This window comes from Equus przewalskii, chromosome 9 (genome assembly GCF_037783145.1).
Source record: "Equus przewalskii isolate Varuska chromosome 9, EquPr2, whole genome shotgun sequence".
Taxonomy (NCBI): Eukaryota; Metazoa; Chordata; class Mammalia; order Perissodactyla; family Equidae; genus Equus; species Equus przewalskii.
The window spans coordinates 26,943,872-27,009,578 of NC_091839.1; the positions used below are offsets into that span (position 1 = coordinate 26,943,872).

General features: G+C 41.7%; 2 protein-coding genes and 1 long non-coding RNA gene across 4 annotated transcripts; all 3 read left to right on the forward strand.

Annotated features, from left to right (window-relative positions):
* The first annotated feature begins 5,999 nt into the window (after nt 1-5,999).
* Nucleotides 6,000-7,227, forward strand: LOC139085544 (vomeronasal type-1 receptor 1-like). The gene is given in 2 exon segments (XM_070633541.1): nt 6,000-6,322; nt 6,324-7,227. Coding segments are annotated over 2 exon segments (954 nt in total). The 5' UTR covers nt 6,000-6,133; the 3' UTR covers nt 7,089-7,227.
* A 5,591-nt stretch (nt 7,228-12,818) lies between these two features.
* Nucleotides 12,819-36,143, forward strand: LOC103543891 (zinc finger protein 814-like). 2 transcript variants are annotated; one of them, XM_070558811.1, is made up of 3 exons: nt 12,819-13,071; nt 14,006-14,132; nt 31,454-36,143. In XM_070558811.1, the coding sequence occupies exons 1-3, from the start codon at nt 13,039-13,041 to the stop codon at nt 33,775-33,777; spliced, it is 2,484 nt and encodes an 827-aa protein (XP_070414912.1). In that variant the 5' UTR covers nt 12,819-13,038; the 3' UTR covers nt 33,778-36,143. The 2 variants fall into 2 exon arrangements, with proteins under 2 accessions (XP_070414912.1, XP_008508956.1); XM_008510734.2 differs by lacking the exon at nt 12,819-13,071 and adding an exon at nt 13,585-13,911.
* Nucleotides 36,144-59,494: 23,351 nt separating this feature from the next.
* On the forward strand, nt 59,495-60,780 carry LOC139073588 (uncharacterized). Its single transcript, XR_011522488.1, has 2 exons — nt 59,495-59,721; nt 59,883-60,780. It is a non-coding gene; the product is annotated as an uncharacterized lncRNA (long non-coding RNA).
* Nucleotides 60,781-65,707: the final 4,927 nt, after the last annotated feature.

The following is a 65,707-nucleotide window of genomic DNA, read 5'->3' on the forward strand; positions in this document are numbered from 1 at the left end:
TTAACTAACCCACACTTCATCTAGATTCTACTATTTCCCAAATTTTAATGCCAGGTAAATCACTTATTGTCATTTAATAACTTGTTAATTACTAAAGTAAGCAAGTAAAATAGTATTCCAAAAGTAAAGACAGTTCTTGTTTTGATAATCCTAATTTGAATTCTTTGAAAAACATCTAAATTTTAGGTGATTATAAAATTTTCTGTCCAATTGAATGTGACAGAAAAATTTATATTTTACTAAATAATATCATGTAACGCGGAAGGATTCTATTCTCTTTCTGAGTTAAACAATGCCAATGACAAACCATAATTAATTCATTGAATTTTGTTTAGATGTGATCATGCAAAACTCTGAGAAGAAGACTCCTTATACAAAGTGAAGCTGTGACCTTAACTTAAAACATTTGGCAAAGAAATGTATTTTTAATTGAAAAATTATGTCTCATTTACAATTTATTTCTCATGTGCCTGATCATTTTGAGAGAAACACGTTTTATATTTGATAGTATTTTTTATCCTGAGAAAGGCTTCTTTATATAATTTCTCTGCTTAGAACACATATGACCTTTTCTCTAATTTTTTAGCTTGAGCACTTAAACTCTTATCGACAGCTTCCCTTTTATCTTTTGTTATATAAAATTTTTTCTAATATTCTGTTTCATCTTTATATTTTTGTGTCTTTCATTTTGTGTCAGTTCACTAGTATTCTAATATTCGTAGATTATTGTATGGCCCCCTCTTTTTTCCTATTGCTTAATACATATTGTCCTCAACTCATGTTTTAAAAAAGTACACACATTCCTATATGATTAATCTACAGTATTTTAATTTGTGTGTCCATATGCCAGTACACAAATATGTTTATTTATCTCAATGGGATGTGCTAGAAATTTGCTGTTTTTCCAAATAAGTGTCCAATTTTTTTTTTTTTTTGAGGAAGATTAGCCCTGAGCTAACTACTGCCAATCCTCTTTTTGCTGAGGAAGATTGGCTCTGAACTAACATCCATGTCCATCTTCCTCTACTTTATATGTGGGACACCTACCACAGCATGGCTTTTGCCAAGTGGTGCCATGTCCACACCCGGGATCTGAACCAAACAGTGAACCCCGGGCCACTGAAGCGGAACGTTTGCACTTAACCACTGTGCCATGGGGCTGGCCCTCCAAATATTTTTATACCATTTACTTCATAACCTTTTTGTAACTAATTTTTCTCTCATTTTTAGGTATACACTAAGTTCCTAATATTTTCTATACCTTAAGTCTTAGCTCTCTGTTTTTTAAAAAATTAACAGATCTAATGACTTTCCTATTTCTGTATCTATTTTCCTATCTACCTACCTATCAAATACTTAAAATTATTTTTTCGACTCTCTGTTTTATATCTTTGGTTTACTGTAAACAAGCTGTGTTTGTAATTTTAAAAAGTATTTGTCAGAGCTATTCCATTACCTTCAATTTCCTTTCCTTTCTTCTTTTTCCTCTTGTTATTATTATTACAGGGTACTTGGCAATGTTTCATTTAGTTATAAATTACATGGTTTATGCACACTTACATTTAGTTGATCAAATTATTTAAAATATCAAAGCACTCCAAGAAAGATAATTGTTTCTCTTGCACTTCTTTTTTTTTTTCAGTGAGGAAGATTCGCCCTGAGCTGTTGCCAATCTTCCTCTTCTTTTGCTTCAGGAAAATTAGCCCAGAGCTAAGATCTGTGCCAATCTTCCTCTATTGTGTAGGTGGGTTGCCACCACAGCATGGCTGACAAGTGGTGTAGGTCTGTGGCTGGGATCCGAACCCATGATCCTGGGCTGCCCAATCAGAATGTGCCAAACTTAACCATTACTCCATGGGACCAGCCCCTCTCTGAACTGCTTTAGATCTTATTTTATGTCCTTCATTTTCTTGAAATACTTTTTTCCATATTTATTTAATTCTGTGGTTGTTCTTTATATTTGCACACATTTTCTCACAGCACTTTTTTCATCATATTTTCAAATATAACACTATCTCTACACAGAAAAATATGTAATTTATTCATTTTACCTAGCATTTGTGCATTTCCTAAGCTCTTATAATTGCTAATAATTCATTTTATTCCATTTATTAATTAGGAATTGATTTAGCAATTATTCAACGGAGTCATCTCTACAGGTTAAAAGGTGAGTGTGTGACTGGCACAGAATTCAACGTGGTTGTACTTTTGCTTCTTAACTGTCCCTTCTAGAGATATTGGATATTGGATTTAAAAAATGGTGGATTTCAACATTGTGGTCTTATTTGTGAACATTTTCATGTGCTGCCAATGATAACCACTCTAATACTTGTAAGGGTACTCTTTAGCTTTGGAAAAAGTAAAAACTGTACCAGAGGTAGTGCTCCTTTAAGAAACCACAGCTTTATCCGTTACTGGAGTCTGGAACTGGGAATCAATAAGTCTCAGCTAGAGCGGATGGATTTTTGTCTGCTTTGGGTTTCAGTTGGAAATTTGTTATTTGTAACAATTAAGGATATATATATTTTTTAATTAAAAAAATTTTTTTTAAGATTTTTATTTTTCCTTTTTCTCCCAAAGTCCCCTGGTACATAGTTGTGTGTTTGTATTTGTGGGTCCTTGTAGTTGTGTCATGTGGGAAGCCACCTCAGCATGGCCTGATGAATGGTGCCATGTCTGCGCATAGGATCTGAACCGGCGAAACCCTGGGTCGCTGAAGCAGAGACTGCGAACTTAACCACTAGGCCACTGGGCTGGCCCCAAAGATGTATTTTTAAAAACAATCTAGATTTGATGGCGTGGTAACACAAATATTGACAAAAAGTTAGAAGTGGGAACAACCACCCATTTCCTTGGGCCTTGCATCCTGCATTTTCCAGTTCTGCCTGCGTGGCTGGCCTCTTTCCTTTGATTTGACTCTCTGAATAATGAAGGCATTTAAATTTGTCAACCTGGCTTCTGAAAATGATAGAATATAGTAATATAAAGAGACTTCAATTCACCATAACACTGTCTGAAAATTGCAGGCCAAGTGACGCACAGTAAACAATTGTGGCACCCAGGAGAAAGAAAATGTTGCAGCAAATAGAGAACAAGGTCTCCATGTTTGTTAAATGTTGAGATAATAATTTTTAAACACTAGTATGGAAATTTCCAGCTATCCACAAAGGATGGGGAGGTAAATAATAGACCATGTGGATGTACCACCCAGCTCCACCAGGACCAATCCAGGGCTCAACTCATTTCCTGTCAAATTGCACCCAGTTCTCCTCCAGGAATTACTTAAGTTCAAGCAAATCCTAGCAGCCATATAATTGCATCTCTAAATACATCATTGATTTCTCTAAAAGACAAACACACTTTTCTTTTTCTTAATTACTGGATCTTATCCTCCATAAACATATTAATTCTTCAATACCATCAGATATCGTCATCATTCAAATTCACCAGAATGTTTAGTAAATATTCACAATATTTTTGTTTGAATCTGCATCCAACCAGTTTTCTAACCCTTGTATCATATTTCTATGTACCTTGATTTTCTTATATTTTGCAGATACCCTCCCTCTTTTATCTTGAAATATTTTGTTTCCTGAAAGAGGGCATTAATCATATGGAACTTTTGTTATTCTGATGTGGCCTACTGCCTCTTTGAGGTATCTTTTAACATGACATTTTTGACCCATAATTCCATAAACAGATAGTTATTCTCCCTAATTTGACATTCAAGTAGACTCATTCATAGGTGTTCATGTCTACTTCTGTCTACTTCTTTTTGCATCACATGAAAATATAATATACACTTGTCTCTATTTTTGTGACATTATGATCCATGTAATCAGGAGGTTCCTGTATCATCAGCCAGATCCATCCAGTAGGATATTCACCACTGACTGGCTCTTAAGGAGTTTGGCAGCCACTGAGGTTCAGTGACTGTATGGTCAGGGTAAGGGTGACCCCGGTCAGTCCTCCCTTTGCCTCTGTTGGGTGGAAACCATCTACTGAGAAGAGAGTTCCTGAGGAATAGTTCTGAGAGAAAAGAAAGGTCTTGATCCTTCCTCTTTATTTCTAATTTTTCATGGTGGCGATTTGGTTCTTTACTATTCCCCAGCTGTGAGGATTATTTTGTTGTGTTTTTAGCAGTATCAAACATATAGGTTTACATATATTCATTTGTTTTAATTATTAAAAATATTACCTGGTGCCATAAACGTCCCACCCTTTGCCAGTGGGACTCCTTCATGCCAACCTTTCTGTTCTGTTCCCATGAACCTGGTGGTCTTTGGTGGCCCCTCTGCTTTCTTGTGCAGGAAGCTTCTGAGCTCCTCCCCCGCACTGCCTGCTCTAGATGTGGATCCAGCAGTTTCGTCAGGAAGCTGGAGTTGCTTTCAGTGAAGACAGTATTTAAAGACCATATATATATACTATATATGTGCATGTATAAAATTTGGAAATGAATTACCCATTATACCTAATCACAATTTTATTACTTAAACATTTTACTTTTATTTTGTTCAATTATCAGTGCAGAACATATACTCACATAATTCTGCTTAAAATTCAGTGGAAATAAGTCCTCTTTGCTTGGTTAAACCCTAGTTTGGAACAATTACATTCTTTTCGTTATTTTTTTAGATTTTCTCTTTAGGTTTATGAATTATATTTGAAAATACTTTTGACAATTTATATATGTGAGAAAAATACGTGTAAACTTCTAAACCAAATGAAGATACATTCATAACAGTGGAGCTTCGTCCTGTCTCCTCAGCAGTTTCCTCTCTTCCTCACAGGTACCCATTTTTAGAGATTTTAAAATTTATCCTTCCATTTTTTAGATATAAAAATATAGACATGCACACAAAAACATATCAAGGTATATTTCTCTCTGGTTCTTAGTAAAATAAAGCTAATGGCACAGGATGTCCTGAGCCTTTCTTTTGTTTCTTTGCACGTCACAGTATGTCCTATCAGGGCGACAGTGAAGAGAATGTCCTCACTGTGTCCACAGAGGCCTGGGTTCCAGCGGGGGAGGCGCCGGGATTCCTTCCATCCCGCACTGAGTGAAGCTGGGTGGGTTCCAGTCCTTGTTGTTACAAATGATGCTGCAAGAAACAGATTTGTGGTTCTGAAAGGCCTGGTCTTCGTGTTCATTTGTTGCCCTTATTCTTTGTTCCTATTATTGTCTTCCAAGCTTTTTCTCCCTTTTGTGGTTTTAATTGAGCATTTTTTATTATCTCATTTTCTCTCCTTTCTTAGCATTCCAGCTATACGTCTTTTTGGGGTGGGGGGGAAGATTAGCCCTGAGCTAACTGCTGCCAATCCTCCTCTTTTTGCTGAGGAAGACTGGCCCTGAGGTAACATGTGTGCCCATCTTCTTCTACTTTATATGTGGGACACCTGCCACAGCATGGCTTGCTTATCGGTGCCATGTCTGCACCTGGGATCCGAACTGGCGAACCCTGGGCCACCAAAGCAGAACGTGCTCACTTAACCACTGTGCCACCAGGCCAGCCTCTCAGTTATACTTCTTTCCTTACCTTTTTTAGTTGTTGCCCTAGAGCTAGCAATCAACATTGATAACTAACTGACGGGATTTTTTTTTCAGTATTTACTGTGTGAATCTGGTCGAGCGCCTGGAGTAAATCTCTCAGTATTGGGGGCTCCCTTATGACTGGGCCCCTGGAGTCTCTAACTCTCAGAGTTGTCGGCACTGAGCCTCCAGCAATTCACCAATTACAGTTCAGGTTCCCAGCCTGGCACTGGTTCCCATGGCAGCTTCTGCTCTTCAGTTTCTCTGCTCCCCTGGTCCATGACTCTGTGTGTTCACTCATATGTCTCTCAAACTCAGAGGCAGAGTTTTGCTGTGTGTCCTACCCTCTCTTATGGGTCCAAGAAGAGTTGTTGGTTTTCTGGTCTGTCTAGCTTTTTACTTTCTGTGAGGTCGGTGTGGCTACTTCCAAGCTCCTTATATGCAGAACCAGAAACCAGAAGTCATCCTTCATGTTCAGATTCACTGGGAATAATGGTTTTTCTGAGAAAGGACACTTCCTGGGTGTAATGAGAATAACCAAATTTTCTCTTTCAGTCTCCAGGTTCCTCTGATATAAATAAAATCAAACTGCATCATCTCTACATGGACGGATGGGTTTCTATTAGCTTAAGTTGGGGTCTTACCTTCCTCACTCAGACTGGTGCTGGAATCCTTGCAAATTGTTCACTCCTTTGTCTTTATAATGTTACTTTGCTCAATGCACACGTCTTGAGACCCACAGAGCTGATTCTCAACCAGCTGATCTTAGCTAACAACTTAGTTCTTTTCTCTAAAGGGGATCCCTCAGACAGCGGTGGCTTTTGGATTGAAATCTTTTCTCAGTGATGCTGGATGTAAATTTGTCTTCTATTTACACAGAGTGGCCAGAGGTGTTTCCCTCAGTACCACCTTCCTCCTCAGTGGCTTCCAGGCCATTAAGCTTTGCCCCAGTTTCTCTGGGTGGTTGGAGCACAGAGTGAGATCCACAGTGTTCATTGGCTTCTGCTGTTCCATCTGCTGGATCCTACATCTCTTGTTAAATATGGTGGTTACTATGAATGTAACTGGTCCAAAAAACAGCAAAAACATGAGTGTGGAAAACATTTACAGATACTGTTCATCACGCATTCCTGAGAGACTGGTATTCTGCGTATCTGCAGTCATTTACGCCTCCACTGATGGTGTGTGTTTGGGTCTCATGGTCTGGACCAGTGGCTCCATGGACCTTGTCCTGCCCAGGCACAAGCAGCGAGTCCAACACATTCACCGCAACAGACTTTCCCCCAGACCCGCCCATGAGGCCAGAGCCACACGCACCATCCTGACCCTGGTGAGCATGTTTGTCTCCTTGCACTCTTTAGTGGGTATTCTGTCATTTTGGATGACCCAGCTTGAGAACCCACACCCCTGGCTGATGAACACCTCTGTCTTGGTGTCTTTAGGCTTCCCAACATTCAGCCCCTTTGTGTTCCTTTTCAGTGATACCCACATGTCAGAGTTTTGCTATGTCTGCTGGACAAAGAACACAAATGCTCCAAGCATGGTCTCTGGGCCATAAGTTCCCTCCAGAACATCCTACCATTTATTGGCGTGCTTTTCTCAACATTTGTGGGCTTATATACAAGGACTCGGATTCACTATTGAATAAAAATTCTAACAACTATGACCTCATAATTCTTAGTGGACTGCCAAAAGATGGACATGGTATAAATAATCACTCAAATGTATGGCAGTTCCTGAAAATATTGAACTGAGAATTACCATATGATCCGGCAATTCCACTATACCGAAAATAATGGAAAGCAGCGACTCAAACAGATATTTGTACCCCTGTGTTCACAGGAGCCTTATTCACAACAGCCAAATGTGAAACAACCCAATGTCCACGGATGGATGAATGGATAAACAAAATGTGGAATATACGTACAGTCGGATATTATTAAGCGTTAAAAATGAATTAAATTCTGACACATGCTACAACATGGGTGGACTTTGAAGCTATTATCCTAAGTAAAATAAGCTAGACAAGAAAAGAAAAATATTGTATGATTCTGTTTGTATGAGGGATCTAGAGTAGTCAAACTCGTAGAGACACAAAGTAGAGGACTATTTGCCAGGGACTGAGGGGAGAGGGAAATGGGGATGTTTGTCTCCCGAATTTGGAGGCTCAGTTTGGGGTGATGTAAAAGTTCTGGAGATAGATAGTGCTGAGCGCTGCACAACAACGTGAATGTACTTGATGCCTCGGAATTCTATACCTAAAATGGTTAAGATGGCCAACGTTATGGTCTGTCTATTTTACCTCCATAATAAATGTAAAAGTAATAATGATTACTACAAGATGACTTTCTGAAACGGTAGTGGTGTTCACTACTGAAATTTGAGAATTTCATGATAATGCCATGTCAAGAATTTTCAGTGATTTGGAGTTCTGATGTAGAAACTGTTGGGGAAATGTAATTATAAACAAAATCTCTGATGACCAACAAAACTTGCCCCACACAAGTAGAAAACAGTTATCTTGTTGAATAAGCATGAAACCAGGATGTGATGCGCATCATGGGCAACCCACGAAAGAGACCGCAAGGTCAGTAAGAACTCTCAGCCTTGTGCATAGTGAGGCAGATACAACCCAGGATCACATGTTCTTAAGATTAACACTAACAAGACCTCAGGTAAGACGACTTGACAGCACCATTTGTCACACACAGTCCATCTTAAATTCACCTCGTAATTAGAGTGGACCTTGGTGTTTGCCAATTGCCTTTATCCTAAGGAAAAATAAACTTCTCATGTCTTTATGGCAGGACGGAATTTTGTAAGTTGGACCCAGGCTCCTGCTGAAGTTAGGCTCCTACTGTCCTATGGAGACTGGGAGACGTGACGTGCGATTTTCCGGTGATTACATTTCAGAGATATCCAAGGTCTTCAAGGAAAAGTTTCCTGGGTTGTAAAATTGGTATGAGGCTTAATTAGCTTTAAAAAGCATTTGTATATATCTCCAAGGGGCAGAGGAAGAATTCACAGTTACAGGTTTTCTAAAGCAAATACTCTAAGAAATGTGTTGGGTGGGTGGAGTGGCTGTCCCTTTTTCCTCAGGGATATTTTTTTCTTTTTCAGATTTGTATTTACCCTTACAAAACTCATTGCTGATCTGAACTGTAAGCTGACACCCAAAAGATTTATTTGCATTTTCTAAGCATATCGGGTGAAGGTCCTTTCAAATGGAGAGAAAAATCCTAGGAATATCCTAATTGTGGAGGTTTATGAAGACTTCAAAGAACTGAAGGGAGTTTAAGAATAGTGTGTGTGTGTGTGTGTGTGTGTGTGTGTGTGTATACGCACCTGTTTGAAAGAAAACACAGGAAGTCATGATCATTTCTTCCACCAGTTCATCACGGACTCACCAAACAACAGAAACTTTCCAGAGGAGGCAGGATGGGCCACTGAGTGTTTCTTCACGAGGGTGATGTGGTCAGCTTTCTTTTAAAAAATTCATTTGAAATCAATTTACTTTATTGCTCATTATATTAACCCACCATTAAACTTCTGATTCAAGTACTAAAGGTATATTTTGGAATTGTTTTATGAAATGAAAACAATTTTTAGAAAAATTTGACAGTCTTGGTACATAATGGCAACTTTCAAATGGCTGAATTTTTTTTCTTCTTTATTATCCATATTTAAATAATTGTGTGTCTTTTATCATGATGAACTTATGAACATAATACTGGGTTGTTGAAAAGTCATCTTATCTGTCACTAAATGTACAATGTGTGGCTAAATGTGGTTCTGTGACGTCTGCTTTGTGCAAAATTGATTTGAAAATTAGTTTTGTTTTACTTTTAATATTTAATCATGTAAATTACGGGTTAATGTCAGTAAATATGAAACGCATAATTGTCTAAATAGCATTTCAATGCAGTATATTTAGGTAACATGGACGTTGTGAATGATAAATCATGCTGACATAAGTTACATTTCTTATCTCTAATAAACTCAAGAGCAACATTATTTCCCATAGTGAGGGCTGTTTCTTTCAACATTAATCTATATTCCAATAGTAAATTGAGAATCTGCAAGTTTTCCTTGAAGATTTAATTTGATGGTTTAGTAGTTTTCACAGGCTACAAGATGTACTAACTGCCCCACGGCTTACCTAGATGGCCTCTGAATGGGATGCCATTACTTTGAAATGTTGAATCTTTTCATTGTTTTCACAGATACTGACTTTGAAATCGGGCCTAACTAGATCCTCAAAATTATCTGTTGTTCACTTATTGCATTTTTCTAAAGTGCACATATGTTGTGAGGATTTTTTTGTGCCTCTGACGGTGTCCCATGTCTGTTAGAATCGAAAACGTCACTCGAATTTATCTAAGTGTAAACCAAGTTCCACTTTGAGAATGGGTTTTTGAAACTCTCACAGTCTCTTTTCTTTTCTTCACGTGTGTTGAAGGTTCTGGCTTTGATAGAGTAACAGGGTCTGAGTCACACCCTGCATAGTGGAGAGCGGATTCTGTATGGAGCTGAGGGAGGAGGCAGGGAGCTCAGGAGGAGGCCGTTGCAGTAGTCCAGCTGAGTGTTGACGGATCAGAGTGGTAGCCGTGCAGGAGGCAGAAATATTTGGATTCTGCGTCCACGTTTTTAGAAGGGCCAAGTGGATTCTTGGATGTTTTCGGTGAGGGAGACAAAGGCAGGAGTCAGGGATGACCCAAGGGTTTTTGATCCTAGTAGCTGAAGAGACGGAAGCTCCATCAACTGAGATGAGAAGTGTTCACTGGGAATATGGGGAGTTTTGTTTCGGCCTCTTGAAGAGCCTGAGATATTTTAGAGAACTGTGAGTGAAGTCATGAAGTGGGCAGCTAGACACACAGGTCTGGAAATCTTGGGAGGGGTTCAGGATGGAGACATCCACAAGTGGTAATTATTGTATGGGCCAGGTTGGAGCTGTGGATCACATTTAGGAGAGGAATTTATGTCACAGTGGTAATGCTATTAGGACGTCCAGAAGAAGCGGGTGGTGGTAAGGACTGCTTCCCTTGCTCGGGCACATGGTTGAGGGTTGGGGGCACAAGCACAGATGAGGGAGATTAGTGGTCATGAAGAGGGTAGGTGGGTGGGGAGGATGGTCTGGCAGGTGACCAATGCTCCCACAGGATGAGTGGACATGAGATGGATGCAGAGTCGTAGGAGCAATTGAGACAAGATGACACTGAGTCTGGGTTGCTTATTCACTTCTGTATGGAATCAACAGAACTGTGTAGTGAGCTTTGTTGGGGTCTGAGGTGTTTCAGTCTTGCTGGTGGATAAGGTCAGGCACAAGGGTCATTATCTGTGAGAGTCACTACGCCTGTCATGGGGACCAGTGGGGCTGGGATTTAAATGAAGTTTTGGTAGAAAGTGGCAGGTTGTGGCTGCTGAGGGGACAGCAAGTTAGCACAGAAGTGGCAGAGGGTCATGGGGTCTCAAACTCACATGTGGTACTGAGTGGCACATATTGAAGAAGGGATCAGGGCCAGGTGGAGAGGCCTCCAAAGCAGCGTTCAGGGCTTTCCCTGGCATTGGGATCCATGAGAGGTCTGGGGTTGTGCTGGATCGTGTGTGAATTTGTCAAGCACTCTCTGGATGCCATGTGCCAGGTCCATGGGTGGGTCCAGGAAGATGCCTATGGGGTGGGGCGGGGAGGTGGTGGTGGCTGTTGGAGGGTGACTCTGGTGTCTGGACATGTGAGAGAGATGGTCTACAGAATGATGTGCACATCGAGAGGAAGTGTGAGCTGATGGCCTCAGGGCCTTCCTGTTGGGGACTGAGGTGGAACTGAGAAGTCAGGTTGCCTTGTGTCTGGGAGTCATGATCTTGGGGCCCCAGGGTTATTGCCTGGCGGGAGGGGTTGGGGCCTGCAGTCCAGGCCCACTGCTTAGACAGCGTCTATCTGCCCTCCTGCCTCTTGTTGCTGAGGGCTGAGCAGGGTGTTCATGGGACCACTAGGAGAGCGTGGGCATCAGTGGCACCAAGGACTGGCATCTCTTCTGAGATGCTGAGCTCTGGAGAAAGGTGAGTATGGACGTGGGTCCTCAGAGATGCTGATCCTCATCTCATCTGTCCCGATCATGTCAGGGTGCTGTGACATGTGAGGACATGCTTGTGTATTTCTGGGAGGAGTGGGGTACCTTGATGAGGGTCAAAGACGCTTGTACCACGAGGTGATTCTGAAGAACTTGTCACCCATATCCTAGTATCCTCATGGGGCAAGGAATGTGCAATTACTTTCTTCAATATAACAAAAGTGGAGCAAAGCCTCTGGACTAGTCATCAGACTTATTTGACTCTCACACATCCCAACATCCACGGGAGAGTCCCCGTAAGTCTAATTTATGTGAGAAGCATGCGTGGCTGTGTTTCAGTTTCTGCCCTGCCCAAGGCCCTTCCCAGATTTCCCTCATTACCAGTCTCCGTTGTTAAAGCCATTTCACCCCTGCCACCTGGCAGGTCCACACAGCGTGCACCAGTCGCCACCGCAGTGTGCTCAGGGAAGCCGACCTCTGTTCTCTCAGGTGGGAGAACAAATTAGGAGTAGCCTGAGCCTTAGGGGGTCCGCATTCCCTTCCCTCTGAGTAGTTGGGGCATGGACCTCCCCCAGTTCTGACCTAGAGGATACCTAACGAATTCTATTGTCACCTTGCCAGAAGGACTACCTTTTCAGGGACATGTTAGGTTCACATGATACTTGTGATGAGTTTTTCCAGCTCCCAAGTCACCAACCCGAGAACTGCCTGCCACACTTTGATTTGGGTTGTACGATAAGAAAGGCCTTACTCTTTCAGTCCTCTTTTTCTTGGGGGTTCTGTTCAGTATATGGGGTGGTTTATCAACAGATTTGGGCTCTGAAAGCATGACGACTTTTGTGGAGTCCCCAAGTTTGTGTGCCTCTGAGGGAACAGTATTCGGGCAGAAAATGGCACATCAGATTTGGGCCAACTTGCACTGCTGCCAATGGCCTCTTGGGAAACATTTGTCATCCTAATTCACGGCCTGAATGCCTGGCTGATCAGTTGCAGAAAGCAGTCCCCAGAAGTCCGCATACGGCCCCTTTAAGAAGAGGGGAGCCCTGGAAAGAGAAGGGGCCTTGCCCAATGCTGCTCACAGGGGAGTCGCTTGGGGAACCCTCTCTGCCTTGGATTGTTGGAACTACATTTCCCTGAATGCTCTACGACGACAGACGGCTCCCAGAGCCAATGAAGGCTCAGGACAAAAGGCGTTTCCGTTTGGGCAGAAGGGTGGAGAGGGGACTTCCGGGGTTCTCTTCAGGGGCTGTACCTTCGGCAGCTGGTTGTTCTTCCAGCCTCGGAGTCCCGGGCCGGGACTGGGGAAACGCGCGTAGAGGCGCGGGCGGAGGCGCTGTCCGCGCGGTGCTGGCGGCTCTGAGGCTCGGCGACGCCGCCCGGGGCCTCGCGCCCGGCGCCTCGTCTCCCGTCGCTCCTGGCCCCGCTCCGCCCCCGAGGCCGATGGCGGCGGCCGCGCGGAGGGAGCCGGCTCAGGTGAGCGCTCGGCTCCGGGCCGCCCCGCCCGCAGCGCAGCCCGAGCTCCAGCCCTCGGGCGGGCGCTGCTCCCGGGCCTGCAGCCCAAACCCCGGGGCCGGGCCGGGGAGGCGCTCGTGGGGCCTGTGGCTGCGGGCGGGGGCCGGGCTGCGGGTGAGGGGGCCGGGCGGAGGGTGCGGCGGGGCCCCGGGTCGGCGTTGTGTCCGCAGGGAACAGTGTGAGGAGGGGTCCCCCCTGGACCGGCAGGGGAGGGGCTGCTCCTTCAGTCCGAGGGTCCCGGAGCCGGGAGGGCTGTGACCAGAGAGGGACGCGGTGCGTGTTGGGGTTTAAAAAGTTCTCCAGGCGCTGCTCGGAGAGAACGGACGGGAAGGGGTGAGGAGGCCGGGGAGGCGCAGGGAGCGGAGTCCTGGTCCGAGGGCGCAGAGCTGGTGCTCCTGAGGGCCTGATGTTGAGAAGGATCAAAGGTATAGAGGAGGCCTTCAGAGCAGCACTTGGGGATTTCCTTAAATGCAGAGCTGGGAGTGCAACTGTGGGCACTGAAGACGTGAGAGGTACAATCTACGGAATGACATGCACATTGACAGGAAGCGTGAGCCGATGGCCCTCGGGCCCTGGTATTGGAGACTGAAGGGTGAAGCACGAGCCCACGTTTGGCTGCGTCTTGGAGTCCAAGTCTAGAGTCTCCAGGGGAATTGACTGACAGGGTGGATGAGACCCTACATGCCAGGACCAGAGCTTGGATGAGGTCTCTGTGCCCCCCTGCCTGATGTTTCTGAGGGCTGAACACAATGAATAAAGGGACCCTGAAGATAGTGACACCTGGCCTGGAATTCCTCTGAGGTGGGGCGCTCTGGGGGAGGATGAGTGTGTGGTGAGATGGATTGTGGGATCTCAGAGAGAGTGTTGATGGTTTTATCTGTCCCCGTCATTACAGGACAGTGTGACCTTTCACGATGTTGCTGTGTACTTCTCCTGGGGGGAATGGAGGCTCCTGGATGAGGCTCAGAGACGCCTGTACCTGGATGTGATGCTGGAGAACTTTGCGCTCGTATCCTCTCTGGGTAAGACTCTCACGGCCTCGCCAGTGAGCTGGACTAGGCTGTATTCCCTCCCCACAGCCCTTCTCAGTCGTTTTTCTCATGGACCGTGGACACCACTTGCTCCCCCAGCTTTCTGGGTGGTGCCGTGTTGCTAGGGCTGGGTGTGTGTACCGCCGTGTTCTCTCCCCTGCAGCCCCAGTACCTGCTGTACGGAGCCCTCTTAGGAAAGGCATCCAGGCTGGGGGTATTGCCTTGAGCTTCACGGATTCCACCGAGCGGCCCTCTCTGGGTCATTGTGTCCAGATCCATATCACTTCTGTATCCCAGGCTTTGTCCTTCTTTTCCGTTTCATTTCCTCATGGCTGCTTGTGCCAGGCATGTAGGCATTGTCACAGTCACTACTTACCTGAACCATGGGATGCTTTTCAGTGTCCTCTTGCATGGTTTGTAGTGTTTAGATCTGGTCTGTAGTGGTTAGATTTTTTTTTTTCAGTCTTGTCGAGATATAAAATTATGTACATTCATCCCTTGCTGTTCACAGGGTGTTGGTTCCAGAACCTCCCCCGTGGATACTAAAATCCAGGAACTCTCAAGTGCATTATATAAAATGGCATACTCTTTGCATATAACCTACGTACATCTTTCTGTATACTTTAAATCATCTCTAGATTAGTCATAATACCTAATACAATGTAAATGCAATGTAAGTAGTTGACTACACTTGTCTTCATTCACATGTATTCACTATCGTTCTCAGTGCCTGGCAAATTTAAGGTTTGCTTTTTGAAACTTTTCTGGAATTTTCTTTTTTCAAATATTTTTCATCCATGGTTCATTGAATCCACGGATGTGGAACCCATGGATATGGACGTCAACTGTACAGTAAAATGGATAACGTGATGATTTGATATATATATATGCATTGTGAAATAATTGCCACAATGAAGTTAACTAAACATCAATCACCTCGTAAAGTTACCTTGTTATTATTTTGTTGTTGTTATGAATGCTTTACATCTATTCTCGGTACATTTCAGGTGTACAGTAGAGTATGAACTACAGTCACCATGCTGTATGTTACATTCTCAAAACTTACTCATAACTGCACGTTTGTACCTTTTGACGAACGTCACCCTGTTTCCCCCATGCCCCAGCTCCTGGCATTCTACTGTTTCTATGATTTTCATTTATTTATTTTTTACATGCCAACCGCAGTGAACCAGAGTTCCCTTACATCTGCACCCTCCCCCAGACTTGTTATCTCTGCTCTTTCTGATGGTAGTCATTTTATCAGGTGTGAGGTGATATCTCTCTGTGCTTTTGATTTGTATTTTCCTGATGGTTAGTGAAGAGGAGCATTTTTTCGTATACCTGTTGGCCGTTTGTAGATCTTCTTTCATAGAACGTCTGTTCATGTCCTTTGCCCATTTTTAACTGGATCGTTCTGTTGCTGAGTTGTGTGAGTACTTTATATATTTTAGATATTGATCCTTTATGAGATGCAACATTTGTGAATATTTTCTCCCTTTTCATTTTGTTGATTGCTTCTTTTGCTATGCAGAAGGTTTTTCATTTGATGTAGCCCGACTTATTTATTTTTGCATTTGTTGCCAGTGCTTTTGGTATCACATCCAAAAAAATCGTTGCCAAAATCAATATCAAGGAGCTTTTTCTGTTTTTTTCCAGAGTTTTATTTTTAAGTCTTTAATCCAGTTCTAGTTAATTTTTTTGAGTCGTGTAAGATAGAGTCCCAGTTTCATTTTTTTCCTGTGCATATCCTGTTTTCCCAACACCGTTTATTGAAGAGACAGTCCTTTCCCCATTGTGTATTCTTGGCACCCTTGTTAAGAATGCTTGGGGGCCGACCCCGTGGCAGAGAGGTTAGGTTCTTGTGCTCCACTGCTGCGGCCCAGGGTTTCACCGGTTCGGATCCCTCTCATCAGGCACCCTCTCGGCACCACTCATCAGGCCACATTGAGGCGGCGTCCCACATGCCACAACTAGAAGGACCCACAACTAAAATATACAACTATGTACCTGGGGGGATTTGGGGAGAAAAAGCAAAAAGAAGAAAAAAAAGAAAGAAGAAGATTGGCAACAGTTTTTAGCTCAGGTGCCAATCTTTAAAAAAAGAATGCTTAACATCTGCTCTCAGTAAAGTAAAAATGCCTTATTAAGACGGATAAATGCGGGTTGATTTCTGAGTTACATTTCATAGGTCTGTGTGTCTGTTTTTTCAGTGCCATACTGTTTTGATTACTGTTGTTGTTTTATAATACGGTTTGAAATCATGAAGTGTGATGCCTCTAACTTTGATCTTCTTCATGAAGATTACTTTGGCTATTTGAGGTCATTTGTTGTTTAACTTTTAGGATTCTTTTTATATTTTAGGTAAAAAATACCATTAGAATTTTGGTAGAGATTGCATTGAATCTATAGGTTGTTTGGGTAATAGAGGTATTTTATCAATGGTAGTTCTTCCAATCCAGAATGTGCAATGTCTTTCCATTTATTTATGTCTTCAGTTTCTTTCATTGGTATCTTATAGTTTTCAGTGTAGACATCTTTTCTCTGCTTGGTTAAATTCATTCCTAGGTACTTTATTGTTTTTAATGCTGTTGTAAATGGGATTTGTTAATTTCCTTTTTTTTTGCTGAGGAAGATTCACCCTGAGCTAACATCTGTGCCAATCTTCCTGCATTTTGTATGTGGGTCACCACCATAGCATGGCCGCCAATGAGTGGTGTAGGTCCATGCCCAGAAACCAAACCTGGGCCGCTGAAGCAGTGTGCCAAACTTAACCACTAGGCCATGAGGCCAGTCCCTGATTTCTTAATTTCTTAGTGAAGTATTTTATTGTTCGTGTGTAGACACTACTGATTTTTGTGTATTGACTTTATGTTCTGCAAATTTTCTAGTTCATTTATTCGTTCTGACAGTTTTTTTTATTGAGGTCTTCATAGTTTATAACATTGTGAAATTTCAGTTGTACATTATTATTTGTCAGTCACCATATATATGTGCCCCTTTGTCCCTTATACTAAACCCAAACCCCCTTCCCCTCTGATAAACACTAATCTGTTCTCTGTCCATGTATTTGTTTATCTTGCACATGTGAGTGAAGTCATATGATGTTTGTCTTTCTCTGTCTGGCTTATTTCTCTTAACATAATACCCTCAAGTTCCATCCATGTTGTTGCAAATGGGACAATTTTGTCCTTTTTTGTGGCTGAATAGTATTGCATTACTGTATGTATATACCTGTATATATATACACCACATCTTTTTTTAATCCATTGATTAGTCAGTGGGCACTTTGGTTGCCTCAACGTCTTGGCTATTGTGAATAATGCTGCAATGAACATAGGGGTGCATAAGTCTCTTTGAATTGTTTACTTCAAGTTCTTTGGATAAATACCCAGTAGTAGGATAGCTGGATCCTATGGTAATCCTATTTTTAATATTTTGAGAAATCTTTGTGCTATTTTCCATAGTGGCTGCACCAGTTTGCATTCCTATCAGCAGTGTTTGAGGGTTCCCTTTTCTCCACATCCTCTCCAGCATTTGTTGTTTTTTGTCTTGGTGATTATAGCCATTCTAACAGTTGTAAGGTGATATCTCATTGTAGTTTTGATTTGCATATCCCTGATGATTATGATGTTGAACATTTTTTCATGTGTCAGTTGGCTATCTGTATATCTTCTTTGGAAAATTGTCTTTTCCTAGCCTCTGCCCATTTTTGGATCGGGTTGTTTGTTTTTTCTTGTTGAGTTGTATGAGTTCTTTATATATTTTGGAGATTAACCCCTTGTCAGATATATGATTTATAAATATTTTTTCCCAGTTGGGGTTGTCTTTTGTTTTGTTCCTGGTTTCCTTTCCCTTGCAGAAGCTCTTTAGTCTGAAGAAGTCCCATTTGTTTATTTTCCTTTTGTTTCCCTTGCCTGAGTGGACATGGTATTCGAAAAGATCCTTCTAAGACTGATGTCAGAGAGTGTACTGCCTATATTTTCTTCAAGGAGTTTTATGGTTTCATGTCTTACTTTCAAGTCTTTAATCCATTTTGAGTTAATTTTTGTGTATGGCGTAAGATAATCGTCTACTTTCGTTTTTTTTTTTTCAAACAACAGAAATTTATTTTCTCATAGTTCTGCAAGCTAGAAGTCCAAGATCAAGGTGTCAGCAAGTTTGGTTTCTTCTCAGGCCTCTCTCCTTGGCTTGTAGATGGCCATCTTCTCCCTGTGTCCTCACATGGTCCTCCCTCTGTGTGTCTGCGTCCTAATCTCCTCTTCTTGTTGGGACACCAGTTATGTAGGATTAGGGCCCACCCGAATGACCTCATTTTATCTTTTTTTTTTTTGTTTTTTGAGTTAATGATAGGTCACAATCTTGTGAAATTTCAGTTGTACATTAATGTTTGTCAGTCATGTTGTAGGTGCACCACTTCACCCTTTGTGCCCACTCCCCACCCCACCTTTCCCCTGGTATCCACTAAACTGTTCTTAGTCCATAATTTTAAATTCCTCACATGAGTGCAGTCATACACAGATTATCCTTCTCTCGCTGGCTTATTTCACTTAACATAATTCCCTCAAGGTCCATCCATGTTATTGCAAATGGAATGATTTTGTTCTGTTTTGCAGCTGAGTAGTATTCCATTGTATATATGTACCACATCTTCTTTATCCATTCGTCTGTTGCTGGGCACTTAGGTGGCTTCCATGTCTTGGCTATTGTAAATAATGCTGCAATGAACATTGGAGTGCATAGGACTTTTGGGATTGCTGACTTCAAGCTCTTTGGATAAATACCCAGTAGTGGGATGGCTGGATCATATGGTAGTTCTATTTTTAATTTTTTGAGGAATCTCCATACTGTTTTCTATAGTGGCTGCACCAGTTTGCATTCCCACCAGCAGTGTATGAGGGTTCCTTTTTCTCCGCAACCTCTCCAACATTTGTTGCTATTAGTTTTAGATATTTTTGTCATTCTAACGGGTGTAAGGTGATATCTTAGTGTAGTTTTGATTTGCATTTCCCCTGATGATCAGCGATGATGAGCATCTTTTCATGTACCTATTGGCCATCAGTATGTCTTCTTTGGAGAAATGTCTGTTCATGTCTCCAGCCCATTTTTTGATTGGGTTGTTTGATTTGTTGTTGAGTTGCAAGAGTTCTTTATATATTATGGATATTAAGCCTTTGTCAGATATATGACTTGCAAATATTTTTTCCCAGTTAGTGGGTTGCTTTTTTGTTTCAACCCTGTTTTCATTTGCCTTGAAGAAGCTCTTTAGTCTGATGAAGTCCCATTTGTTTATTCTTTGTATTGTTTCCCTTCTCTGAGAAGGCATGGTGTCCAAAAAGATCCTTTTAATACTGATGTCAAAGAGTGGACTGCCTACGTTTTCTTCCAGAAGGCTTATGGTTTCAGGTCTCAGCTTTAGGTCTTTGATCCATTTTGAGTTTATTTTGGTGAATGGTGAAAAAGAATGGTCAATTTTCATTCTTTTACATGTGGCCTTCCAGTTTTCCCAGCACCATTTGTTGAAAAGACTTTCTTTTCTCCATTGTATGCCCTCAGCTCCTTTGTCAAAGATAAGCTGTCCATAGATGTGTGGTTTTATTTCTGGGCTTTCAATTCTGTTCCATTGATCTGTGCACCTGTTTTTGTACCAGTACCATGCTGTTTTGATTACTGTAGCTTTGTAGTATGTTTTGAAGTCAGGGATTGTGATGCCTCCCGTTTTGTTCTTTTTTCTCAGGATTGCTTTAGCAATTCGGGGTCTTTTGTTGCCCCATATGAATTTTAGGATTCTTTGTTCTAATTCTGTAAAGAATGTCATTGGGATTCTGATGGGATGGCGCTGAATCTGTAGATTGCTTTAGGTAGAATGGACATTTTAACTATGTTTATTCTTCCAATCCATGTACATGGAATGTCTTTCCATTTCCTTATGTTGTCATCCAGTTCTCTCAGAAAGGCCTTGTAATTTTCATTATATAGTTCCTTCACTTCCTTAGTTAAATTTACCCCAAGGTATTTTATTCTTTTTGTTGTGATTGTGAATGGTATTGTGTTCTTGAGTTCTTTTTCTGTTGGTTCATTACTGGAGTATTGAAATGCTACTGATTTATGCAAGTTGATTTTATACCCTGCAACTTTGCTGTAATTGTTGATTACTTCTAAGAGTTTTCCAATGGATTCTTGGGGTTTTCTATATATAAGATCATGTCGTCTGCAAACAGCGAGAGTTTCACTTCTTCCCTCCCTATTTGGATTCCTTTTATTCCTTTTTCTTGCCTGATTGCTCTGGCCAGGACCTCCAGTACTATGTTAAATAAGAGTGGTGATAGAGGGCATCCTTGTCTCGTTCCTGTTCTCAGGGAGATGGCGTTCAGTTTTTGCCCATTGAGTATGATGTTGGCTATGGGTTTGTCATATATGGCCTTTATTATGTTGAGGTAGTTTCCTTCTATCCCCATTTTGTTAAGAGTTTTTATCATAAATGGCTGTTGGATCTTGTCAAATGCTTTCTCTGCATCTATTGAGATGATCATGTGGTTTTTATTCCTCAGTTTGTTGATGTGGTGTATCACGTTGATTGATTTGTGGATGTTGAACCATCCCTGTGTCCCTGGTATGAATCCCACCTGATCATGATGTATGATCCTTTTGATGAATTGTTGAATTCTGGTTGCCAAAATTTTGTTTAGAATTTTTGCATCTATGTTCATCAGTGATATTGGCCTGTAGTTCTCTTTTTTCATGGTGTCCTTGTCAGGTTTTGGTATCAGCGTGATGTTGGCCTCATAGAATGTGTTAGGAAGTGTTCCATCTTCCCTAATTTTTTGGAATAGCTTGAAAAGGATAGGTATTAAATCCTCTCTGAAAGTTTGGTAGAATTCCCCAGGAACGCCATCTGGTCCTGGGGTTTTATTCTTTGGGATGTTTTTGATTGCTGTTTCAATCTCTTTCCTTGTGATTGGTCTGTTCAAATTGTCTGCCTCTTCTTGAGTGAGCTTTGGGAGATTGTAGGAGTCCAAAAATTTATCCATTTCCTCTAGGTTATCCATTCTGTTGGCATATAGTTTTTCGTACCATGCTGTTTTGATTACTCTAGCTTTGTAGTATATTTTGAAGTCAGGGATTGTGATGACTCCAGCCTTGTTCTTTCTTCTCAGTATTGCTTTGGCTATTCAAGGTCTTTTGTTGCCTCATATGAATTTTAGGACTCTTTGTTCTATTTCTGTGAAGAATGTCATTGAGATTCTGATTGGGATTGCATTGAATCTGTAGATTGCTTTAGGTAATATTGACATTTTAACTATGTTTATTCTTCAGATCCAGGTGCATGGAATATCTTCCCGTTTCTTTATGTTGTCCTTGATATCTTTCAGTAATGTCTTATAGTTTTCATTGTATAGGTTTTTCACCTCCTTAGTTAAAATTATTCCTAGATATTTTATTCCATTTGTTCCACTTGTAAACAAGATTGTATTCTCGAGTTGTTTTTGTGTTACTTCATTATTAGAGTATAGAAATGCAACTGATTTTTGTAAGTTGATTTTGTACTCTACAACTTTGCTGTAGTTGTTGATTATTCCTAAGAGTTTTCCAAAGAATTCTTTAGGGTTTTCTATGTATAAAATCATGTTGTTTGCAAACAGTGAGAGTTTCACTTCTTCCTTGCCAATTTGGATTCCTTTTATTTCTATTTCTTGCCTAATTGTTCTGGCCAAAACCCCAGTACTGTGTTGAGTAAGAGTAGCAAGAAGGGCACCCTTTTCTTGTTCCAGTTCTCTGAGGGATGGCTTTCAGTTTTTCCTGTTGAGTATGATGTTGGCTATAGGTTTATCCTATATGGCCTCTATTATATTGAGGTACTTTCCTTCTATACCCATTTTATTGAGAGTTTTTATCATAAATGGATGTTGGATCTTGTCAAATGCTTTCTCAGTGTCTATTAAGATGATCATGTGGTTTTCCTCATACACTGCTGGTGGGAATGCAAACTGTTGCAGCCACTATGGAAAATAGTATGGAGATTCCTCAAAAAATTAAAAATAGAACTACCATATGACCCAGCCATCCCACTACTGGGTATCTATCCAAAGAGCTTGAAGTCAGCAGTTCCAAAAGTCCCATGCACCCCAATATTCATTGCAGCATTATTTACAATAGCCAAGACGTGGAAGCAACCTACGTGCCCATGAACACATGATAAAGAAGATGTGGTATGTATATATACAATGGAATACTACTCAGCTGTAAAAAAGAACAAAATCGTCCCATTTGCAACAACATTGATGGACCTTGAGGGAATTTTGTTAAGTGAAGTAAGTCAGATAGAGAAGGACAATCTCTGTATGACTACACTCATATGAGGAATTTAAAAATGTAGACAAACAAAACAGATCAGTGGCTACCAGGGGAAAGGAGGGGTGGGGGGTGGGCACAAAGGGTGAAGGGGTGCACTTACAACACGACTGACAAACAATAATGTACAGCTGAAATTTCACAAGATTGTAACCTATCATTTACTGAATAAAAATTTTAAAAAAAAGATGATCATGTGGTTTTTATTCCTCATTTTGTTAATGTGGTGTATCACATTGATTTGTGGATGTTGAACCGTCCCTGTGTCCCTGGTATAAATACCACATGATCATGGTGTATGATCCCTTTGACGTATTGCTGTATTCGGTTTGCCAATATTTTGAGGAGGATTTTTGCATCTATTTTCATCAGCGATGTTGGCCTGTAATTTTCCTGTTTTTGTGTCATCCTTGTCTGGCTTTGGGATCGGGGTGATGTTGGCTTTGTAAAATGTATTAGGAAGTGTTCTGTTTTCTTCAGTTTTTTGCAATAGTTTGAGAAGGATAGGTACTAAATATTCCTTGAATGTTTGGTAGAATTCTCCAGAGAAGCCATCTGGTCCTGTACTTTTATTTTTTGGGTAGGTTTTGATTACTGTTTCAATCTGTTTACTTGTGATTATTGGTCTATTTAGATTCTCTCTTCTTGGTTCAGTTTTGGAAGGTTGTGTGAATCTAAGAATTTATCGCTTTCTTTTAGGTTGTCCAATTTATTGGCATATGGTTTTTCATAGCATTCTCTTATAATCCTTTGTATTTCTGTGGTATCCTTGTAATTTCTCCTCTTTCATTGCTAATTTTCTTTATTTGAGCCTTCTCTTTTTCTTAGTGATGTGGCTAAGGGTTTGTTGATTTTGTTTATCTTCTTAAAGAACCAGCTCCTTGTTTTGTTGATCCTTTGTACTGTTTTTGGTTTCAATTTCATTTATTTCTGCTCTATTTATTTCCCTCCCTCTGCTGACTTTGGGCTTTGTTTGTTGTTCTTTTTCTACTTCTATTAGGTGTAGTTTAAGATTACTTATTTGAGATTTTTCTTGTTTCTTAAGATGGGTCTGTATGGCTGTCAATTTTCTTCTTAGGACCGTTTTTGGTGCATCCCATGTAAGTTAGGGTGGCATATTTTCATTTGTCTCAAGATAATTTTTTATTTCTCCTGTAATCTCTTTAATGATCCACTGGTTGTTCAGTAGAATGTTGCTTAGTCTCCACATGTTTGTCACTTTCCCAGCTTTTTTCTTGTTGTTGATTTCTAGTTTCATAGCATTATGGTCAGAGAAGATCCTTGATATGGTTTCAGTCTTATATTTGTTGAGGCTTGCCTTGGTTCCCAACATATGGTATATCTTTGAGAATGTTCCATGTGCACTTGAGAAGAATGTGTATTCTGCTGATTTTGGGTGGAGTATTCTCTATATGCCTGCTAAGTCCATCTAGTCTAGAGTTTTGTTTAGTTCTACTGTTTTCTTATTGACTTTCTGTCTGGATAAATCCATTGATGAAAGTAGGGTGTTATGGTTACCTACTATTATTGTGTTCCTGTCAATATATCCTGTTAGGTCAATTAATAGTTACTTTATGTACTTTGGTGCTGCTGTATTCTGTATGCCTGTTTATCTCCTTGCTCAAGGCTTTGTAAACCTCTTTCCTTCTTTTTTCAGTTATGAAGGCCTTCTTGATCATATCTTGTATAGATGGGGTCTTGTTGTGATGTATTCCCTCAGCCTTTGTTTATCTGGTAAAGTTTTTACTTCTCCACTGTATCTGAAGGATTTTTTCACTGGTTGGAGTACTCTTGGCTGAAAGTTTTTGTCTTTCAGAATTTTGAATATATCATTCCACTCTCTCCTTGCCTCTAAGGTTTATGCTGAGAAATTCGCTGACAGGCTGACAGCAGTTCCTTTGTACGTTATTTGCTTCTGCCTTGCTGCTCTTAATGTTATTTCTTTGTTGTTGACTTTTCCCAGTTTTACTAGTATATGCCTTGGAGAAGGTCTTTTTACGTTGATGTAAATAGGAGTTCTGTTAGCTTCTTTTACTTGTAATTCCAGCTCCTTCCCCAAGTTTGGGAAGTTCAAAGCTATTCATTCTTTGAATAAGCTCTTCTTCTTTCTCCTTTTCTTCTCCCTCTGTAATACCTATAATCCTTATGTTGCATTTCAAATTGAGTTCAATATTTCTTGGAGAATTTCTTTATTTCTTTAGTGTTTGTTCTGTCTCCTCCATCTGAAGCATGTCTATGTTCCTATCCTGTAGATTGCTAATTCTGTCCTCCATAATATCAGCTGTTATTTAAGGATTCTAGATTTTTCTTTATCTCATTCATTGTGATTTTTATGTCTCAAATTTCTGATTGGTTTTTCTTTTTAGTTTCAATCTCTTTTGTGAAGAATTTTCTCTGATCATTAATTTTGTTCCTGATTTCATTAAACTGTGTTTCTGAGTTCTTTTGTAACTGCAGTTTTTTTATGATAGCTATTTGAATTCTCTGTCATTTAGATTGTAGATTTCTGTACCTTCCAGATTTATTTCTGGGTGTTTGTGTTTTTTCTTCTGGTCTGGAGTATTCATATTTTCCTGCATAGTATTTGATGGGGTGGGTTTGTGCCTTCACATAGTGATAGTCTCTGGTCACAGGCTCCACCTGTCACCACTGGGGAGTGGGGCAGGAGCTGTGTATTCTGAGCTCCCTGTGATCCCTGTGCAAGCCGGCACCACTCCCTGGTGACTGTGGTAGCACTGTTGGCTTTCCCACCAGATGGGAAAGTGATCACCCAGGGGTTCAGGGCTGCTGTCACCTGTTCCTGCAGTTGTGCCAGGGCATGCTCCCACCCTCGCGGTCACAGCGGTGCTGTGGGTGCTCCAGCCAGGAGAGCAATCATAAACATATACAGGGCCACCAGGGCCCTGGAGAGTGCTCACAGATCTCCACCAGCTCCCCACTGGTAGTCTATCCACTTATCAGATGTATAACTGTGTGGGTCTCTCAGGCATCCTGATGTGCTGTCTAGGTATCCTCTGCTGATCAGTGAATGTCCATTTAGTTGTAGTTCATAGGAGGAGAGACAAAGGGAACACCACATTGCTGACATCACCCATTCTGACAGTTTCTTAGTGGAGGTTTTATGGTGTTCTTTATATAGGATCACGTCATCTGCAAACACAGTGTTACTTCTTTGTTTTTATTTTTGTTTGGATACCTTTTATTAGTTTTCCTTGCCTTATTGCACTAGCTAGGACTTCTAGTACTATTTTAAATAGCACTGGTGAAGGTGAGTATCCTTGTCTTGTTCCTAATCTTAGGGGAAGAGCTTTTACCTTTTCATTGTTGATTATGCTGGTAGCTGTGGGCTTATCATATGTGGCCTTTCTGATATTGAAGTACATTCCTTCTATGCCTAATCTTTTGAGAGATTTTTATCGTGAAAGGATTCTGAATTTTGTCAAATGCTTTTCTGCATCTATTGAGATGACTATATGATGTTTTGTCTCATTTTGTTCATGTGGTATACCACATTTATTGATTGCCTTATGATGAACATCCTTGCACCCCAAGGATAAATCCCACTCGGTCACAGTTTATGATTCTTTTCATGTGCTGTTAAATTGAGTTTCCTAGTATTTTGTTTTTTGGTTTTTTTTTTACATATTTGTTCATCAGGGACATTGATCTATAATTTTCTTTTCTTCTAGTGTCCTTGTCTGGCTTTGGTATCAGGTTGATGCTGGCCTCCTAAAATGACTTTAGAAATGTTCCTTCATCTTCAAAGTTTTGGAAGAGTTTGAGAAAAATTGACGTTAAGCCTTCTTAAGATGTTGATAGAATTCATCAGTGAGTCTATCTGTTTGTGGCCTTTTCTTTGTTGGGAGACTTTTTTTTTTTAGGAAGATTAGTCCTGAGCTAACTGCTGCCCATCTCCCCCTTTTTGCTGAGGAAGACTTACCCTGAACTAACATCTGTGCCCATCTTCCTCTGTCTTATATGTGGGACGCCTACCACAGCATGACTTGCCAAGCGGTGCCATGTCCGCACCCGGGATCCGAACTGGTGAACCCTGGGCTGCCAAAGCATAATGTGCACACTTAACCGCTGCGCCACCAGGCTGGCCCCTGTTGGGAGACTTTTGATTACTGATTTAATTTCCTTGTTTGTTATCCACCTATTCAGGTTTTCTATTTCTTCATGATTCAGTGTGGGTAGGTTGTATGTTACTAGGAATTTAGCTCTTCTAGGTTATCTAATATGTTGGTGTGTAATAGTTCATAGTTGTCTTATGATCATTTGTGTTTCCGTGCTGTCAGTTATAATTCCTCCTGCTTTATTTCTAAGTTGATTTATTTGAGTCTTCTCTCTGTTATAAGTTAGTCTGGCTACAGGTTCGTCAGTTTTATTTATCTTTTAAAAAAACTAGCTCTTAGTATTATGGATCTTTTTATTGTTTTTATAGTATCTTTTTTATTTATTGCTCCTCTGATCTTTGTTTTGTTCTTCGTTCAGCTAACTTTGGCCTTAGTTTGTTCTTTTTCTAGTTCCTTGAAGTGTGAACTTAGGTTTTTTATGTTTATTTGTGATCTTTCTTTTTTCTTAATGTCGGTATTTATCACTGTAAATTTTTCTCTTAGAACTGCTTTTGCCCATTCTATATGTTTTGTTTTCATTTTCATTTGTCTCAAGATATTTTTTGGTTTTCCTTTTGATTTTTTCATTGACCAATTGATTGGTCAGGGGTGTGATGTGCAATGTCCACATATTTGTGAATTTTTCAGCTTTCATTCTCTTACTGATTTCTAGTTTTATCCATTGTGTTAGGAAATGGTACTTGATATGATTTCAGTGTTCTGACGTTTGTTAAGACTTCTTTGACATAACACGTGATCTGTCCTAGAGAATATTCTTTGTAGACTTGAGAAGAAATGTAGTCTGCTATAGTAGGATGGAATGTTCCTTGTATGTCTCTTAGATCCATTTGGACTAAAGTGTCATTCCATTCAAATATATCCTTGTTAATTTTCCATCTGGATATCCACACATTGTTGAAAGGGGGACACTGAAGTTCCCTCTTAATGTTCCATTACTGTCTTTTCTGCCTTCAGATCTGTTTGTATTTGCTTAATACTTAATTTAGATGCTCTGATGTGTAGTCCATATATACATACAGTTGTTACATTTTCCAGATTAATTGACTCCTTTGTAATTTTATACTGACCTTCTTTGTCTCTCATGATAGCTTTTGACATAAAGTCTGTTTTATCTCATTTATCTCTTTCATTCCTTTCTCTTTCTCTTTTGTGTATCTACTATAGGTTTTTGCTTTGTGGTTACCGTGAGGCTTATATAAAACATTTTATATTTACAGCATTCTGTTTTAAGCTTGTAACAAGTTAACTTTGATCACATACAGAAACTCTACTCTACTCTTGGGGCTGGCCTCGTGCCAGAGTGGTTAAAGTTCCACGCATTCTGCTTTGGTGGCCCGGTTTTGCAGGTTCAGATCCTGTATGGACCTACTGCACTCTGTCAGCCATGTTGTGGAGGCATCCCATATGCAAAAATGGAGGAAGATTGGTACAGATGTTAGCTCAGGGCTACTCTTCTTCAAGCTAAAAAGAAGGAAGATTGGCAGTGGATGTTAGCTCAGGGCAAATTTTTCTCACCAAAAACAAAACAAAAAATAAAAAACTCCACTCTTTTACTCCCACCGTATACATTTTATGTTTTTCATGTCACCATTTACAACTTTTCTATTGTGTAACCATTAACAAATTATTGTAGGTATACTTATTTTTCATACTTTTTATGTTCTAACCTTTGTACTAGTGTTGAGTGTTTAATACACTATTACAATTTTAGAGTATTCTGAACCTGACTATATACTTACCTTTACCAGTGTGTTTTATATTTTTGTGTTACTAATTAGTGTACTTTCAGTTCAGCTGGAAGAACTCCTTTTAGCATTTCTTGCAGGGTATGTCAAGTGGTGATGAACCAACTCCTAGCTTCTATTGGTCTGGGAAAGTCTTTTTCTCTCCTGCATTTCTGAAGGGCAGCTTTGCTGGTAAAGTATTGGTTTGCAGTTTTTGTCTTTCAGCATTTAGAACGTTATCATACTCTCTCCTGATATACAGTGTTTCAGCAAAGAAAACCACTCATATCCTCATGAGGGTTCCCTTGTATAAGATGAGTTTCTTTTCTCCTGCAGTTTTCAGCATTCTCTTTGTCATGACTTCTTGATTTTATTATATGCCTCAGTGAAGTCCTGTTTGGATTGAATTTGTTTGGGGACTTATGAGCATTCTGTACCTGGATGTGCACTTCTCTCCCCAGATTTGAGAAGTTTTCATCCATTATTTCTTTCAGTAAGCTTTCTGCCTCTTCCCCCTCTCTTCTCCTTCTCAGGCTCCCATAATGCAAATGTTGTTTTGTTTCATGATGTCCTATAATTCATGTAGGCTTTCTTCACTCTTTAGTTCCTTGGTGTTTTTCCTTCTCTGAGTGGGTAATTTCAAAAGACCTACCTTCACTTTCAGATTAATTCTTTTGATTGGTCAAGTTGGATATTGATGCTCTCTGTTGCATTTTCTCATTCATTATAGTCTTCAGCACCATCATTTCTGTTTGGTTCTTTTTTATATCTTCTATCTTTCTGTTGAAAATCGTGTTTTGTTTCCATGCTGAATTGTCTATCTCTGTTTTCTTATAGCTCATGGAGCTTCTTTAAAACAATTATTTTGAATTCTTTGTTTGATGGCTCATAGATGTACAATTCTTTGGTGTGACTGATAGCTTATTGTATTCCTTTGGAGGTGTCATGGTTTCTGGATTTTTGTACCCTTATGTTGGTGTCTATACAATATGTGGAGTAGTTACTTCTTCCACACTTTACTGAAAAGTTTTGGTGGGGAAGCTCTTCACCTGTGTGTGGGTGTGAGTGTGCCATCATGGTGGGGTGTGGTGGTTCTTCCTACAAGAAGGCCCAGCAGCTTAGTGTCTGTACAGCTTTGTCACCTGAGGTCAGCATCAGTGAAGATTGCAAGTGTCCTCAACAGCTCGGGCTGTGGGTGTCCACAGCAGTGGAGAATGCTTCTGGGGACCTCCTGATCTCTTTCTCTCTTGGGAAATATTTTGACTGAGAGGTTCCCTCCTCATGCCAAATCCAGCTTCATGGTGGTGGTGGCATTGGTGTCTGTTGTGCAGGCACCTGTGGTCCAGGTGGTGGATCTGGGTCTTAGGGTGCATATACATGCAGAGCAATAGCAGTTCTAGGGTCCTAGATGCTGAATAGCCTGCAGTGGCATTGACTTCACTGTGTAAGATGCAGCCACACACTGAGCAGTGATGGCCCCTGTGACCAGAACATGGGTAAACAGAGACAGTGTCTCTAGGGTCTGAGTAGCTGGCTAGCCCACAGCAACCATGGCTCTGGTGCCTGAGGTACAGGCGCTTGGGTGACACCCATGCAGTCAGGTTATGGATTATGGGCAACCCTGAACAGTTGTGGCTCCAGTGTCTGGGATGCGTGCAGCATTGAGACGGGTGGCAGTCCTGGTCTTGGAATGGAACAATACTTCCTTCTTTTTTAGGGGGGCAACTCAGCATATTACCCTCTGGCAGGTGTGTTGGGGCAATAGCTATTGGTTACTTTAGTATGAAAGCTGCCAGTATCCTCTGCAGAGCAGGCAGCTGGGGTCCATGCTTGTAAACACTTGGCCTCCTCTGTTGTGTACACTATGGGTTCAGCAACTGTAATGGGGGCTGTGGAGATTCTCTGCAGCAGAGGCTGCTGGGGTCCTCTGCAGAGCAGGCCATTAAGGACCATGATGGCATCTACCTTTTGGCTGATGCACACAGTCCCTGCCCTTGTTCTTATTTCCTGATCATTTCTAGGTGTCTTCACTAAGTGTATGTCCGCAGTGATCCTTTTATGTGGTTATTCTCCTTTTTATGTTCCACTGTGTTTCTGTGGTATCTTCAATGGGCTGTTGAGCCCTCCAAGGGCCAATTTTGATCATAGATAGCTGTCTAAGTGTTTCTTGTTGGTGGCAAAGGCTGATTTCCTCCTCCAGCCCACTGAGATCACTCACCTGGATCTCTTTTCTGTGGTCTGTTGTGGGCTGAGTTGCTCTGAGACAGTGCAGGCCATTCACATCTCCTGTCCTTCCCTTAGGACTTGTATCCTCTGTGTCCCATATAGTTGCCCAGCTAAGGCTTAGGAGGAGGATTTCTTTGTGGGTTGCAGGATGGACATGACTCTGGCCACGGCAGGCTGGGCTCAGGGGGCCTGGGTCTGCTGAGTGGCACCTGGGGACAATGTGCTTCAGGCCCGTGTTCACATCATAGCACGTGCCTCCCTTGTTCATCCAAGTTTGGTTTCATTCCCTGTGGCCACACTCCATTTCTACCTTGCCTTCTCCATATTGACACTTTGGCAAGTTGTCAATTTTACTACATGTCATTTCCTGTGTGACTTCCAGCCCAGGGATACTCTCCACCTCTCTGGATTCCTCATATGACTCATTTTTCTTACCACTCCTGCAGTTCTCTCCACCAGTGGCCCTCATGTGTTGGACTGTGAAGTGTGAACATATCCTTAAGTTGACCTTGAGCAGCAGCTAATCTGATGTGATTAGATTTTCATGGGCTTGGCTGCACCGGCTATTGAGCCTCACATCAGCAGCAGAAAAGGTCCTGCAGGAAGCTGTGGGCAGAGAACAAGGTGTAGACGCTACTTCTCTTCCTTGTGTCACACCCTGTATTTGTATCCTTCCCCTGGTGAGGTCTCTACCAATCTGTGACCTTAGGGGCCCAGTAATGCACAGCAGCCAACTGCCCCTCCAGCTGGATTCCAACTCACTTGTCTGAAAAAGCATCTCAGAGATTCACTGTGAGATGAGACACATGCTCATTTGTGCTGGGGTTGCCCCTCCCTGTGGTCAACATGTACTTCACCAGGGTTTCTTTGCCTTCAGGTTGTTGCTGTGGAGCAGAGGATCTGGAGGCTCCCTTTGAACAAAGTGTTTCTGTAGAAGTTCCACCTGCCAGGACTCCCACAGCAGCTCCATCTTCCCAGAAGACTCACCCCTGCGAGATGTGTGGTCTGGTCTTGAGAGACATTTTCTACTTGGCTGAGAAGCAGGGAACACAACACAACCTGAAACTGTTGAGGTGTGGGGCTTGTGCAAAACAATTTTATTTTAGTGCAAAGTTTCAACAGCACCAGCAGCGGCACATGGGAGAGAAACCCTTCAGGAGCAGTGTAGACATGGCCTCGTTTGTGAAGAGCTGCAAACTCCACGTGTCAGGGAAGCCCTTTCCCTGGGGGGAGGTTGGGAAGGACTTCCTGGCCAGCTTGGGACATCAGCAGCAACAGACCACTCATACTGGGGAAAAGCCAAAGAAAATCACCCAATGCAGGGCCACTTTACCAGGCAGAAACAGTCATTACACCTGGAGAGAATGCAAGAAAGCCTTCAGCCCCAAATGCACACTTGTTCAGGACCAGGGTGTCTACACTGGAAGACAGTGTTTTGTCTGCCATGAATGTGGGAAAGCATTCAGGTACAAATCCTCGTTTGTTGTGCACCAGAGAGTCCACCCTGGAGGAACGTTTCATGTGTGTGGAGAATGTGGCAGATCTTTTATGCAAAGTTCAGCCCTCAGTCAACATCAAAGAACTCATACTGAGACAACGCCGTGCAAGTGCAGCAAATGTGGGAAATCCTTAAGTGACCAGTCTGTCCTCCTTCATTTGCAGAGAGGGCACAGTGGAGAAAACAGCTATGTGTGCAGTGATTGTGCAAAATCTGTTAGCCATAGCTCTGTGTTCATTCAACACCGGAGAGTTGAAGTTGGAGAGAGGCCTTATAAATGTAGCGACTGTGTGAAATCTTTTACCTCCAGCTCTGCCCTCAGTTATCATCAGAGATCTCACACAGGCGAAAGGCCTTATGAGTGCAGTGATTGTGGAAAATCTTTTATCTCCAGGTCTGTTCTCCGTTATCATCAAAGAGTTCATACTGGAGAAAGGCCTCACGAGTGTAATGAATGTGGGAAATATTTTAAAAATAGGTGGACACTCATTCAACACCAGAGAATTCACACAGGAGAAAAGCCTTATGTGTGCAGTGAATGTGGAAAATCTTTTACCTTTAGCTCCACCCTCCAGTATCATCAGAGAGTTCACACAGGAGAAAGGCCTTATGTGTGCAGTGAATGTGGGAAATCTTTTACCATTAGCTCTGCCCTCCGTTCGCATCAGAGAGTTCACACTGGAGAAAGGCCTTATGTGTGCAGTGAATGTGGGAAGTCTTTTGCCTTTAGTTCGGGCCTCCATTATCATTGTAGAGTTCATACTGGAGAAAGAAATTTTGAGTGCAGTGAATGTGGGAAATCCTTTCAGGATAGATCACAATTCAATAAACACCAGAGAGCGCACACTGGAGGAAGGCCTTATGAGTGCAATGAATGTGGGAAATCTTTTACCATTAGCTCTGCTCTTCGTTGTCATCAGAGAGTTCACACAGGAGAAAGGCCTTATGAGTGCAGTGAATGTGGGAAATCTTTTGCCTTTAGCTCAGGCCTCCGTTATCATCGCAGAGTTCACACTGGAGAAAGACCTTTTGAGTGCAGTGAATGTGGGAAATCCTTTCAGGATAGATCACAATTTAGTAACCACCAGAGAACTCACACGGGAGAAAGGCCTTATGAGTGCAATGAATGTGGGAAGTCCTTTAGCCAAAGATCTTCCTTCTCAATGCACCAGAAAATTCATAATAGAGAAAGGTCTTATGAGTGCAGTGAATGTGGGAAATCTTTTACCTCTTCCTCTGGGCTTGGTTATCATCAGAGAGTTCACTCAGGAGAAAGGCCTTATAAGTGCAGTGAATGTGGGAAATCTTTTATCTTTAGCTCCAAACTCCGTTACCACCAGAGAGTTCATACAGGAGAAAGGCCTTATGTATGCAGTGAATGTGGGAAATCTTTTATGAGTAGTGCCAACCTTTCTTATCATCTAAGAGTTCACACAGGAGAAAGGCCTTATGAATGCAGTGAGTGTGAGAAATCTTTTACTTCTAGTTCAGCTCTCCGTTATCATCAGAGAGTTCACAGAGGAGAAAGGCCTTATGAGTGCAGTGAATGTGGGAAATCTTTTACCTGTAGCTCCAACCTCCGTTATCATCAGAGAGTTCACACTGGAGAAAGACCTTATGAGTGCACTGAATGTGGGAAGTATTTCATGCAAAAATTTACCCTCTCTCAACATCGGAGAGTTCACCATAGACAAATGCCTTAGATGGGCAGGGAATGTGCAGTTTCTTTTTCAGCGGAATGACACCAGTGGAAACTCGGTGAGGAGCCATCTGTTCAAATTTATTCTCATACATCTAAACAGGCACAGTGGGGAGACTTCCCATAAATTTCGGTTATGTGGGAAGCTTATGTAAATATGTTGCCCTTTCTAACTTATCCAAGGCTCTTTCTAGATTTATGTCACTCCTAGTTTCTGTGGCCACAGCATTTCACCTGTACCTCCCGGCAGGTCCACACAGTGTGCGTCAGTCACCACCCCAGTGTGCTCAGGGAAGCTGACCTCTGTTCTCCCATGTATTAGAGCAAGTTAGGAGTCACCTGAGCCCTCAGGGGTCAGCTTTCCCTCTGCCTTGACTACCTTGCTCATGGACCTGGGTCACTGTTGGCCCAAAGAATACCATGAGTTGGGCCGGCAACTTGCAGAGAATGACTGACTTTTTCAGGACGTGTAGTTGCATGTGATACTTGGGATGAATTGTTTCAGCTTCCAAGTCACAAACTCCAGCTGCCTGCTGCACATTGCTTTGTCTTGTACAATATTGAAGCCTTTTAGTTTACATCCTCTTCAATCTTAGGTGTTCTGTTTACTCTGTGGGGTATTTCATAAACAAATTCAGACTCTACAAGCATGAAGGGGTGAACAAGTTTTAAGGGGTCTCAAACTTTGAGGAGAGACCGTATGATGGCAGAAAATAACGTGCCACTTTTGAGTAAATTTCCGTTGCTCCCACAGCCTCCTAGGAAAGACTGCAGGGCTTTCTGGTCCTCATTTGAGGCCTGAATGCTGTGATTCAGGAGTCTCAGTGATGACCCTGATGAGAGGATTGGTGTGAGAACCTCAAGTGCATCTGAGGGCAACGTGATTTTTTTTGCTTCCTCATAGGAGGTCTCACAGGGGACGTCAGCACTGTGGAGGGGATATCTTCCCCAGATCTACGAAGGGCCATTTGGCCTGGTGTCCACAGTTCATTGGGTGAGGGTCATTGGTTGTAAGACCATTGGGTCCAGGGGAACCGTAATTGGTAGAGAAACACTGGCTTAGCAAGGAGTGGAGGAAACTGCAGCCAGCTAGATGGAATATGCCTCTTCTGAAAGTGCATCCAGAAGTGGTTCTGTGACAGTGACTGTGCAGCATCAGTTTGTACACAAATCTCAGGATCTCTAGGCAAGTTTATCTTGTGTAGCTGAAGTCACTGCCTGAGAATTTAATAAAAATAATTGAAAAGCTTTGTGGATTTCTGTAGCCTCTCAGTGATGTTCACTTGAAGGCCATTACTGCATAGGCAAGAAAAAGAGAAAAAGGGGATCTGAGGCTGAGTGATGTGGCTCTTGTGACCCAGGCAGTGTTCCTGTTGACTTGGGTGGCAGTATCCTTAATTGTTGCCCACATTTGCTGCCACTGAAGGAAGACTGACCCCCAGAGGGTACAAGGAAAGAGTGGGTGGAGTCACTATTGTGTTGCTAGTGCAGTTGAGTTAATTTTGACTCCTAGAAACCCTGTGTATAGCAGATCAGAATCCGGCCCAGTGTTTTTACCCATCCTCTCACTTTTCTGCAGTATATCAAACAGGACTTCTCTGCTATTCATCGGGTTTTTGTGGCCAATTTTTTTGGAAGTGGGTGACCAGGTCCTTCTTTCTAGTCTATCTGGAAGCTCCGCTGAACCCTGTACCACCTTGGGTGACCCTGCTGGTATGTGAAATACTGGTGGCATAGCTTTCTGCATCACAGCAACATACAGCCACCAAAGTATGACAACCGACAGACTGGTGGGGTTCCCTGACGTGGTACGAACCCAGCCCAGCAGTGAGAGCTCTGACTCTTAACTGCTAGACCACCACGATGTAGGGTTGTAAACTTACTTTCCAAAAAGTGTGGGACATAGGGATTTCTCTTGAGCCAATTTTTAAGATTATTGTGTAACTTACATGGACTGCTTATATTTAAAGTGTACAGTTTGCTAAGTTTTGACATAGGTGTGAACCTCTGAAACCGTCATCATAGTCCTGAGGATGACTTTTTTTGTCTCGGTATATTTACCTCACATCCTATCATAATCTCTCCTCGACCTTCCCACCTCTCCAGCTACCCATTCACTTACTTTCCTTACAGTAGATACCTTTGCATTTCCTTGAATTTATGATTAGAATCATAAACTGTTTATTCTATTGTTTTTTCTGATTTCGTTTGTTTCATAATTAGAGATTCACCAATGATACTATATGAGTAGCTCATCTTTTCTTTTGCTGAGTAATATTCTTATATTTTCATATACCCCTGTTTATCCATTCAGCGGGCTTTTTGGTTATTTCTAGATTTTGACTAATGAAAATAAAGGTGTTACAGACATTTGTGTAAGTTTTTTATGGTTTGTTGTTGTTGTTTTTTTTTTTTACCTTTTGTCAGTAACGTAGAGGACAGTGTCTGAGTCGGTGGTTAGATGGATGTTTAACTCTTGAAGAAACTGTCAGACCATGATCTAACATGATTTCTTCCTTTTGCTCTCCCTCCCACAGTGTGTGAAAGTTCCATTTCCTCCAAGTCCCTGCCGATTGATACTTGATGTGGTCCTTTAATTTCAGCCATTGTGTGGTGCTATCTCAGTGTCTTAATTGCATTGCCCAAAGGATTCATGATTTTGAGCATTTTTCGTGTCTTTATTTGCCAATTGTTTATTTTTTGTACAATTTATGTTCATCCGATTTGCCTATTTTCTTTCATAGGAGTTATGGCTATTTCCCTTTTGATTTTCAAGTAAGACACTGAAACAACAAACACAAATGAAGGAGTTTTACTCTGTTAAATGTCATGAGTGACATTTTTCTGTATGGAGTCAGCATTTCTAAATACTGGAAGAAGGTCTCCTCATTGTTTTTCCTCAGACTTTGTGTCACACATAATGTCATGGCCAGAAACACCCTACATGGTTAAGTTTCATCTGCATTATGACCTTAATGTCCATCACTTGAATCCCGGCATTCAGTAATACAGTAAATCTAGCCCTGGTTCGTAGTGTTTGCCAATTTCCCAAGTGTAAGTGCTCCTACCGTGGAAGCAGGATGTGCTCAGAGAAGGAGTGGAAGATTCCACTCGGGTCTGTGGGCTTTGGCGGGAAACCAGCCTTGGCGTGTGCGGGACAGTCCCCCAGGCCGGGCAGCAGCTGCGGGAAGGCGGGAGGCTGCAGAGGCCTCACACGCAGGTCAGCGGGGAGGGTCCTCCCCGAACGTCGGGGGTCTCGGAGACCCGAGTGGCCTCGCCTTAGCGACGAGGGGTCAGAGCTGACACATGCGGTTCCAGTGGCTCCTCCAACCCCACCTGGGACCTTGTGAGCGGTCCCCTTGGACTGCTGTCCATCTCGCCATTGGCCTCCTTCCCTCCATCCTCACTGCCTGGCGGTCTCCCAGCGGGGTCCCCTGCCAGGCGTTCCCCGCGCTGTGGGCCACTTCTCCAGGCACCCCGACTCAGGGAGGACTCCTGCCTTCCCACTGGGGCAGCAGCTCCCACACCCCCAGGACCCTGGACAGGCCTTCCCTCTGCGGCGCGCCACTGATTTGAGACCCAGGCCACGTGGGACCCGAGGTTGCCTCTGGAGGTGATAGGGGGACGGGCGAGCCGGGCGGGTGCAGGGGGGTCATGGGGGGTGGCAAAAAGACAAGAGATAGCAAGTGTTAGCAAGGCTGTGGAGAAAAGGGAATCCCTGTGCACTGTTTGTGAGAATGTAAATTGGTGCAGCCCACGGAAAAGAGAAGGGAGGTTCCTCAAACAATTAAAAATAGAATTCCATACTACTCAGCAATTCCAATTATGGGTATAATTCCAAAGGAAATGAACACAGGACATCAAAGCAGTGTCTGCACTCCCATGCTCATTACAGCATTATTCGCAATATCTGAGATATGGAAAGTACCTAAGTGTGCATCAATGGATGATGAATAAAGATTTGGTATATATGTGTACAATGCAGTATTATGCAGCCATGAGAAAGAAGGAAATCTTGCCATTTGTTACAACATAGATGGATCTTGAGGACATTGTGATAAGTGAAGTAACCCACACAGAGAAAGCCAAATACTGCATGGTATCACTTACATGGTGATTCTTTTTTTTTTTTTTTTTTTTTAAAGTCAAAGTCGTACTCATAGAAACAGTAGAAGAGTGGTTCCTGGGGCTGGGAGATGGGGGAAATAGGGGAAGTGGGTGAAAGGACACAAACTTTCAGCTATAACAGGACCAAGGTTGGAGGATCCAATGTAAGATGCAGTGAGTATAGTTGATAACACTATATTGCGTAATGGAAATTTGCTAAGGGAATAGAACTGAAACGTTATCACACACACAAATGATAAATAGGTGATGGATGTGTTAATTACCTTGTCAGAGGAATCCTTTCATGATATACACATGTATAAAATCACCAACATACCATGTACACTCTACTATCTTAAAATGTTGTCAATTTTAATTTGAAGCTTAGATTAAAAAATGAAATAAAAATTTTAATGTAAATAAAGTCATAAACCCCAGACATGTTTTTCTTGATCAAACTAACAAATATCAAATCTGTTTGATACTTTCTATTTTTAAATAATCTGCAAGAGTAAAATCCTACGTCCTGAGAGACTTACAGGAAGAGAGTTCCATGAATCATTCAATGAAAGGATGTATCCAAACTTACTCAAATCTTTCAGAGATTCCTGTTCCCCATCTCAATTTATGGTACTAGAATAAATGGTTGTAAAACTTGTTAGTTAAATTCAGCTATGCTTATGGAATGTAATAGAAGGTGAAAGTGTCCTAGGAGTTCTAGAATGGTTTATTATTGGGAAATGCATTGATAGCATTCAACATATTAATGGATTATAAACATCGTGTCACTGTCTTAATAAATGCAGATACAGTAAAATACAAGTCAATTCACGTTAGGAAAAAAACACCAGGCCATGCATAGAAATATACACCTTTAACTAGTTGACATTAATCAATGAAAACCCTACAATAAACCTGAATTTTAGTAAGAAAATAGAAATTTTGGCTTTTAAATTAGCAAACAAACAAGGCTGTAATTATCTGTGCTTAAATCAAATATTGTACCAGACATTCTAGCTAGGGCTATAACACAGACGAAAAAGAATTAAAATAATTGGAATACCATTTATATACTGTAATTTCTCTCAAATTGTGTGGTTATGTACATAGAAATCTTTCAAAAACTAACATCATGAGTATCTGCAGTATTTATGACAGTTAATCAAGTTTGCCACATACAAAATAAGTATCAAAAAATAAATTACACTTCCAAGTGGAGTGACATCAGCATCATGGCAGAGTGAGCTCTCCTCTTGAACTCTCTCCTCTAAAATACAACCAAAAGGACATTCATACACTGACAGAGGACATTCACACAGCACAAAAGACATCTGAGAGAACCACGCAACCATACATCTGAAGGGGTGGGGCTGGACCCTCCAGAGGAAGTGGAAGCTAGTCAGGGGGACTTTTTTCTTCCCAATGGCAGCCAGCAACCTTGGGACAGTGGATGGCTCTGAGAGGAATGGGGGGAGGGGTGGCCCTCCACAAGAACACCATTGCTCTCTGAGTTCCCTCACAGCCTGCGGGAAAGCCCCACAGATAGAGGAGACTGAGTTGTGGGTGTGTCTCCATCAAACTAGCATCCCAGGAGAGCAGTTGGTGAAGGCCCAGGGAGAAGACCCTGGGATTGCACAGGAGAAAGGGAGCGCCTCTCCCTCTGCCAGGCAGATCAGTGGGAGCTCTGCACAGAGAGAGTGGTGGTGGCTGGGGGAGGCATTCAGGTGAGGTGCCACCCAGCACTTTAGCCATGTGATCACCCAGAGCACCACACAGAGAGAAAAGCAGCAGCTGCACGAGGTGCACAGATTTAAGAAAGTGCCCCTTCCCCTGCCCAGTACTCCAGCTCCATTATTGCCCAGAGCACTGCACAGAGAGAAAAGTAGCAGCTGGGGGATGCACGCACATGAAAGAAAGCACCTCTTCCCCATTCAGCACTCCATCTTTGTTATCACCCAGAGTGCTGTGCAGAGAGAGAGGCGGCAACTGGGGGAGGTGTGGTGAGAGAAAGCACCCCTTCCCCAGCCAGGCACTCCAGCCCTGTGAACAGCCAGAGCTCTGCACAGAGAGAAAAGGAATGGTTGGGGGAAGCTCAGGTGAAAGAAGCACCCATCCCCCACCAGACTCTCTAGGTCTGTCATCTGTCAGAGCATCACACAGAGAGTAAAGGAATCAGCGGCTGGAGCTGGGGAGCCATGGATCATGCTGGGCCCAGAATACACAGTGCTTGATCCCCACCCAGTGGTGGCAGGTGGAAACTGTGACCAGATAATAACACTATACGGAGGCAACAATCCATGCCATCAAGCAGTATGAAAAATGTATATTAATTCTCCACACCAGGAGGAAACTGATAATTACCCAGAAAACAACCCTGCAGACACAGAAATTCATAACTTAAATGACAAAGAATTCAAAGTAGCTATCATAAAAATACTCAACAAGTTACAAGAAAGCACAGAAAGACAAATCAATGAATTCAGGAACTTCTTCACAAAGAGATTGAAACTATAAAGGAGAACCAATCAGAATTGTTGGAGATGAAAAGCACAATGGATGAGATTAAGGAAAATCTGGATTCTCTAAACAACAGAGCTGACATTATGGAGGACCGAGTTAGCAACTTAGAGGACAGAAATATAGAAATGCTTCAGATGGAGAAGAGAGAACTAAGACCAAAACGAAATGAAGAAACTCTCAGAGAAATATCTGACTCAATTAGGAAATGCAACATAGGGATTATAGATATTCAAGAGGGTGAAGAGAAGGAGAATGGGGCAGAAAGCTTGTGCAAAGAAATAATAATGGAGAACTTCCCAAACCTGAGGAAAGAGCTGGAAATACAAGTGAACGAAAGCAATAGATGTTCTCATTACATCAATGTAAAAAGACCTACTGCAAGGCATATAGTTGTAATGCTGGCAAAAGTCAACACTAACGGCAGCAAGGCAGAAGAAAATAACTTACAAAGGAACACCTATCAGGCTTTCAACTGATTTCTGAGCAGAACCCTTACTAGGCTAGGAGAGAGTGGAATAATATATTCCAAATTCTGAAAGGCAAAGACTTTATCAGCCAAGAGTACTCTATCCAGCAAAAATATCCTTCAGATGTGACAGAGACATAGAAACTTTCCAAGATGAACAAAAGCTAAGGGAGTTCATCATCGCAAGACCTGACTTACAAGAAATCCTCAAGAAGGCCCCCTTACCTGGGGGAAAAAAATAGGAAAGGGGCTCCAAAGTCCTCAGCAAGGAGATGAATAGGTAGGCAATAATCAGGAAATGAAAGCTCTCTATCAGATCAGGTTATTAAACATTTAACTTTAACATTAAGGATAAAGAGAAGGAAAACGCCAAAATAAAAATAATCTCATTATTTTAACCACAAACTCACAGCGCGAGATTGAATAAGATATGACAAAAATAACTTAGAAGGGGAAGAGGAAAGGGATGGAATTGGCACAGTCTAAGGAAATAAGAGGCTATCAGAAAATGGACTATCTCATTTACAAGATTTTTTTATACAAACCTAATGGTAATCACTAAAAAAATAATTAGAACAGAGAAATATATGATAAACAAGGAGAAAATGAAGAAAACCATCATGGAAAACTACCTAACCAAATTGGTAGTCTGAAATACATGGGACAAGAAACAAAGGAAATGCAGAAGAACCGGACAATGAGTGATAAGATGGCACTATTAAGCCCTCATATATCAATAATCACTCTAAATGTAAATGGATTGAATTCTCCAATCAAAAGACACAGAGTGGCAGGATGGATTAAAGAACAAGACCCAACAGTATACTGCTTCAAGGAAACACATCTCAGATCCAAAGACAAACACAGGCTTAGAGTGAAAAGATGGAAGACAGTACTCCATGCTAATGGCAAAGAAAAGTAAGCAGGTGTTGTCATACTTATATTACACAGAGTAGACTTGAAGATAAAACAGGTAAAGAGAGACTAAGAGGGGCAGTATATAAGGGACACTCCACCAAGAAGACATAACACTTATATATGCACCCAACACAGGAGTACCAAAGTACATAAAGCAACTATTAACAAACCTAAAAGGAGATGTTAATGACAACACAATAATAGTAGGGGACCTCAACACCCCCCTTACATCAATGGATAGATCATCCAGACAAAAATCAGCAAGGAAATAGTGGAATTAAACAAAAAACTAGACCAGATGGACTTAATAGATGTATTTGGAACACTCCATCCAAAAACAGCAGAATATATATTCTTCTCAAGTGCGCATGGAACATTCAAAGGATAGACCATATAATGGTAAACAAGGCAAGCCTCAATAAATTTAAGAAGATTGAAATCTAGTATCATTTCTGACCATAATGCTATGAAACTAGAAATAAACTACAAGAAAAATGCTGGGAAAGAAACAAAAATGTGGAGACTAAACAACATGCTACTGAACAACGAGTGGATCATCGAAGAAATAAATGGAAAATCAGAAAATATTTGGAGACAAATGTGAATGAAAACACACCATACCAACTCATATGGGATATAGCAAAAGCAGTCCTAAGAGGGAAATTTATAGCAATACAGGCCCACCTTAACAAACAAGAAAAAGCTCCAATAAGCAATCTTAAACTACACCTAAAGAATTAGAAAATGAAGAACAAACAAAGCCCAAACTCAGCAGAAGGAGGGAAATAATAAAAATTAGAGCAGAAATAAATAAAATTGAAACATAAAAAGACTGTAGAAAGGATCAATGAAACAAAGAGCTGGTTCACTGAAAAAATGAACAAAACTGAAAAACCCTTACCAAGACTTACTAAGAAAAAAAGAGAGAAGGCTCAAATAAATAAAATTAGAACTGAAAAAGGAGAAATTACAAAGGATACCACAAAAATACAAAAGACTATAAGAGAATATTATGAAAAACTATATTCCAACAAACTGGACAATCTAGAAGAAATGGATGCATTCTTAGACTCTTACAACCTCCCAAAACTGAATCAAGAAGAGATAGAGGGGCCAGCCCCATGGCCGAGTGGTTAAGTTCACGCACTCCACTTTGGTGGCCCAGGGTTTCGCCGGTTTGGATCCTGGGCACAGACATGGCACCGCTCATCAAGCCATGCTGAAGTAGTATCCCACATGCCACAACTAGAAGGACCCACAACTAAAAGGAAAAATACACAACTATGTACCAGGGGGCTTTGGGGAGAAAAAGGAAAAATAAACTCTTTAAAAAAAAAAGAAGAAGAAATAGAGACTCTGAATAGACAGATCACAAGTAAAGAGATTGAAACAGTAATCAAAAACTTCCCAAAAAAATAAAACTCCAGGACCAGACAGCTTCTCTGGAGAATTCTACCAACCATTCAAAGAAGATTTATTACCCATCCTTCTCAACTATTTCAAAAAATAAATTACACTTCCACAAATGAGAATCATAAGGCCAAAAGGGAAATTTTTAAACAATGTTATTTGCCTTTTAGCCAAACACAATACTCAGGATAAAATTAACAAAATATTTGTGTGGTGGAGACTGCAAATTTTCTGCTAACATTGCTTCTCCCCTTCCTGGGCCTGAGCCTGCCCACTCACATTCCTGTCTTTCCTTCTGGATGGGTCGTGAGATTTCCGTTGTGGGTGCAGTAGGATCAAAGGAAACGTGCCTGTACCCATCCCTGGATCTCAGGGTGTTGGCCTGGCCTCCCCCATGCTCTCAGCTGAGAGCCATCTGACACGCTGCCCAGTACACTGCCCCAGAGTCCAGCCGTGCAGCGGCACCAAAATGCCCATCAAGCCAGTGCCCTCTCTTGAAAGTGAATTCTTTATCAGCCATCAGTCTTTCCCAGCTCATGCCACTTGGACTGGCCAGAGTCACCCCAAGGCAACATCTGCAAAACACAGGAAATCCTCATTATTGGTAAACACAGAGCCAGTGAAAATTGTCACTGAACCAAGAGGTTGGGGACTCCTGTCCAGGATTAACAATCACTAGCTCTGTGTCCTGATGTATACAGAGCTCACTGTTGTTGTCTAGTGCCTCGATATATATGACTAGGAACTGGCCAACACATGGTGTTTAATCATTCATTCATTCATTTCTTGAATAAATGTGAAAAAGCCTGGCAGCTTTATTCTATACTAGTTGAATATGAAAACACACCAGACCTCCTGAAATAAATGGATAAACAAAATGTGTTATGTCCATAGAATGAGATACTACTCAGCAACAATAAGGAGTTAACTATTGCTAAATGCCACAGGATGAAGGAGTTTCAAGAACATCATGCTAAATAAAATAAGCCAAACACAGGGTATATATTCCATTTGTATAACATTTTTGAAAAGGTAACAGAAACCTAATGACAGAAATGAAATCAGTGGCCATCTGGGGCTGGGGGACATTGACAGTGGGATACGAGGAATGTCGAGGGAGACGGGAAGGTTCTATGTTTTGATTACGGTGGTGGCTACTCGAGTGCAAACATTTGTCAAAACTCAATGAATTCTATACTTCAAATGGGTGCACTTTATTGTTTTTAAGTCGTGCTTCAATGAAGTGGGAGAAAACTCTTAGCTTGTTTAAATGGTCACCAGAACCAACAGCCTAAGCTTCTCAGTGTCCAAAATGGGACACAGTCACAGGGAGGACTACCTCTGTGTGGGAGAGGGGAAGGGACTTTCCCAAGGTCACACAAATTGGAATGCAGGTCTCCTGACACCCAAGCAGGGTTTCCCTCACACTCCTGCCTCCCAGGTGAAGGCCATGTCTGCCTTCCCTGAGCGAACATGGGCACATCCTCCAAAGACAGGTCCTGGGTCAGGGGCCACAGGGCACGGTTCACTCTCACCTCCAGGTGACCATAATGCCTGATCTGCTGGTCGACTTGTCCAGTAGTTTGCATCGTGAGGATAAGCTCGGCGTGCCAGGGCGGGGATGGGAGGAGAGTCGCCCCCCAGGGCTGGTCTCCGCAGGGGCTGAGAGACAGAGACCCTGAGTGTCTTCAGGGAAGCCTGAGGGGCACTGAAAAGAGTCAGGAGAGTTCAGATGTCCTGATTTCTCCAAGTTAGAATTTTTCTTTTCTCTTGAATTCTCAAGGAGAGAACCTCACCTGTCCGGTAAGTTCATTTTCTTGAGCTCATTGGACCATGAGAGGTCCCCAGAGGGAAAAGTGAGTCTGTGAAAGAACTTACAAAGAGAGGGTGGGACGTCCACTTGTCCTTGGAGGAGGCTAGGAATTAGGCGAGTGAAAGAATTCATTACTTTTGCCGTTGTCTATTGTTGCATAAAAACATGACACCAGGGCGGGTGGGCGGAGCAAAATGGCGGGGTGAGCTGACCCGGGATTCTCTCCCCTCCAAAATACAACAAAAGATTGGAAGAACTGAATTTCAGAGAATAAACATAATGCCAGCTCGTTAGAGACCTACAATACCAAGAAGGCAGAGATCATAACCTTGCTTACCCCTTTGGAGGCGCTGGAACGGTAGGAGAGAACATGGCTCCCTCCCCTAGTGTCTGCGATCGCTGCGGCGCAGGTCGGGAAGGAGCGGGGGAGGGGCCGCGCGACCAGGGGATCATCCAGGACTCCTGCCGCTGATTCAGTGGAGACCCGCTGACCGGGGGGAAAGCTTCCGTCCGCGGGGACCCTATAAATCAAGGGCCTTGGGAGACCAGAGAACAGAACTGATCTGAACCCAGACCGGCGCGTGTGAGTAACAGCCCCTCCCCCCTAACAAAGCCAGTGGGCGCAGCCATCTTGCCCCAAAGGCGGAGAGCTAACACGCCGCTCTCGACCCCCATCTAGTGGCGACAGGCTGTAACTGCAACTGAATTCTACCACCTTGAGAAAAAACCGCTCCTCTACCATCCAGCAATTTATAAAAGCCCCAGACCAGAAGGAAAACAATAAAAACACAGAATTAAGTCCTGAGGACTTGGAATTAGGTAAACTAAGTGATAATGAATTCAGAGCAGCTATAATCAAAAAACTCAATGAGGTAGAGAGAAAGATAGAGAAACAAGCCGAGTTCTGGAGTTACTTCACAAAAGAGATTGAAATCATAAAGAAGAATCAAACAGAATTACTTGAGATGAAAAACACAATGGACCAGATAAAACAGAATACGGATTCCCTGAATGCCCGTGTAGACAACCTAGAGGAGCAAATCAGCATAATCGAGGACAGACAGGCTGAATGGCGCCAGACAGAGGAAGAAAGAGAACTAAGAATTAAAAAAAAATGAGGAAAATCTCCGAGAGATAATGGATTCAATGAGGAGTAAGAACATAAGGATCATAGGAATTCCAGAGAATATGGAAAAGGAAAATGGAGCAGAAAGTGTGCTTAACGAAATTATTGAAGAGAACTTCCCAAATCTAGGGATCAATGGAGAAATGTGTGTAGAGGAGGGTTTTAGATCTCCTAGATTTGTCAATGTAAAAAGACCCACCGCAAGGCACATAATAGTAAAGTTGGCACATAGGAATGATAAGGAGAGAATACTCAGGGAAGTAAGAAAAAAAAGAGAATAACCTATAAAGGAGCCCCTATCAGACTGTCAGCGGATTTCTCTACAGAAACCCTACAAGCTAGGAGAGAATGGAGTGATATATTCAAAGCTTTAAAGGATAAAAACTTTCAGCCAAGAATACTCTATCCAGCAAGAATTTCAACCAGATATGAGGGAGAAATTAAATCTTTTCCAGACAAACAAAAGTTAAGGGAATTTGTAACTAAAAGCCCTCCATTACAAGAAATCCTCAAGAAGGCTCTCATACTTGAAAAAAGAAAAAAGGGAGAAAGGGGACACAATCCACAGACTAGGGAGACCGATGGATAGAACCAGAACAGGATAGCAAATATTCAATTATAGCATTAGGGTAAGGTAAGGAAACTACCAAAACAAGGACAACCTTAGCACTCTAACTACAAATTAATAACACGTGTTGGAATAAAAAATGAAAATAATTATTTAGGAGGGAAGAGCAAAGGGTCTAAATCAGTATTGGTCGAGTAAGTAAGAGACCACCAGAGAATAGACTATATTATACACGAGATTCTAAATACAAACTTCAAGGTAGACACTAAAATAAAGTACAGAACAGAGTCACAAATCATAGATAAGGAAAAATCTAAGAAACTCAGCATAAGAAATTGCAGTATTAAATGGGTAGTCTAAAGCACATAGGAAAAGAAACACAGGAAAACAAGATAATGAGCGACAGATTGACAGCATTAAGTCCACATGCATCAATAATCACTCTCAATGTGAACGGATTGAACTCTCCAATAAAAAGACACAGAGTGGCAAAATGGATTAAAGAACAAGATCCAACAATTTGTTGCCTCCAGGAAACACACCTCAGCCCCAAGGACAAACACAGACTCAGGGTGAAGGGGTGGAGGACAATACTTCAAGCAAATAGCAAGGAAAAAAAGGCAGGTGTTGCAATTCTCATATCAGACCAAGTGGATTTCAAAATAAGACAGGTAAAGAGAGACACAGAGGGACAATATATAATGATCAAAGGGACACTTCATGAAGAAGAAATAACGCTTATAAATATCTATGCACCCAACACAGGAGCACCAAGATTCATACAGCAACTATTAACAGACCTAAAGGAAGATGTTAAAAACAACACAATAATAGTAGGGGACCTCAACACCCCACTCACATCAATGGACAGATCATCCAGACAGAAAATCAACAAGGAAATAGTGGAGCTGAATGAAAAACTAAAACAATTGGACTTAATAGACATATATAGATCACTCCACCCTGAAGGAGCTGAATACACATTCTTCTCAAGTGCACATGGAACATTCTCTAGGATAGACCATATGTTGGGAAACAAGACAAGCCTCTACAAGTTTAAAAAAATTGAAATAATAAGCATCTTCTCAGATCATAGTGCTATAAGGCTAGAAATTAATTACAAGAAAAAAGCTGAGAAAGGCACAAAGATGTGGAGACTAAACAACACACTACTGAACAAGCAATGGATCATTGAAGAAATTAAAGAAGAAATAAAAAAATACCTGGAAACAAATGAAAATGATAGCATGCCATACCAACTCATATCGGATACAGCAAAAGCTGTATTAAGAGGAAAATTCATCGCAATACAGGCACATCTTAACAAACAAGAAAAATCCCAAATAAGCAACCTTAAAGCACACCTAACTGAACTAGAGAAAAAAGAACAAATGAAGCCCAAAGTCAGCACAAGGAGGGAAATAATAAAAATCAGAGCAGAAATAAATACTATTGAAACGAAAAAGGCAGTAGAAAGGATCAATGAGACAAAGAGCTGGTTTTTTGAGAAGATAAATAAAATTGACAAACCACTAGCCAGACTTACAAAGAAAAAAAGGGAGAAAGCTCAAATAAACAAAATCAGAAATGAACGAGGAGAAATAACAACAGACTCTGCAGAAATACAACAGATTATAAGAGAATACTACAAAAAACTATATGCCAACAGAATGGATAACCTAGAGGAAATGGATAAATTCCTGGACTCCTACAATCTCCCAAAGCTCACTCAAGAAGAGGCAGACAATTTGAACAGACCAATCACAAGCAAAGAGATTGAAACAGCCATCAAAAACATCCCAAAGAATAAAACCCCAGGACCAGATGGCGTTCCTGGGGAATTCTACCAAACTTTCAGAGAGGATTTAATACCTATCCTTTTCAAGCTATTCCAAAAAATTAGGGAAGATGGAACGCTTCCTAACACATTCTATGAGGCCAACATCATGCTGATACCAAAACCTGACAAGGACACCATGAAAAAAGAGAACTACAGGCCAATATCACTGATGAACATAGATGCAAAAATTCTAAACAAAATTTTGGCAACCAGAATTCAATTCATCAAAAGAATCATACATCAGGATCAGGTGGGATTCATACCAGGGACACAGGGATGGTTCAACATCCGCAAATCAATCAACGTGATACACCACATCAACAAACTGAGAAATAAAAACCACATGATCATCTTAATAGATGCAGAGAAGGCATTTGACAAGATCCAACAGCCATTTATGATAAAAACTCTGAACAAAATGGGGATAGAAGGAAACTACCTCAACATAATAAAGGCCATATACGACAAACCCATAGCCAACATCATTCTCAATGGGCAAAAACTGAACCCAATCCCCCTGAAAACAGGAACGAGACAAGGATGCCCTCTATCACCACTCTTATTTAACATAGTACTGGAGGTCCTGGCCAGAGCAATCAGGGAAGAAAAAGGAATAAAAGGAATCCAAATAGGGAGGGAAGAAGTGAAACTCTCGCTGTTTGCAGACGACATGATCTTATATATAGAAAACCCCAAGAATCCATTGGAAAACTCTTAGAAGTAATCAACAACTACAGCAAAGTTGCAGGGTATAAAATCAATTTACATAAGTCAGTAGCATTTCAATACTCCAGTAATGAACCAACAGAAAAAGAGCTCAAGAATACAATACCATTCACAATCGCAACAAAAAGAATAAAATACCTTGGGGTAAATTTAACTAAGGAAGTGAAGGAACTATGTAATGAAAATTACAAGGCCTTTCTGAGAGAATTGGATGACAACATAAGGAGATGGAAAGACATTCCATGTACATGGATTGGAAGAATAAACATAGTTAAAATGTCCATACTACCTAAAGCAATCTACAGATTCAACGCCATCCCAATCAGAATCCCAATGACATTCTTTACAGAAATAGAACAAAGAATCCTAAAATTCATATGGGGCAACAAAAGACCCCGAATTTCTAAAGCAATCCTGAGAAAAAAGAACAAAACGGGAGGCATCACAATCCCTGACTTCAAAACATACTACAAAGCTACAGTAATCAAAACAGCATGGTACTGGTACAAAAACAGGTGCACAGATCAATGGAACAGTATTGAAAGCCCAGAAATAAAACCACACATCTATGGACAGCTTATCTTTGACAAAGGAGCTGAGGGCCTACAATGGAGAAAAGAAAGTCTTTTCAACAAATGGTGCTGGGAAAACTGGAAAGCCACATGTAAAAGAATGAAAATTGACCATTCTTTTTCACCATTCACCAAAATAAACTCAAAATGGATTAAAGACCTAAAGGTGAGACCTGAAACCATAAGCCTTCTGGAAGAAAACGTAGGCAGTCCACTCTTTGACATCAGTATTAAAAGGATCTTTTCGGACACCATGCCTTCTCAGAGAAGGTAAACAATACAAAGAATAAACAAATGGGACTTCATCAGACTAAAGAGCTTTTTCAAGGCAAATGAAAACAGGATTGAAACAAAAAAACAACCCACTAACTGGGAAAAAATATTTGCAAGTCATATATCTGACAAAGGCTTAATATCCTTAATATATAAAGAACTCTTGCAACTCAATCACAAAACATCAAACAACCCAATCAAAAAATGGGCTGGAGACATGAACAGACATTTCTCCAAAGAAGACATACTGATGGCCAATAGGTACATGAAAAGATGCTCATCATCGCTGATCATCAGGGAAATGCAAATCAAAACTACACTAAGATATCACCTTACACCCGTTAGAGTGACAAAAATATCTAAAACTAATAGCAACAAATGTTGGCGAGGTTGCGGAGAAAAAGGAACCCTCCTACACTGCTGGTGGGAATGCAAACTGGTGCAGCCACTATGGAAAACAGTATGGAGATTCCTCAAAAAACTAAAAATAGAACTACCATACGATCCAGCCATCCCACTACTGGGTATTTATCCAAAGAGCCTGAAGTCAGCAATCCCAAAAGTCCTGTGCACCCCAATGTTTATTGCAGCACTGTTTACAATAGCCAAGACGTGGAAGCAACCTAAGTGCCCATCAACAGACGAATGGATAAAGAAGATGTGGTACATATATACAATGGAATACTACTCAGCTGCAAAACAGAACAAAATCATTCCATTTGCAATAACATGGATGGACCTTGAGAGAATTATGTTAAGTGAAATAAGCCAGCGAGAGAAAGATAATCTGTGTATGACTCCACTCATATGAGGAATTTAAAACTATGGACCAAGAACAGTTTAGTGGATACCAGGGGAAAGGTGGGGTGAGGGGTGGGCACAAAGGGTGAAGTGGTGCACCTACAACATGACTGACAAACATTAATGTACAATTGAAATTTCACAAGATTGTAACCTATCAATAACTCAATAAAAAAAAAACTGGAAAAAAAAAAAAAACATGACACCAAACATTAGTGGTTTAAAATATCAAACAATGCCTTAGCTCTCATAATTTTGGGGTCAGGAAATCAAACAGGGCTCAGCTGGGTGAGCCTGCTCTTCCCCGTGGCATCAATGGCAATCACTTGGCGATACTCAGGTGCTGTGTGGGTTGGTTTAGAGTGTCTGGGATGACTTCACTCACGTTGCTGTGCCTTCTTATAGATGGCTGGAAGGCTGGGCTCAGTGGGAACTTTCAACCAGGGCGCTTACACATGGGTAGACTTTTTTTTTTTTTAAAGTGCCCATGGGGGACTTTTTGCCTCTGGCATTTTGTTTTTGTTTTTGTTTTAGAAAGATTAGCCCTGAGCTAACTACTGCCAGTCCTCCTCTTTTTGCTGGGGAAGACTGGCTCTGAGCTAACATCCAAGCCTATCTTCTTCTACTTTATACGTAGGACGCCTACCACAGAATGGCTTGCCAAGTGGTGCCATGTCCGCACCCAGGATCCGAACCGGCGAACCCCAGGCCGCCAAAGCAGAACGTGCCACCAGGCCAGCTCCCCCAGCACCATTTATTGAAGATGCTTGCCTTTCTCCATTGTATGTTCTTGGCTCCTTTGTCAAAGATTAACTGTCCATAAATGTGTGGTTTTATTTCTGGGCTTTCAATTCTGTCCCATTGATCTGTGTGTGTTTTTGTACCAGGACCATGCTGTTTTGATTACTATAGCTTTTTAATGTATTTTGAAGTCATGGATGGCAATGCCACCAGCTTTGTTCTTGTTTCTCAGGATTGCTTTGGCTATTTGGGGTCTTTTGTTGCTCCATATGAATTTTAAGATTCTTTGTTCTATTTCTGTGAAGAATGTCATTGGGATTCTGATTGTGATTGTGTTGAATCTGTAGATTGCTTTGCGTAGTACGGAGATTTTAACTATGTTTATTCTTTGGATCCATGTGCATGGAATATCTTTCCATTTCTTTATGTCATTATGAATTTCTTTCAGTAATGTCTTATAATTTTCTTTGTATAGATCTTTCACCTCCTTGGTTACATTTGTTCCTATATATTTTTCTTTTTGTTGCGTTTGTAAATGAGATTGTATTCTTGAGTTCTTGTTCTGTTAGTTCGTTATTAGAGTATAGAAATGCTACTGATTTTTGTAAGTTGACTTTGTACACTGCAACTTTGCTCTAGTTGTTGATTATTTCTAATAGTTTTCTGATGGATTCTTTAGGATTTCTATATATATAAAATCATGTCATCTGCAAACAGTGAGGGTTTCACTTCCTCTGTGCCTATTTGGATTCCTTTAGTTTCTTTTTCTTGCCTAATTGCTCTGGCCAAAACCTCTAGTAGTATATTGAATAAGAGTGGTGAGAGTGGGCACCGTTGTCTTGTTCCTCTTCTCAGAGAGATGGTTTTCAGTTTTTCCCCATTGAGTGTGATGTTGGCTGTGGGTTTGTCATATATGACCTTTATCATATTGAGGTACTTTCCTTCTATACCCATTTTATTGAGAGTTTTTATCATGAGCAGATGTTGGATCTTGTCAAATTCTTTCTCTGCATCTGTGGAGATTATCATGTGTTTTTTGTTTCTCATTTTCTTAATGTGGTATATCACATTGACTGATTTGCACATGTTGAAGCATCCATGTGTCCCTGGTACGAATCCCACCTGATCATGCTGTATGATCTTTTTAAGGTATTGCTGTATTTGGTTTGCCAATATTTTGTTGAGGAGTTTTGCATCTATGTTCATCAGCAATATTGGCCTGTAACTTTCCTTCTTTGTGTTGTCCTTATCTGGCTTTGGTATCAGGGTGATGTTGGCCTTGTAGAATATCTTAGGAATAGTCCCATCTTCCTCAATTTTTTGGAATAGTTTGAGAAGAATAGGTAATAAATCTTCTTTGAATGTTTGGTAGAATTCTCCTGAGAAGCTGTCTGGTCCTGAACTTTTATTTTTGGGGAGGGTTTTAATAACTGTTTCAATCTCATGTGATTGGCCTATTCACATTCTCTATTTCTTCTTCATTCAGTTTTGGGAGGTTGTAAGAGTCTAAGAATGCATCCATTTCTTCTAGATTGTCCAGTTTGTTGGCATATAGTTTTTCATAATATTCTCTTATAATCTTTTGTATTTCTGTGGTATCCATTGTAATTTCTCCTCTTTCATTTCTAATTTTATTTATTTGAGCCTTCTCTCTTTTTTTCTTAGTGAGTCTAGCTAAGGGTTTGTCTATTTTGTTTATCTTCTCAAAGAACCAGCTCCTTGTTTCATTGATCCTTTCTACAGTCTTTTTTGTTTCAATTTCATTTATTTCTGCTCTAATTTTTATTATGTCCTTCTTTCTGCTGAGTTTGACCTTTATTTATTGTTCATTTTCTAATTCTGTTAGGTGTGGTTTAAGATTGCTTATTGGAGCTTTTTCTTGTTTGTTAAGGTGGGCCTGTATTGCTATAAATTTCCCTCTTATGACCGCTTTTACTGCATCCCATATGAGTTGGTATGGTGTGTTTTCAGTCTCATTTGTCTCCATATATTTTTTGATTTGTCCTTTTATTTCTTCGACTACCCATTTGTTTTTCAGTAACAGGTTGCTTAGTCTTCACATTTTTAATCCTTTCCCAGCTTTTTTCTTGTAATTGATGTCTAGTTTCATAGCATTATGGTCAGAGAAGATAGTAGATATTATTTCAATCTTTTTAAATTTACTGAGATTTTCCTTCTTTGCCAATATATGGTCTATCGTGAGAATGTTCCATGTGAATTGAGAAGAATGTATACTCTGCCATTTTGGGATGGGGTCCTCTCTCTATATATGTATCTATTAAGTTCATCTGGTCTAGTATTTCATTTAATTCCACTATCTCCTTGTTGACTTTTTATCTGGATGATCTAAAAATTAAGGATATATTTTTTAAAACAATCTAGATTTGATGGCATGGTAACACAAATGTTGACAAAAAGTTAGAAGTGGGAACAACCACCCATTTCCTTGGGCCTTGCATCCTGCATTTTACAGTTCTGCCCATGTCGCTGGGCTCTTTCCTTTGATTTGAATAAGGAAGGCATTTAAATTTGTCAACCTGGCTTCTGAAAATGATAGAATATAGTAATATAAAGAGACTTCAATTCACCATAACACTGTCTGAAAATTGCAGGCCAAGTGACGCACAGTAAACAATTGTGGCACCCAGGAGAAAGAAAATGTTGCAGCAAATAGAGAACAAGGTCTCCATGTTTGTTAAATGTTGAGATAATAATTTTTAAACACTAGTATGGAAATTTCCAGCTATCCACAAAGGATGGGGAGGTAAATAATAGACCATGTGGATGTACCACCCAGCTCCACCAGGACCAATCCAGGGCTCAACTCATTTCCTGTCAAATTGCACCCAGTTCTCCTCCAGGAATTACTTAAGTTCAAGCAAATCCTAGCAGCCATATAATTGCATCTCTAAATACATCATTGATTTCTCTAAAAGACAAACACACTTTTCTTTTTCTTAATTACTGGATCTTATCCTCCATAAACATATTAATTCTTCAATACCATCAGATATCGTCATCATTCAAATTCACCAGAATGTTTAGTAAATATTCACAATATTTTTGTTTGAATCTGCATCCAACCAGTTTTCTAACCCTTGTATCATATTTCTATGTACCTTGATTTTCTTATATTTTGCAGATACCCTCCCTCTTTTATCTTGAAATATTTTGTTTCCTGAAAGAGGGCATTAATCATATGGAACTTTTGTTATTCTGATGTGGCCTACTGCCTCTTTGAGGTATCTTTTAACATGACATTTTTGACCCATAATTCCATAAACAGATAGTTATTCTCCCTAATTTGACATTCAAGTAGACTCATTCATAGGTGTTCATGTCTACTTCTGTCTACTTCTTTTTGCATCACATGAAAATATAATATACACTTGTCTCTATTTTTGTGACATTATGATCCATGTAATCAGGAGGTTCCTGTATCATCAGCCAGATCCATCCAGTAGGATATTCACCACTGACTGGCTCTTAAGGAGTTTGGCAGCCACTGAGGTTCAGTGACTGTATGGTCAGGGTAAGGGTGACCCCGGTCAGTCCTCCCTTTGCCTCTGTTGGGTGGAAACCATCTACTGAGAAGAGAGTTCCTGAGGAATAGTTCTGAGAGAAAAGAAAGGTCTTGATCCTTCCTCTTTATTTCTAATTTTTCATGGTGGCGATTTGGTTCTTTACTATTCCCCAGCTGTGAGGATTATTTTGTTGTGTTTTTAGCAGTATCAAACATATAGGTTTACATATATTCATTTGTTTTAATTATTAAAAATATTACCTGGTGCCATAAACGTCCCACCCTTTGCCAGTGGGACTCCTTCATGCCAACCTTTCTGTTCTGTTCCCATGAACCTGGTGGTCTTTGGTGGCCCCTCTGCTTTCTTGTGCAGGAAGCTTCTGAGCTCCTCCCCCGCACTGCCTGCTCTAGATGTGGATCCAGCAGTTTCGTCAGGAAGCTGGAGTTGCTTTCAGTGAAGACAGTATTTAAAGACCATATATATATACTATATATGTGCATGTATAAAATTTGGAAATGAATTACCCATTATACCTAATCACAATTTTATTACTTAAACATTTTACTTTTATTTTGTTCAATTATCAGTGCAGAACATATACTCACATAATTCTGCTTAAAATTCAGTGGAAATAAGTCCTCTTTGCTTGGTTAAACCCTAGTTTGGAACAATTACATTCTTTTCGTTATTTTTTTAGATTTTCTCTTTAGGTTTATGAATTATATTTGAAAATACTTTTGACAATTTATATATGTGAGAAAAATACGTGTAAACTTCTAAACCAAATGAAGATACATTCATAACAGTGGAGCTTCGTCCTGTCTCCTCAGCAGTTTCCTCTCTTCCTCACAGGTACCCATTTTTAGAGATTTTAAAATTTGTCCTTCCATTTTTTAGATATAAAAATATAGACATGCACACAAAAACATATCAAGGTATATTTCTCTCTGGTTCTTAGTAAAATAAAGCTAATGGCACAGGATGTCCTGAGCCTTTCTTTTGTTTCTTTGCACGTCACAGTATGTCCTATCAGGGCGACAGTGAAGAGAATGTCCTCACTGTGTCCACAGAGGCCTGGGTTCCAGCGGGGGAGGCGCCGGGATTCCTTCCATCCCGCACTGAGTGAAGCTGGGTGGGTTCCAGTCCTTGTTGTTACAAATGATGCTGCAAGAAACAGATTTGTGGTTCTGAAAGGCCTGGTCTTCGTGTTCATTTGTTGCCCTTATTCTTTGTTCCTATTGTCTTCCAAGCTTTTTCTCCCTTTTGTGGTTTTAATTGAGCATTTTTTATTATCTCATTTTCTCTCCTTTCTTAGCATTCCAGCTATACGTCTTTTTGGGGTGGGGGGGGAGATTAGCCCTGAGCTAACTGCTGCCAATCCTCCTCTTTTTGCTGAGGAAGACTGGCCCTGAGGTAACATGTGTGCCCATCTTCTTCTACTTTATATGTGGGACACCTGCCACAGCATGGCTTGCTTATCGGTGCCATGTCTGCACCTGGGATCCGAACTGGCGAACCCTGGGCCACCAAAGCAGAACGTGCTCACTTAACCACTGTGCCACCAGGCCAGCCTCTCAGTTATACTTCTTTCCTTACCTTTTTTAGTTGTTGCCCTAGAGCTAGCAATCAACATTGATAACTAACTGACGGGATTTTTTTTCAGTATTTACTGTGTGAATCTGGTCGAGCGCCTGGAGTAAATCTCTCAGTATTGGGGGCTCCCTTATGACTGGGCCCCTGGAGTCTCTAACTCTCAGAGTTGTCGGCACTGAGCCTCCAGCAATTCACCAATTACAGTTCAGGTTCCCAGCCTGGCACTGGTTCCCATGGCAGCTTCTGCTCTTCAGTTTCTCTGCTCCCCTGGTCCATGACTCTGTGTGTTCACTCATATGTCTCTCAAACTCAGAGGCAGAGTTTTGCTGTGTGTCCTACCCTCTCTTATGGGTCCAGGAAGAGTTGTTGGTTTTCTGGTCTGGTTAGCTTTTACTTTCTGTGAGGTCGGTGTGGCTACTTCCAAGCTCCTTATATGCAGAACCAGAAACCAGAAGTCATCCTTCATGTTCAGATTCACTGGGAATAATGGTTTTTCTGAGAAAGGACACTTCCTGGGTGTAATGAGAATAACCAAATTTTCTCTTTCAGTCTCCAGGTTCCTCTGATATAAATAAAATCAAACTGCATCATCTCTACATGGACGGATGGGTTTCTATTAGCTTAAGTTGGGGTCTTACCTTCCTCACTCAGACTGGTGCTGGAATCCTTGCAAATTGTTCACTCCTTTGTCTTTATAATGTTACTTTGCTCAATGCACACGTCTTGAGACCCACAGAGCTGATTCTCAACCAGCTGATCTTAGCTAACAACTTAGTTCTTTTCTCTAAAGGGGATCCCTCAGACAGCGGTGGCTTTTGGATTGAAATCTTTTCTCAGTGATGCTGGATGTAAATTTGTCTTCTATTTACACAGAGTGGCCAGAGGTGTTTCCCTCAGTACCACCTGCCTCCTCAGTGGCTTCCAGGCCATTAAGCTTTGCCCCAGTTTCTCTGGGTGGTTGGAGCACAGAGAGAGATGCACAATGTTCATTGGCTTCTGCTGTTCCATCTGCTGCATCCTATGTCTCTTGTTAAATATGGTGATTACTGTGAATGTACTTGGCCCAAAGAACAGTAAAAACACGAGTGTGGAAAACATTTACAGATACTATTCATTACGCATTCCTGAGAGACTGGTATTCTGCGTATCTGCAGTCATTTACACCTCCACTGATGGTGTGTGTTTGGGTCTCATGGTCTGGACCAGTGGCTCCATGTTCCTTGTCCTGCCCAGGCACAAGCTGCAAGTCCAACACATTCACCGCAACAGACTTTCCCCCAGACCCGCCCATGAGGCCAGAGCCACACACACCATCCTGATTCTGGTGAGCATGTTTGTCTCCTTGCACTCTTTAGTGGGTATTCTGTCATTTTGGATGACCCAGCTTGAGAACCCACACCCCTGGCTGATGAACACCTCTGTCTTGGTGTCTTTAGGCTTCCCAACATTCAGCCCCTTTGTGTTCCTTTTCAGTGATACCAGCATCTCAGAGTTTTGCTTTGTCTGCTGGACAAAGAACACAAATGCTCCAAGCATGGTCTCTGGGCCATAAGTTCCCTCCAGAACATCCTACCATTTATTGGCGTGCTTTTCTCAACATTTGTGGGCTTATATACAGGACTCGGATTCACTATTGAATAAAAATTCTAACAACTATGACCTCATAATTCTTAGTGGACTGCCAAAAGATGGACATGAATAAATAATCACTCAAATGTATGGCAGTTCCTGAAAATATTGAACTGAGAATTACCATATGATCCGGCAATTCCACTATACCGAAAATAATGGAAAGCAGCGACTCAAACAGATATTTGTACCCCTGTGTTCACAGGAGCCTTATTCACAACAGCCAAATGTGAAACAACCCAATGTCCACGGATGGATGAACGGATAAACAAAATGTGGAATATACATACAGTCGGATATTATTAAGCGTTAAAAACGAATTAAATTCTGACACATGCTACAACATGGGTGGACTTTGAAGCTATTATCCTAAGTAAAATAAGCTAGACAAGAAAAGACAAATATTGTATGATTCTGTTTGTATGAGGGATCTAGAGTAGTCAAACTCGTAGAGACGCAAAGTAGAGGACTATTTGCCAGGGTCTGAGGGGAGAGGGGAATGGGGATGTTTGTCTCCCGAGTTCGGAGGCTCAGTTTGGGGTGATGTAAAAGTTCTGGAGATGGATAGTGCTGAGAGTTGCACAACAACGTGAATGTACTTGATGCCACGGAATTCTATACCTAAAATGGTTAAGATGGCCAACGTTATGGTCTGTCTATTTTACCTCCATAATAAATGTAAAAGTAATAATGATTACTACAAGATGACTTTCTGAAACAGTAGTGGTGTTCACTACTGAAATTTGAGAATTTCATGATAATGCCATGTCAAGAATTTTCAGTGATTTGGAGTTCTGATGTAGAAACTGGGGGGAAATGTAATTATAAACAAAATCTCTGATGACCAACAAAACTTGCCCCACACAAGTAGAAAACAGTTATCTTGTTGAATAAGCATGAAACCAGGATGTGATGCGCATCATGGGCAACCCACGAAAGAGACCGCAAGGTCAGTAAGAACTCTCAGCCTTGTGCATAGTGAGGCAGATACAACCCAGGATCACATGTTCTTAAGATTAACACTAACAAGACCTCAGGTAAGACGACTTGACAGCACCATTTGTCACACACAGTCCATCTTAAATTCACCTCGTAATTAGAGTGGACCTTGGTGTTTGCCAATTGTTTTTATCCTAAGGAAAAATAAACTTCTCATGTCTTTATGGCAGGATGGAATTTTGTAAGTTGGACCCAGGCTCCTGCTGAAGTTAGGCTCCTACTGTCCTATGGAGACTGGGAGACGTGACGTGCGATTTTCCGGTGATTACATTTCAGAGATATCCAAGGTCTTCAAGGAAAAGTTTCCTGGGTTGTAAAATTGGTATGAGGCTTAATTAGCTTTAAAAAGCATTTGTATATATCTCCAAGGGGCAGAGGAAGAATTCACAGTTACAGGTTTTCTAAAGCAAATACTCTAAGAAATGTGTTGGGTGGGTGGAGTGGCTGTCTCTTTTTCCTCAGGGATATTTTTTTCTTTTTCAGATTTGTATTTACCCTTACAAAACTCATTGCTGATCTGAACTGTAAGCTGACACACAAAAGATTTATTTGCATTTTCTAAGCATATCGGGTGAAGGTCCTTTCAAATGGAGAGAAAAATCCTAGGAATATCCTAATTGTGGAGGTTTATGAAGACTTCAAAGAACTGAAGGGAGTTTAAGAATAGTGTCTGTTTGTGTGTGTGTGTGTGTGTGTGTGTGTACGCGCCCGTTTGAAAGAAAGCACAAGAAGTCATGATCATTTCTTCCACCAGTTCGTCACGGACTCACCAAACAACAGAAACTTTCCACAGGAAGCAGGATGGGTCACTGAGTGTTTCTTCATGGGGGTCATGTGATCAGGCTTCTTTTAAAAAATTATATTTGAAATCAATTTACTTTATTGCTCATTATATTAACCCACCATTAAACTTCTGATTCAAGTACTAAAGGTATATTTTGGAATTTTTTTTATGAAATGAAAACAATTTTTCGAAAAATTTTACAGTCATTGGCACATAATGGCAACTTTCAAATAGCTGAATTTTTGTTTCTTCCTTATTATCCATATTTAAATAATTGTGTGTCTTTTATCATGATTAACTTATGAACATAATACTGGGCTGTTGAAAAGTCATCTTATCTGTGGCTAAATGTACAATGTGTGGCTAAATGTAGTTCTGTGATGTCTGCTTTACACAAAATTGATTTGAAAATTAATTTTGTTTGATTTTTAATATTTACTCATGTAAATTACGGGTTAATGTCAGTAAATATGAAGCACATAATTGTGTAAATAGCATTTCAATGCAGTATATTTAGGTAACATGGATGATACAAACGATAAATCATGCTGATGTAAGTTACAGTTCTTATCTCTAATAAACTCAAGTGGAACATTATTTCCCATAGTGAGGGCTGTTTCTTTCAACATTAGTCTATGTTCCAATAGTGAATTGAGAATCTGTGTGTTTTCCTGGAAGATTTAATCTGATAGTTTAGTAGTTTTCACAGGCACGAGCTGTACTAAGTGCTCTGTGGCTTACCTAGATGGCCTCTGAATGGGATGCCATTACTTTGAAATGTTGAATCTTTTCATTGTTTTCACAAATACTGACTTGAAATCTGGCCTAACTCAAGATCCTCAAAATTATCTGTTGTTCACGTATTGCATTTTTCAAAAGCACACATATGATGTGAGGATTTTTTTGTGCCTCTGATGGTGTCCCATGTCTGTTAGAATCCAAAACTTCACTCGAATTTGTCTAAGTGTAAACCAAGTTCCACTTTGAGAATGGGTTTTTGAAACTCTCACAGTCACTTTTCTTTTCTTCACGTGTGTTGAAGGTTCTGGCTTTGATAGAGTAACAGGGTCTGAGTTACACCCTGCATAGTGGAGAGCGGATTCTGTATGGGGCTGTGGGAGGTGGCAGGGAGCCCAGGAGGAGGCCATTGCAATAGTCCAGCTGAGTGTTGATGGATCAGAGTGGCAGCTGTGCAGGAGGGAGATGTGTTTGGATTCTGCGTCCATGTTTTTAGAAGGACCAAGTGGATTCTTGGATATTTTCTGTGAGGGAGAAAAAGGGAGGAGTCAGGGATGACCCAAGGGTTTTTGGTCCTAGCAGCTGAAGGGATGGAAGTTGCATAAACTGGGATGGGAAGCTGGTGGTAAACTAATTTTGACTGTGAATATGAGTTTTGTTTTGGCCCTGTGAAGAGTCTGAAGTGTTTTAGAGAATTGTGAGTGAAGTCATAAAGTGGGGATCTGGACACACAGGTCTGGAAATCTGTGGAGGGATTCAGGCTGGAGACATCCACAAGTGGTGGCTATTATGCGGGCCACGGTGGAACTCTGGATCACATTTAGGAGGGGGGAGTTATGTCATGGTGGTAATGCTATTAGCAGGTCTAGAAGAAGTGGGTGGTGGTGAGGACTGGGTCTCTTCCTCGGGCACATGGTTGAGGGTTGGGGGCACAAGCACAGATGAGGGAGATTAGTGGTCATGAAGAGGGTAGGTGGGTGGGGAGGATGGTCTGGCAGGTGACCAATGCTCCCACAGGATGAGTGGACATGAGATGGATGCAGAGTCGTAGGAGCAATTGAGACAAGATGACACTGAGTCTGGGTTGCTTATTCACTTCTGTATGGAATCAACAGAACTGTGTAGTGAGCTTTGTTGGGGTCTGAGGTGTTTCAGTCTTGCTGGTGGATAAGGTCAGGCACAAGGGTCATTATCTGTGAGAGTCACTACGCCTGTCATGGGGGCCAGTGGGGCTGGGATTTAAATGAAGTTTTGGTAGAAAGTGGCAGGTTGTGGCTGCTGAGGGGACAGCAAGTTAGCACAGAAGTGGCAGAGGGTCATGGGGTCTCAAACTCACATGTGGTACTGAGTGGCACATATTGAAGAAGGGATCAGGGCCAGGTGGAGAGGCCTCCAAAGCAGCGTTCAGGGCTTTCCCTGGCATTGGGATCCATAAGAGGTGGGGGGTTGTGCTGGATCGTGTGTGAATTTGTCAAGCACTCTCTGGATGCCATGTGCCAGGTCCATGAGTGGGTCTGGGGAGATGCCTATGGGGTGGGGCGGGGAGGTGGTGGTGGCTGTTGGAGGGTGACTCTGGTGTCTGGACATGTGAGAGAGATGGTCTACAGAATGATGTGCACATCGAGAGGAAGTGTGAGCTGATGGCCTCAGGGCCTTCCTGTTGGGGACTGAGGTGGAACTGAGAAGCCGGGTTGCCTTGTGTCTGGGAGTCATGATCTTGGGGGCCCCAGGGTTATTGCCTGGCGGGAGGGGTTGGGGCCTGCAGTCCAGGCCCACTGCTTAGACAGCGTCTATCTGCCCTCCTGCCTCTTGTTGCTGAGGGCTGAGCAGGGTGTTCATGGGACCACGAGGAGAGCGTGGGCATCAGTGGCACCAAGGATTGGCATCTCCTCTGAGATGCTGAGCTCTGGAGGAAGGTGAGTATGGACGTGGGTCCTCAGAGATGCTGATCCTCATCTTCTCTGTCCTCATCATGACAGGATGCTATGACAAGTGAGGATATGCTTGTGTATTTCTGGGGCTCCTTGATGAGGGTCAAAGACACTTGTACCACGAGGTGATTCTGAAGAATTGTCACCTATGTCCTTGTATCCTCCCGGGGCAAGGCACTCACACCCTCCCCAGTGACCTGGTCTAGGCTAGGCATCCCCACTCCCTGAGTCGTGCTTTCCTCAGGGGGTGCTCCGTCCTTCTCCCATTAGGACCACGGGCACTGCTTCCTTCCCCATTTCCCTCGGAAGGTGCTGGGGTTGATAGGGCTGGGTTGCTTGCACTGGCCTCTCCCCTCCCCTGCAGCCCCATCTCTGTTGCCCTGAAGCCCCACAGGTAAAGATTCTGGATGAGAAGTTTACAGTGAGCTTAATGGAGCCTAGTTTGCTTGCCTCTGCCTGGCCAGTGACTGTGTCCAGATGCATGGCGCCTCTGTACCCCAGGTTTCTCCCTTCCTTTAGCTGACATTTTCTCCTGCTGGTTTGTGCCAGGAAGTACCCACATTCTCATGGTCACTACTTTCCTGGACCATGAGCTGTTTTTGAAGACTTCCTGCGTGGTTTTCTTTGTAGCATGTAGACCTTTTTCCTGGGGTCTGTTATGTGCTGAGTTGGTCTGGGCCAATGCTGCCCACTCACTTGTTTGGTCTTTCAATCAGTACTTGTGTCCTCCATGTCCCATGTAGCTGCCAAACTAGAGCCCAGGGGAAGAGTCCTCTGTGCTTCACAGGATAGACATGACACCAGCCATGGCAGGGCAGGCTCAGAGGGCACCTGGCCCTGATGAGTGGTAGCTGGGGAGGGTATGACAACAGGCTCATGTTCATATCATACCAGGAGCCTGTCCTGTTCAACCAGAGTTTTGATGCCACTGCCAGTGGCCACACCCCATTTCTACCTTTCCTTCCCCATATTGACACTTTGCCAACTTGTCAATTCTACTACTTGTCATTTCCTGTGTGACTTCCAGCCCAGGGGTAACCTGCACCTCTCTGGACTCCACATCTGACCCGTTTCTCTCACCACTCCTTCTGCAGGGCTCTCCACCACTGGCCCTCACATGTTGTTCAGCGGGCTGTGAACATATCCTTAGATTGACCTTGAATTCCTGCTACTGTTGCAATTGGGTTTTCCTGGGCTTTGACAGGCCTCTGCACAGCCTTAGGTGTATCCAGCACACAAGTTCCTGTGAAAGCCTTTGGTGGAGGAAGGAGTTATAGATCTGACTTGTCTCCCTGTGCAACACCCTGTCCTTGTGTCCTTTTCCTGGTGAAGCCTCTACCATTCTGTGACCTTATAGGCCCATTAATGCACAAGAAGACCCCACTCCCACTTCTTGAAAAGCATCCCATAGACTCATTCCTGGATGCAATACAATGGAGTAACTCAGCTGGATGTAGTTCAATTTGTCATTGTAGACTCATTCCTCCCAACATCACCAACATATACTTCACTGTCACTTCTTTGCTTTCAGGTTTGGTGCAGAGCAGAGAACAAAGAGCTTCCTCCTGAACGGTGTTTCTGCAGGAGAGGCTCAGGTCAGGACTCGCAAGGCAGGTCCCTTCATCCATACATCCACCCCTCTGAGATGTGTGCCCCATCTTGAAACACATTTTACACTTGGCTGAGCACTAAGGAAAACATTGTGGGCAGAAACTGTTTACAAGAGAGTGACATGTACCAAACAATTTTATTTCAGTGCAAACCTTCGATGCCACCAGGAGCAGCACATTGGTGAAAAACTTCAGAAACTACATGGACAGGGCCTCATTTGTGAAGAGCTGCAAATTTCATCTGTCCAGGAAGCCCTTTACCTGTGCGGAGGCTGGGAAGGACTTCCTAGCCACCCCAGGCTATCACCATAAGCAGGCCACTCATAGTGGGGAGAGGTCAAACAAAACCACTGAATATGAGGTTGGTTAAAATGGTATTACAACAAGGAGCATGCCAGAAAGCCATCAGCTGCAAACATACACTTTTTCAGGATCGGGGTGTCCACACTGGAGAAGGGTCTTATGAGTGTAGAGAATATGGGAAATCTTTTAGCTGCAGCCCTACCCTCCATGATCACTGGAGACTTCACACTGGAGAAAGGCCTTAGTTGTGCAAGGAATGTGCAATTACTTTCTTCAATATAACAAAAGTGGAGCAAAGCCTCTGGACTAGTCATCAGACTTATTTGACTCTCACACATCCCAACATCCACGGGAGAGTCCCCGTAAGTCTAATTTATGTGAGAAGCATGCGTGGCTGTGTTTCAGTTTCTGCCCTGCCCAAGGCCCTTCCCAGATTTCCCTCATTACCAGTCTCCGTTGTTAAAGCCATTTCACCCCTGCCACCTGGCAGGTCCACACAGCGTGCACCAGTCGCCACCGCAGTGTGCTCAGGGAAGCCGACCTCTGTTCTCTCAGGTGGGAGAACAAATTAGGAGTAGCCTGAGCCTTAGGGGGTCCGCATTCCCTTCCCTCTGAGTAGTTGGGGCATGGACCTCCCCCAGTTCTGACCTAGAGGATACCTAACGAATTCTATTGTCACCTTGCCAGAAGGACTACCTTTTCAGGGACATGTTAGGTTCACATGATACTTGTGATGAGTTTTTCCAGCTCCCAAGTCACCAACCCGAGAACTGCCTGCCACACTTTGATTTGGGTTGTACGATAAGAAAGGCCTTACTCTTTCAGTCCTCTTTTTCTTGGGGGTTCTGTTCAGTATATGGGGTGGTTTATCAACAGATTTGGGCTCTGAAAGCATGACGACTTTTGTGGAGTCCCCAAGTTTGTGTGCCTCTGAGGGAACAG

Excerpts from the sequence above, each read along its gene's own strand:
- LOC103543891 (XM_070558811.1), top strand. The coding sequence starts at position 13,039 with ATGGCGGCGGCCGCGCGGAGGGAGCCGGCTCAG. Across the intron at positions 13,072-14,005 it reads CGCGGAGGGAGCCGGCTCAG|GACAGTGTGACCTTTCACGA; the intron begins GTGAGCGCTCGG and ends CCGTCATTACAG. Across the intron at positions 14,133-31,453 it reads TGCGCTCGTATCCTCTCTGG|GTTGTTGCTGTGGAGCAGAG; the intron begins GTAAGACTCTCA and ends CTTTGCCTTCAG.